General features: G+C 33.7%; 2 protein-coding genes across 3 annotated transcripts; one reads left to right on the top strand and one right to left on the bottom strand.

The window, feature by feature from the left end:
- The first annotated feature begins 31,847 nt into the window (after window positions 1-31,847).
- LOC117686606 (uncharacterized) lies at window positions 31,848-56,103 on the top strand. The gene is made up of 4 exons (XM_034461917.2): window positions 31,848-32,114; window positions 35,500-36,250; window positions 37,790-38,665; window positions 53,750-56,103. The coding sequence occupies exons 1-4, from the start codon at window positions 31,971-31,973 to the stop codon at window positions 54,133-54,135; spliced, it is 2,157 nt and encodes a 718-aa protein (XP_034317808.2). The 5' UTR covers window positions 31,848-31,970; the 3' UTR covers window positions 54,136-56,103.
- On the bottom strand, window positions 41,810-49,152 carry LOC105319485 (uncharacterized). 2 transcript variants are annotated; one of them, XR_010709970.1, is made up of 3 exons: window positions 49,015-49,152; window positions 42,264-48,660; window positions 41,810-41,910 (listed from the first exon to the last, which is right to left on the bottom strand). XR_010709970.1 is itself a non-coding variant. In XM_066072993.1 (2 exons), the coding sequence occupies exon 2, from the start codon at window positions 48,554-48,556 to the stop codon at window positions 42,464-42,466; it is 6,093 nt and encodes a 2,030-aa protein (XP_065929065.1). In that variant the 5' UTR covers window positions 48,557-48,660; window positions 49,015-49,152; the 3' UTR covers window positions 41,949-42,463. The 2 variants fall into 2 exon arrangements, 1 of the variants encoding a protein (XP_065929065.1); XM_066072993.1 differs by lacking the exon at window positions 41,810-41,910 and having other exon boundaries at window positions 41,949-48,660.
- Window positions 56,104-72,089: the final 15,986 nt, after the last annotated feature.

Below are 72,089 nucleotides of genomic sequence, written 5' to 3'. Positions count from 1 at the left end.
AGATGAAACGATTCTTCCGTTATAGTTAGATGTTTGATAATAAAATAATTGAAAAAAATCATACATAATACTCATGCTTGCTATCATAAACCGATTTTAGAAATACTGTGATTACGATAATCAAGAGGTTATTTGGTCCCGCTAATGCACACATGCATCTATAATATTGGTATAAACGAAGATGAATACATACCTCAATACTCACTATGGTTCTATGTTCATGAAAAATTGTTTGATTGTGAACTTATAGAAATTAAAAACACCGTGACATGTTTAAGTCTACAGTAAATAATGATGTCACTTTATTTACTTGCTTAGAATATGAGGAGCCCTCAGTATATATATCTATTGGACTTCGTTCACTGTCTGGTAAGTCTTAAAATTCATGGTATTATTCTAGGGAATGAAATATCTCCCAAAAACAATTTTTCATAAAGTGTTGCATGTACCAACCCTTAGGATATACCATAGCAACGATGAATTTTATACATATACCTCAAAGAATAGTATTAGAATTCTAAATTGCATTTTCTATACAGTTTATTAGCCACGGCAATGTCAAATAAGCGTTCTTCATGTAAAGAAACTAAATAAATGTTCTTAAAAAAGCAAACTTACTTAATAATATGATATTGAAATACAGTAGGTATATATTTCAGTGATTTTGGACTTTTTGCATTTTCATAAAAGGATATGGTTGCCATGTTATTTTTGATTGTCCTTTACAGCTACTGGGGCATACGTGTATACTGGTCGAGAAGGTTACGATCAGTTGCTTTCCGATCAACTCCTAGTTTTATGAACTATACTTTGTAGTATATTGTATATTATATTTTAAAACATTAAATAAAACAAGTACATGTATAAAGATGAATTTTAGTGTCAGGTAAGTTTTGAATGTGTTTGTTTCATAGAATTAAACACCTTAAAACGTTTTTAATCATATTCATGAATAATTTTAGGTTTATACATGTAATTGTTGATTATTAATTGATTTGGTTGTAATTAATGACGGTTACACAATATGTCTTTAGATCATAATGTACAAAGTTGAATATACAACAGATTGAATAGTGACAGAATGTCATTTTGAACGTAATGAAGACATAACAAATGCCCATTACTGAAATATAACAACGTCACTTTATTGTCACTTTTATTAACCTGTTTAGAAAATGAGGAGTCGTCGTTCTCAAGTGGAAGTCGTCGGCGGTTAGGTAAGTTTGGAAAATCAAATTAAAAATAATCTTTCAAAATATATATTATTCTCTAAGTGCTACATGTAGCAATCATTAAGGTGCAGGTGGTCAATGATGAATTATAAACATATACCTCAGAGAGTACTTAGAACTAAGTACATGTAGTCTTTTATTATACCTTTTATGAACAACTGCAATGTGAAATACGCAATACGGTTATTCCTGTGAAAAAATAAGTGTAGTTTTTATATATAACATCCAATTTAAGATAATTGAAGAAAAAAATTAAAGAGTAACTATGTTTTCTTAATCACGATTGCTCCGCCACATCATTCATTAAGCACACAAAAGGAAGAAGTTAATTTGCTTTTAGTTTTTTGTAACCTTATTTGAATCTGATCCAATCTGAGTGAATGTACTTATTATAATTATTGTATCTTATGAAACTCATTTCCTAAAGTAAAAAAGAGAATCTATAAATAATGGACAATCATCATTATGGTGAAGCTCCTTTACTGGTATTTTAATTGTTTTGCGAGCTCTACCCATGAATATTGAATGCAGCCATGCCTTTGGTAGCATTAAAGTGATGAATTTCTCTATAATGGATATATTTTCATTTTTTATGATAAAAAAGCACTGGGTTTTTCTTTTCAGTTGAAATCAGATGAAAAATAGTTGAGATATAAAGCAGAGAATGGGCCAGGGAAAAAATAAGAAATGAAATAATACTAAAAAGAATCGAATACAAATCGAATCCGTTTCCAACGAAAAACGAAATCTGAAAAAGTTTCAGAATAATAGTAAGGTCTTCCGCTTGGAAGCGGAAGACCTTAATTAGCAGACATGTTCACAAAAATTGCTTCAATAGGGCCCCACTCAGAGGGGTAAGATAAAAAGATGCAACGATTTTCCCGTTATAAATAGATGTTTGATAATAAATTTAATTGAAAAATTCATACATAATACTCATGCTTGCTATATATGATACACCGATGTTAGAAATACTGTGAATACGATAAGCAAGGTGGTTAATGCACACATGCATCTATAATTTCGGTATATACTAAGATAAATACACACATCAATATTTACTATCATAATGGATTTATGTTCATGAAAAATTGTTTCATTGTGAACTTATGGAAATTAAAAACAAAATCATTGTGACATGTTTAAGTCTACAGTAAATATAATGTTATTTTATTTATTCGCGCAGGAAATGAGAAGCTCTCAATATTTTGTAAACCTCGTCCACTGTTAGGTAAGTTTAAAATTCATGGTATTATTTCAGGAAATGAAATATCTCCCAAAAACAATTTTTCTTAAAGTGTTACATGTACCAACTCTGATGATATACCATAGCGACGATGAATTTTATACATATACCTCAAGGAATAGTATTAGAATTCTAAATTGCATTTTTCTATACAGTTTATGAGCCACAGCAATGTCAAATATGCGTTCTTCATTTAAAGAAACTAAATAAATGTGCTAAAAAAAAACTTAGTTATGATATTGAAATCCAGTAGGTGATTTTGGACTTTTTGCATCTTCATAAAAGGATATGGTTGCCATGTTATTTTTGATTGTCCTTTACAGCTACTGGGGCATATATGTATACTGGTCGAGAAGGTTACGATCAGTTGCTTTCCGATCAACTCCTAGTTTTATGAACAATACTTTGTAGTATATTGTATAATATATTTTATAACATTAACTAAAACAAATACATGTATAAAGATGAATTTTAGTGTCAGGTAAGTTTTGAATGTGTTTGTTTCATAAAATTTAACACCTTAAAACATATTTAATCATATTGACGAATAATTTTAGGTTTATACATGTAAATGTTGATTATTAATTGATTTGATTGTAATAAATGACGGTTATACAATATGTCTTTAGATCATAATGTACAAAGTTGAATATACAACAGATTGAATAGTGACAGAATGTCATTTTGAACGTAATGAAGACATAACAAATGCCCATTACTGAAATATAACAACGTCACTTTATTGTCACTTTTATTAACCTTTTAAGAAAATAAGGAGTCGTCCTTCTCAAGTGGAAGTCGTCAGCAGTTAGGTAAGTTTGGAAAATCTAATTAAAAATAATCTTTCAAAATATATATTATTCTCTAAGTGCTACATGTAGCAATCATTAAGGTGCAGGTGATCAACGATGAATTATAAACATATACCTCAGAGAGTACTTAGTACTAAGTACATGTAATCTTTTACTATACCTTTTATGAACAACTGCAATGTGAAATACGCAATACGGTTATTCCTGTGAAAATATAAGTATAGTTTTTATATAAAACATCTAATTTAGAGATTACGTTTACTCAGGGGCGAAAAAAAATCCACTATAGGAACGAAAAACTACTTATTGTTCATCGCAGCCCCACTATTGTGGTGCTATTTTTCACTTTCAAATAACTAGGTCAATGACCTACTTTTTTCTGCTAGTGACCTCTAAATGTTTTTTGAAAAAATTGTTAAATTTTGTTAAAATTGTCCACCATTTTCAAGGTTTTCTTATTTTTTTAATTATTAAAAATAATAAAACAATTTGTAGGTTGTTAAATGATAAAATACGAATACCTTTAATAATTTTATATTTGAATAAATCGTTTTAAGCTCATATTTTAAGTTTAATTTAGTCCGAATTTCCTTTATCAATTGATGATTTTTTGGGGTAATTTTGTTGAGATTATTGAGAAAACGATAACCATTTATTAACGTCAAAACAAAAAACAATAACAAAAATAATCTATAACAAATTGATTATAATAAAATATTGAATGATAATACCATCACAGTGTAACTAACAAATGTAACTTTTAGTTAACAAGAGGCCCATGGGGCCACATCGCTCACCTGAGCAACAATGGGCGTTCAAAAGATATTGTGCCATATGGTCCCTCGGTAGAAAAACAAAAAATAAATATTGTAGATATTCAAATTTTTTTCAATTATTCCTGCTTACACGTATCTTTGACATTGTACTTCAAGAAATACTATTTTTTACTAGAATAAGAAAATCCTACGCAAGATATAAAACCAAACATTTGTTAGGGGTACACTGTTAAGTTGTTAACTTCCAATTCATTATATTTTCGTTCTGCCGCCCCCCCCCCCCACCACTTTGTAAAGCGATCAAAATATATGAGAGCATATAGGTACATTTTTATCATCAACTACTTACTAGTTATTGTATTAAAAAAAATATAATAGTTATTGTTTTTTATTTAAAACATCCTACATGTATAGATGTGAAGAAGAAAATTGTAGCTCAATGTGCTCAATTCCTAAAATTAAAAACATTCAAAAATTTTATTCGTCTTCTCCATTATAATTAAATGACTGTTATTTACTTCCCGTACAAACCAGGATAATTTTTCGCTGTGATATTTTCTTAGGAATAGCGATAATTACTTTATCCCCACAACAGAAATGTGTCAGAACTATGGAAACTGTTTTAAAGATGTCGTTTTTATGTACTCGTGTCTGGAAAAACTATCAAAATTGATGTAGATTTCACATTATTTATTGTATAAAGAGGGGGCCCCAGAGAGTAGATATATACAGAATATCATTCTTTTATTTTGTTTGTACAAGTATTTAACATACTCTTATTCATATAGAATTTCTAATGTTCAACCAAAATTTCAGCGTCAATCGTAGAATTATAAGCAAGATACAGAGCTCACAGTCGCCTAGGTTTGAGTCATATTTTGTTCACATGAGTTTATTACATTCAGCTTAAGATTTTTACCTTGGTATTTCCTGTTCAGCATTTAAAATGGAAAAAAAGAATGGCCTAAGATTTTCAATTCTTTTATTCACTCAAGACCAGTTAACTGGTATTTGAGGTTCAAAATCAGTTAATACAAATGTACACAAACAGAGTCAAGGATCACATGTACAGTAGGAGTAATAATGACGAAAAAAGGTTAAGTTTACAATACAACAAATTGTTAAAGTTGGTTTCTGGAAGAACAGACTTTGAAAATTTTCTTAATAAATATTGACATTTTTTTTACTTTTTTAATCTTTAGTTTTTAAGATCTGTGTACAAAACATAGAATTGTGAGCAAATCTCTGTATCATGCTTATAATTCGAAGCATAACACTATGGTTAGTAAATAGAAGTTGTAAGCAATTAAACCCAAGAAAAATGCACTATAACAAATAAAGAACACGATTTATTTTTTCGAAATGAATCATAAATATACATATATATACCTACATATTTCCGTCAGCGATATCAAACTCTATTTAAACTGAGTAAACTCGAGAAAATGCCGAACATTTCAACAAAACCTTTTGCATTAATCTACCATTACGCAAAAGATAATGCCGAATTACCGATTGAATGAATTGTATTTCAGTACTTTTTTGATACATCAGATTTTGCTTAATTTGCGCAGGTAAACAATTAACTGTTTGATTTACCGAAGTCTCTGTTTGATTTGATACGTAAAAATCACGAAATACAGACGATAGTTCCCAGGTTACAAAGCATAAATAATGAAACCGAAACGAAAATCAGAACAAGCTAACACCAGCGTCATGTGTGAAAACTGTCATACATTGAAATATTTAGCCTCAATTTACTTCACAAAATCGGCACCAACATATTTTGCATGTTTCAAAAATTTCCCTACGCGAACTGTTGCACAACTAGCAAATTCATCATAGTCAGATCGACCCTTTTTCTATAATGTCATGGCTGCTTTAAAGTATGGAATACGAGTCTTGGTAAAATGGGTATGCAAACCCGGGCCGTGGCAAAATAAAAGCCGGAGCAGATCGGCAATCGTCAATTCCAAATACGAATTATTTTGCAGCAATATTTACAGCGAATACAAATATACTGGTCCATCAAATATCCTGAAATTTTATTGAGATTGGCAGATTAATAGCTGCCAATCTTTTGTTTTGCCCAGGCCAAGTTTTGCCTACCCATTTCACCGGATGCCGAACCCGAAGCTATTAAACTGATTGAAACACGCCTTTCCTTTATTATTATTTTCGTAATAACTCAGATTTGAAAAAGAATTAGCCCTTAATTTTTGCAATTTATATTTTCCTTCCCATAAGGATAATTTATGCTAAACTACGTAGAATTGGACTCAGTAGTTCTTGAGAAGAAGATTTTTAAAAATGCACCCCCCCCCCCTTTTTCTACAGTTTCTAGGTTTTCTCCGCTTTGAATACAGATCGGACTTTTATTTCTGCAATTATATTCGCCCTCCCATAAGGATGCTTTGTGTCAAATTTGGTTGAAATTGGATAAGCAGTTTTAGAGAAGAAGTTCAAAATGTAAAAAAGTTTGTAGACGGACAGACGGACGGACGGAGAGACGGACGACGGACAAAATGTGATCAGAATAGCTCACCTGAGCTTTCAGGTGAGGTAAAAATGGGGAAAAAACTGTCGATTAGTTAAATGTTAGGTAAGCCTAAAAATTTACTACTGATTAACCCCGGAATTAATTTCCTAATATTCCTAAATTCATTACAATTCCTCAATCATTCCACAGCCACGATAAGAACATACACAACGTGTAAATGTAATACTAGTATTTTCTATACATGGAGTTTATATAGATACAGAGAGAGAGAGAGAGAGAGAGAGAGAGAGAGAGAGAGAGAGAGAGAGAGAGAGAGAGAGTTTGCATTGATTTTGATTTAAAAGTTACTTATAGTTTACCCGGAAATTGATTTCTCAAATTTAATCTCTAGTCCATCATTTTTTTTAATTTCCACCAGATCAAATTGATCAATGAACTTAAAAACACATATTTAACAAATGGTTAAATGAGATTTCAGTTTTCAATGGAGGGAATGTTGACATTTTTTTCACTCGGTCAGTGGTAATATAATAGCCACTGTGCACAACCTTTCTTGACAATTTGCAGTGCACGGTAGCGAGGTATATATGGAATAAGAGATGATAGACACACGTGTACATGTACCTATATACACACCTAAGATCTGAATGGTCAGGAAGCAATTATATAATAATTACTATACACAGGCCTTCTTGACAATTTGCAGTACACGGTGGCGAGATTGGGAACAATGAGGTGTCAGACACGGGTATATACGGGTGTTTATACACACGTCCTAAGATCTGAATGATCTGTAATGCTAAATAAAAATTCAATAAGTTGTTTTTAAATCTATTGATACTTTTTTCTTAGTCTGTCGAGTAAAGAAAAACAGAATTTGAAAATTTAGATTTTTTAGTTCTAGGAATATCTAACATGAAAAGGAAGAGTTTTAAATTCGGACATCATTTGATATATTTTCCAAACGAATTTACATGACTGTATGATAGGTTTTTATCTTAAACTTTTCTTAATATCCTGTATGAATATATTTACGTTACCCTTCACCGGCATTATTTAATATGCATCAAATCATTTATGAAATGTATCATTGCATTATATGTATGAGGACAATTCTATACAATAATGCATCTGAATAACTTAACTGGACAATGCACACTGATAAAAGTTATAAGTGTCTAATGACCATACAAAAATGCCCCCTTCCAAAATCTCTCTCTCTCTCTCTCTCTCTCTCTCTCTCTCTCTCTCTCTCTCTCTCGTTATTTATAAGCAAAGTAAAAAAGAATGGCTATCATCGATTGCGATTAACATGATTTAGATATTAACTAATCTACTTCCTGCTAAATAGAATCCACAGACATTTGATTAAGACTATGTTATTCTATGCATCATTAGGCAAAACAGACAAAATATAGGTGATCATTTCAATCGGTGTGTGATTATCTGCACGTGCTAATAATGTTGTGTTCTTATGTGCTGTCAGGTTTCATGTCACAGAACTTGTAGATTTCCCGCGCTCGGCCATCCCTTATTTTTTATTTTACAAATTACAGAACACGGTCTTAATGTGACTTGGACACGATTTGACTTCAAATTTTCAAATTTTATTTTCCTATTTTCAGTGTTTATACTGATAAATATAGATGTCTTTGATGCTATGTCAAAATGTGAAGGTCAAACATCAAGTTATAAGCAAGAAACAGAGTTCATGATTCTTTGTTTTGTAAACAAAGCTCGAATATTGTCATTTTTTACATACGTTTTGTATTGGTGTAATTTTCAATCAAATGTGTCTTTCTTTGTTGATAATAGTATTAATGAAGATATTGAGTTAGTTTAAATTGTTTTTACATGACATTTTGTCTAAGAAATGGTAATGCTCTACATTACATTTTTAGCTCACCTGAGCTGAAAGCTCAAGTGAGCTATTCTGATTACATTTTGTCCGTCGTCCTTCTGTCCGTCCGTCTGTCTGTCCGTCCATCTGTCCGTCTGTCCGTCTGTAAACTTTTCACATTTTGAACGTCTTCTCTAAAACCACTTAACCAAATGCAACCAAATTTGGCTCCAAGCATTCTTATGGAAAAATGAATATAAATTACAGAAATGAAAGAACAATTTTCATTGAAAGCGGAGAAAAACCTCAAAACTGTAAAAAAAAAAAAAAAAAAAAAAAGGGGGGTGCATTTAAAAAATCTTCTTCTCAAGAACTACTGAGGCAATTTCAACGTAATTTAGCATGAATTATCCTTATGGGAAGGAAAATATAAATTGCAAAAATTATGGACTAATTCTGTTTCAAATCTGAGTTATTACGAAAATAATTAGAAAGAAAAGGCGTGTTTCAAGCAATTTTTAGCATCCATGAGTGTTGGTAAAATGGGTAGGCATGACCGGGCCAGGGCAAAACAAAAGATTGACAGTTATTAATCTGCCAATCTCATTAAAATTTCAAGATATTTACTGACCAGTATATTTGTATTTGCTGTAAATATTGCTGATAATGCGCAATTGGAACTGAAGATTGCCGATATGCCCCGGCCCGGGTTTGCTTACCCATTTTATCAAGATTTGTATTCCATAATTCTAAAACGAGTTCTTTGTTTAAAGCAGCGATGACACTTTATGATAAACGGGGCGATCTGACAATGATGAATTTGTTAGTTGTGCAATAGTTCGTGTACGAAGGGAATCTTTGAAACATGCAAAATACATTAGTGCCGATTTTGTGAAGTAAATTGAGGCTAGGCATTTCAATGCGTTGACAGTTTTCACATATGACGGTGGTGTTAGCTTGTTGTGATTTTCGTTTCGTTTTCATTTATGCTTTGCGTTAACCTGGGAACTGTCGCTTGTATTTCCTGACTTTTACGTATCAAATCAAACAGACTTCGGTAAATCAAACAGTTTATTGTTTACCTGTGCACATTAAGCAACATCTGATGTATTAAGAAAGAACTAAAATGCTATTCATTCAGGCTATCGGTAATTCGGTATCATCTTTTGGGTTATGGCAGAATAATGCAATAGGTTTTGTTTAGATGCTCGGCATTTTCTCGAGTGTATTCAGTTTAAATAGAGTTTAATATCGCTGACGGAAATATGTAGGTATATACATATATATGATTCATTTTGAAAAATGAATTGTGTTCTTCATTTGTTATAGTGCATGTTTCGTGTGTTTAATTGTTTACAATTTCTATTTACTAACCATATTTGAGTGTTATGCTTCGAATTATAAGCAAGATACAAAGATTTGCTCACAATTCTATATTTGTACACAGATCTGAGGCCATTCATTTTTTCCATTTTAAATGCCGAACAGGAAATACTAAGTTAAAAATCTTAAGCTGAATGTAATAAACTCATGTGAATAAAATATGACTCAAACCTAGCAAAATTTTGAGCTCACCTTGCTTATAATTCTACGATTGATGCTGAAATTTTGGTTGATCATTAGAAATTCTATATGAATTAGAGTATGTTAAATACTTGTACACAAAAAAATTAAAGAATGATATGCTGTATATAACTACTCTCTGGGGCCCCCTCTTTATACAATAAATAATGTGAAATGTGAGAAAATAAAAACGACATCGTTAAAACAGTTTCCATAGTTCTGACACACTTCTGTTGCGGGGATAAAAGAATTATCGCTATTCCTAAAAAATATTACAGCGGAAAATTATCCTGGTTTGTAGTCATTTGTTATTTTTTAATAAAAATGAAAATAATGGGTGCATAGGCCATAGTAAATTAGAGTAACGTGCCTGTACATACGGTAACATTGATTTTTATAGCTCTTAAACATGTCACGTGACAACATTTTTCATTCCAGTGTGTTCATCAATCAAGTGTGAGTAAAGTTTTAAAAGTCACGAGTTTACGAGAGGTAAACAACAGTCATTATATTATAATGGAGAAGACAAATTAAATTGTTAAATATGTTTAATTTGAGAAATTGAGCGCATTGAGGTGCAATTTTCTTCTTCACATATAAACTTGTAGGAGTTTTTTGATAATATACAATAACTATTATATTTAAAAAAAATAGTACAATAACTAGTAAGTAGTTGAGGAAGAAAATGTACCTATATGCTTTCATATATTTTGATCGCTTTATTAAGTGGGGGAGGGGGGAGAACGAAAATACAGGGAATTAGAAGTTATATAACAGCGTACCCCTACCAAAAATTTTGTTCTATTACTTACGTAGGATTTTCTTATTCTGTGTAAAACAAAAAGTATTTCATGAAGGTACAATGTCAAAGATACGTGTATGCAAAAATAAGTGTAAAATTCGAATACTTTACAGTATTTTTTTTGTTACTCTACCGAGGGCCATATGGCACAATATCTTTTGAACGCCAATTGTTGCTCAGGTGAGCGATGTGGCCCCATGGGCCTCTTGTTTGTTAACAACTATAAGACTCGAGCTTTGTGTACATATCAACCAATTCTAACCTATGTATCTCGCTTGTTACTTGACTTTATCATTCAACATGTTGGTCAATCATTGAAAATGCACCAGTGAACCATTTTATACATAGAAAATAAAAATAAAATTGTTGATCTCAAATCGTGTCAAAGTCCCTTAAAAGGAGCATAGTCACGATTTTGGTTAGAAATTAATTTTCCATCTGGAATAATTACAATGCTTTAGTGGGGCATTTTTAATAGGCAAACACAATTTTAGTGTCATTTGTTGAGTTATTAGCGAGTTGCAGAGTTTACAATTCTTTGACATGTAAACGAGGCTTTTGTTTACATTTACAATGTTGAAGTAAAAGTTTTAAATTTAGACCTAAAATGAATGTGTTAAACGTTAGAAATTGTTTATCTAAGGAGATAGAAAATCAGCTTGAAAAAGGTTTTTGATTGGTAGATTGGACCTATGTAAACAAAAAACGGGGCTCGAGCCTTGTTTACATGACCAAGATTTGTGAGCTCTGTATCTTGCTTAAAACTTAAAGACTAACTCTCACATTTCATTTGATCATTAGAAATGCATTTCTTAAACATTGTAAATAATATAAACAGAAAAATAGAATTTGACGAGAATCGTGACCATGCCCCTTTAAATATTTGAAATACTGGTATATCATAAGTATGCGGAAACACAGCGCATGAATTTACTATGTAAAATGCGCCGATTCATTGTCCTCAAGATCATTTATAAGAGGGGGGTCTGAGCCATATGTATGCAAGTTTAAGAAATAAGACCCCCCCCCCCCCCACCCATCCCCGCTAAATCTTCACATGGATAATAAGGGCAGATTAAATACTTAAAACAATTATTAGGAGTTGTTATGGGTGATCAAGTTCATTGATGTTTAACTCAAGGGTGTCATTTTCTTTACTGACTTTTCATTTTTAAATAATAAGCAAAACTCAGTGACATGCTAACAACTTAAATATTCTAAAATACGTCTATCTTTCTTTTCAAAAATAATGCACAATATTATTTCTCCTTCACTTATGAAATTATAGATAAAATTGACATTTTCATACAAGGAAAATTTTATCATTAAGCTTAAAAATTTATTTCTATATTATAATATAAAAAACATTAATTAATACAATTTCACACCTATTAAACTCTAGCGGAAGTAAGAACAATGCTGTCAGTACTTTTCAGTACTTGTCAGTACTTCTCTGAACCGTCAGTAAAATCGTCAGTTCTTTTTCTAAGTTTATCAGTAATGTCAGTACATTGTCAGTGAATGTCTAAAGTTTATCAGTAAAAAATGGGAATGTCAGTACTTTTTGACTACAATGTAAGTAGTGATATTAATTATATAGTGGTTTTACATTGTATATTTATTTCATTTTGTAATATTGGACTATTGACTATTCTCATAAAAGGATAAGGTAGCCGTTATATTTTTGTTCTCAACTGTCACTGGGGCATGCATGTTTACAAATATATTGGTGGAGAAAGTTAAGATCGGTTGCTTTCCGATCGACTCCTATCTCCATAAACTATATCTTGTAACAGGTATAATTTTTGTTTAAAAATCAAATAAAAGTGTATATATATATATATATATATATATATATATATATATATATATATATATATATATATATATATATATATATATATATAAATAAAGCCTTGGTACAGCAAAAAATACTTAAATAAATAAAACAGAATGCGACAGTCCAAATTAAATAAATTGTTTACTGTTAGCGCTTTCAGCCATGTCGGCTCTTCAGACAGTTATACTGTCTGAAGAGCCGACATGGCTGAAAGCGCTAACAGTAAACAATTTATTTAATTTGGACTGTCGCATTCTGTTTTATTTATTTAAGTATATATATATATATATATATATATATATATATATATATATATATATATATATATATATATATATATATATATATATATATATATACTAAGCAAGATTGCTAACGCACCATTTACTATTTCTTTGATTGTTTAAAATCTGAACGGAACAAGGATTAATTAGATTTTTAATTAAATAGTTTTTATTTATTAAGAAAATGAAACATCATTTGTTGCAAACTTATTGACCAGTTGTTTTGGCTACTGTTTATGAAACATTGGTACCCCCAATTATGTGATTCAAATATCAATATCGGGTGTGACCTCCATTTGCTCGGATAAATAGGATGTGTCTGTCTTGGTGCCTAGTAGTTACGCGGCGCTTTGAAATCTTTCACGGTCCCTCACACTTCCGATTTGTACAAATTTCCAGTACAATTTTGCAATTGTCGTGTGGTGCCTATTACACACTGTGGCTACCTAAAAGACATTGTTTTTATCAGATAATCATGCTGCATCATGTATTAGCCAATATCACAGGTAATCGTTAAATTATTAAAAAACAGTTTTGACCTTTTAAAGGAGCACCCCGCAGAGACCATACCAACTGCCTTGCCATACTTTTCTGTGGTCAAAAGCGGCATACCCCGTCGTGGTTTTTTTTGTGAGTTTCTAGTAAACATGCATCAATGATAAGATCACAAAAAGGAAAGTAAAGATTTATTTTTCCAAAAAAGTGAGCACGATTTGAGCATTTCTAAAGAACAGTTAGGCTTCAGTTAACATTGTATCCATTTATCCGTTTGGGTATTTTAATGTCTTACTTATTTTGAGGGTCGACAATTTGAACATGAAATTCATTTTTAAAATGATTTTGGATGTAAATATTATTTCATTTTAAATGGTGCATTAGCAATTTTGTCCATGTATATATGTATAAGACTATTTACTATTGGGTAAGTTTTGAATTTATATATTTTATGGAATTCAACACCTCAGAATACTGTAAGTAAAATCACATTGTAAGTATAAATATATGAATCATTTTAGGCTAATGGATGTTATATAATAGTTGATAGGGTTGTAAATAGGGACAGTTATATAATCTGGCTTAAACTTTTTATTTATTCAGCAAAGGCTAATATGCAACAGACTGAATTGTAAAACAATGCCATTTTAAAATAGATGAAGAAATAGCAACTGCCTGTTACCGAAAACAGTTTTAATTATAACAATGATACACGAATGTCCCCTTTTTTACCCGTTTAGGAGATGTGTTACCTCGCAGACCTTATCAACAAGGTAAGTTTTGAATTTATATAAATTTTTCAGTGAATAAAACATCTCTAAATAACAACTCGAATTATTTTTTAAAGTGCTACATCTACCAACCCTTTAGATACAGCAAAAAGGCAATAACTTATGAAATATACCTTAAAGAATATGTAGTACACACATAATTCTATGTCTAAATTACCTATAGAGTTTATGAGCCACCGCATTGTCAAAAAGGCCTTATTCATGTGAAAAAAATTAATTATTAAAGAAAATATTTAAGGAGTGTGTTTTCCTTATCATAATACTTTCAACAATTCATACATTGAGCACACAAGAGAAAGGGGTTTATTGCTTGAAGTCTTGTGTCATTCTGATCGAACATCTTGAAACTAATCTTACTTATTGTATTTATGATAAGAGTATTTACGAACTGAAACTTATATCGTAGCGTTGAAACAGAAGCTAATGGGAAGGGACAATCATCATTGTGGTGATATGTACTGGTGAATTAAATTCTAAGTTTACTGTATTTTCTATAATTGTTAAATGCACTCATATATTTACCTACTGGAGCAACAAAGGAAAACTTAATTATGACATAAACAGATGGAAAGCTTTAAAGTGATATACTTTAATTTACTAGCAATATACAAGTTATATAACTTTTATGAAGAAAACTGCTGCCGCCATTTTCATTTAAAGTGATGAAGATGTTGATATTGCTTCATTTTTTTTCAATTTTGAAAGATAGTACTGGTATCTTTTTTTGTTTTGTTTTTGATTTTGTTTTTGATTGTTTAAAAATATAACAACGTCACGCTTATGTCACTTTTATTTACCCGTTTAGGATATAGAGAGACCTCGGAATCTCCTAGTACTCGTCCACCCTTAGGTAAGTTGTGAATTTATGTAAATTTTTCAGTGAATAAAACATCTCTAAATAAAAACCCGATTTTTTAAAGATGCTACATGTACTAATCCTTAAGATACAAACAAGGCCATGTATTATGAAATATACTTAGCATAGAATATTTAGTATTCTTATAATTATAAGTAGTATTTACCTATAAGGTTTATTAGCCACCGCAATATCTAAAAGGCTTTATTAATGTAAAGAAATTAATGTAATTTCATAATACAAAGCCCCTTAGAGATAATTAAAGAAATTATTTAAGGAGTTTGTTTTCCTTATCATAATACTTCCAACAATTCAAACATTGAGCACACCAGAGAAAGAGGTTTTCGATTAAAGTCTTGTGACAATCTGATCGAACATCTTAAAACTAATCATACTTTAGTTATTGTATCTATGATAAGAGTATTTACAACTGAAACTTTAAGTTTAAACAGAAGCTATGGGTAACGGACAATCATCATTGTGGTGATCTGTACTTGTGATTTAATTGCTTAGATACTGTGTATTCCATAAATGTTAATTGCACTCATACATGTACCTATGGGAGCAACAATGAAAACTGTATTATGACATAAATAGATGGAAAGCTTTAAAGTGATATACTTTTATTTGCTGGCAACAGGCTAGTTATAATCTTTATGAGGACACTGTTGTATACAAATTGTATACATTTATTTTCTCAATTATGAAAGATAGTACTGGTGTTTTGATTTGTTTTTTTTGTTTTTTGGGGGTTTATTGGTTTGTTTTGGGGGGGGGGGGGTTTGTTTTTTTTTCTTTTTTTTTAATATAACAACGTCACACTAATGTCACTTTTACTTATCCGTTTAGGACATTTAAAGACCTCGTTATCTCTTGGACCTCGTAAACAAAGTAAGTATTGAATTTATGTAAATTTTTCAGTGAATAAAACCTCTCTATATAACAACCCGAATTATTTTTAAAGTGCTACATATACCATATATAAATAGATGGAAAGCTTTAAAATGATATACTTTTATTTACTGGCAACATACTAGTTATAATTTTTATGAGGACACTGTTGCCGACATTTCCGTTCAAAGTGATGAAGATGTTGCATACATTCATTTATTTTTCAATTATGAAAGATAGTACTGGTGTTTTGTTTAGTTTTGTTTTGTTTTTTTTATTGGTTGTTGTTTTCTTTTTTTAATGTAACAACGTCACACTAATGTCACTTTCATTTACCCGTTTAGGACATTTAAAGACGTCGTTATCTCTTAGACCTCGTAAACAAAGTAAGTATTGAATTTATGTAAATTTTTCAGTGAATAAAACCTCTCTAAATAGCAACCTGAATTATTCATAAAGTGCTACATATACCAACCCTTAAGATACAGCAAAGAGGCAATAACTTATAAATTAAATTAAAGAATACGTAGTACACACATAATTTTAAGTATAAATTACCTATAGGGTTTATGAGCCACCGCAATGTCAAAAAAGCCCAACCCATGTGAAGAAATTAATCATTAAAGAAATTATTTAAGGAGTGTGTTTTCCTTATCATAATAGCTCCAACAATTCAAACATTGAGCACAACAGAGAAAGAGGTTTTTTGATTAAAGTCTTGTGACAATCTGATCGAACATCTTGAAACTAATCATACTTATTGTATTTATAATATATATGAGAGTATTTACGACCTGAAACTTATATCTTAAGGTATGTGATGTACAATTGATCACCCTGAGAGCTCGGGATTTTCCGGAATGAGTTCGGTAAATTACGGAGCTTGAAATAAATTTTCAAAAAAGCCGCACCATTTTTGATCTAACATGATAAGCAGTAAAGAATAATGATGCATAAAGTCAAGCAATATTTTTTTTTCTTATTTTAACTTTTCCCCCTCACGCTGATTGTGACGTTGTAGCAGCTTTACGTCATTGGCCGTTGTATGACGTGATTTTTTCCCCGCAGAGCTCTTGCAATAACGTGAAAAAAAAAACCTTATTTATAGAGTAGAGTTTGCAGTGCACAAGTCACGTCGTCGGAAAATACTGAGTAGGTCGTTTTAATTATTGGTTTCGTAGATATTGTGACTGTGCATAATTTTAATTGTGTTAATCTGGTAATTGTATGGCCCTATTCAATTGGTTCAATTTTTTGTACACCTAATTTCATTAAAAATACACAGTTTCAGACCTAACATTTGTATAACGGCGTATTTGCAACTAACTAATTTAAATAAGTATCATGAATACGGAATCGTGGTTAAAATGCTCGTGCACGTTTATTGTAATTATTGTCTTTAAACACCTCCTTGTTATTTTCCGTAAATCAAGTTAACAAAAGTCAAATAATGAAATTTCAAATCATTGATTATATTTTTTTCACTGGGATTCCAAACAATTTTCTTCTCTCGCATTTCATATTATGTGCATGAACGGTAAATTTTTCATTCTTTTTCAAATCACTGGATTTTATATCATTCAAATAATACTATAAGATACTAATTCCGACTTTTTTAAAGTCAATTCGTTTCATTTTGCTGTTTACATAAAAGAGGCGCGTCACCACCTAATGAAATCAAATACTCAAAATTTTAATGACAGGTTTAGCCAGATAGCCGATGTTTGATAGTATGTGTGGTATTTGTACACAATCTTATCGTGTAAAAATGCATGCTTATAACAACATCACAGCGTCATTTATGGTTGATTCATATTTTGTTATAACTGTGAAAAGCACGTTAATGAATTGTGCATTCCACGATTGTGCCGATACGGAAACATCGTAGTAAGACTTTTTACCATACGTGATTTACAGCGCTAGAGTTTCTTCCCAATAGTGATTTGGCGGGGAAAAATTTATTTTTTAGAAACTACAAACCGTTCCAATCAAACGAGTACATAGAATATACTCCTTACCGGGCATCCTTTTTTTAGGTCAATTGTACAATTGAATTTGGTCTGCTACCTTTAAGTTGAAACAGTAGCTAAGGGTAACGGACTATCATCATTGTGGTGATCTGTACTGGTGAATAAATTGCTACTGTGTTTTCCATCAATGTTAATTGCACTTATACAAAACTGTATTATGATATAAATAGATGGAAAGCTTTAAAGTTATATACTTTAATTTACTAGCAATATACTAGTTATAATTTTTATGAGGAAACTTTTGCCGACATTTCCGTTTAAAGTGATGAAGATGTTGCATACTGATTCATTTTTATTTTATTTTTTCAATAATAAAAGATAGTACTTGTGTTTTTGTTGTTGTTTTTTTAATAACAACGTCACACAAATGTCACTTTTATTTACCCGTTTAGGATATTTCGAGACCTCGTTATCTCTTAGACCTCGTCAACAAGGTTAGTTTTGAACTTATGTATTTTTAAGTGTTACATGTACTAACCCTTAAGATACAGTTAAACTGCGATGAATTATGAAAAATAATTCAAAGAATACGTAGTACGCTCATAATCCTATATACATATAGTATTAAGCTATAAGGTTTATGAGCAACCGCAATGTCAAAAAGGCCTTATTTATATGACGAAAATTATATTGTTTTTATAATACAGATCCCCTAAAAGATAATTGAAAAAAAATATTTAAGGAGTTTGTTTTCCTTATTGTAATACTTCCAACAATTCAAACATTGAGCACACTAGAAAAAGGGGTTTATTCTTGTGTCAAACTGATCGAACATCTTGAAACTAATCATACCTATTTGTTTATATGATAAGAGTATTGACAGACTGAAACTTATACCTTAACGTTGAAACAGAAGCTAAGGGTAACGGACAATCATCATTGTGGTGATTTGTACTGGTAAATAAAATGCTAAGTTTACTGTGTTTTCTATAAACGTTTAATGCTCTCATACATGTACCTATGGGAGCAACAAAGGATATAAAAAGATGGAAAGCTTTTTAAAAAGTGATATACTTTAATTCATCAGCAACGTATTAGTTATAACTTTAATGGGGAAGCTGTTGTCGACATTTCCGTTTAAAGTGATAAAGATGTTGAATATTGATTCATTTTTTTTCAATTATGAAAAATAGCACTGGTGTTTTGGGGGGCTCTTTTAGTCACCTGAGTCACTGAGGTGACCTATGGCAATTGGTCTTTGTCCGTCGTCGTGCCTTGTGAGTCGTTCGTTGTGCGTTAAAAACTTACGATTTTTAACTTCTCCTTGAAAACTACAAGGCCAACTGTCACCATTTTTGGTGTGAAGCATCTCAATGGTACATGTAAGAAATATCTAAATTGTGAAATTCATGGCTCTACCACCCTTAAGGCGCTTAGAGCGGGGCCAAGTATGCAAAAAGGTCACATTTTTTCATAAATCTTCTCCAATTCCACACTTGTGGAGAAAAAACTGAATGCATGGTTATAATATCGATGAAGCCCTCTACCAAAATTGTGAAATTCATGGCCCCTGGGTCAGGGGATCAGGCTCTAGGATGGGGCCAATATGGCCATATAGTATAAATGTATTAAATCTTAGAAAATCTTCTTTTCTACTCCTATATATAAATTTGTTTAAAACTAACTGCATAGTTATGATGTCCTTGAAGTCTTCTACTTAAATTATGAAATTCATAACCCCTGTGACAATAAATTAAGCCCTAGGGGTAGGCTTATAAAGCCATTTGGAGAAAATGTATGAAATATTAGAAAATCTTTTTCTTTTTTTCTACGCATGTGGGGAAAAAACTGAATGCATTAGTGTAATGTCCACGAACTCATCGACCTAAATTGTAAACTTAATGGCCCCTGGGTCAGAGGTTCAGGCTGTAAGGGGGGGCAATATGGCCATACTGTGTTAATCTTTAGAATTCGTATTCTCTTCTCTCATACACCTGTATGAAAAACTGACTTGAAGTTCATAATTATGTTAACCAGGATGTTCTCTATTTAAGTTGTAAATTTAAAGTCCCCTAAAGTATTAGTTTTGACTCTAGGGCGGAGCCAAAATGGATGTATAGTGATAATGCATATAACGTTTAAAAATTATCTTAAGTTAACTCACATATCAAAATAGAGAGAAAATGAAGCTGTTTATCAAAGTTAACATATTGTGAAAGTTAATGGATTTATCTTCCATTGCTTCTTCATAATGGAGTATACTTCCCTTACTTTGAGTTATTAGTCATTTAATATATTGTAATTAAAAGTTGTGTGATCAAAAGTGTAACGCAAATTTTTATCATTTAAGATCAGTTTTATGTAAGAATCAAAATTAGGTGGCCGCCCATAGTCACGGATTTTCTTCATACTTGACAATTTGATACACTTTGGTGAGTAAAAAAGCCTCACATCATTTGTTTGAAGCTATGTGGTCCCGTTGCCATGGTAACCGGAGTAAAGATGTAAAAATGGCATTTTAATGCTTATTTGAGAACATATTGTGAGTAGTGTGTAGAGCTTGGGGTTTCCAGGGTATAATATTTTATTAAAAATAATTGTCATTTTTCAAAAGAAAGAAAAAAATTCATGGATAAACGCATATTTTAAAACTGAAATATTAGAATCTGTTTTCTTCATTTGATTTGAATAAAAAGTGCAAATCTTGGATTTTTTGGTAAACACTATTATGATTGTACAATTAAGAATTTAAATATGAAAATTGATAACGGTTGCTATGGTAACAAGTTTAAAAATAAGGAAAATTATTATATTTTTAGGAATCTTTAAATGGATATTATTCACTTATAATAAATATATATATAAAATCAAGTGGTGAGAAAAAATAAAGTATATCCTTAACAATAATGACACTAGAAAAAAATCTGAACTTTTCTAAAAATAACTGCCGTTGCTATGGACTTTTCAAAAGAGTGTGGTTTTTAATGCAACTTAATTTTCCATAGCAACAGCACTTCTCTGTTGCATAACAAAGCTCTTTGTGGTGAATAATGAAAATTTAGATATATTTTAACAAGTCCAACTGAAACAATTGCAAATAAATTCTAAAATCAGGAATGAAACCATATCAAAATCATCTTCAATTTCTCAGTTTTTTTTTGGTGGGGGGAGGGGGGTTTGTTATTGTTGTTGTTGGTATTTGGGGAAATTTTTCAGTCTTATTTGTTTTTGTTTAGATCGATTTTCCAATCTTTGAAACTTCACTCAGACTGTTAAAGTATCTCTTTCAAAAATGTATACTTCCTTACTGTTTTTTGCTTGAGGAAATTAAAATTTATACTTTTTATAGAGAAGATAAAATGATAATAATGCACAGTAATAATTAACCGTCCTACGAGGTTTTGTTACTTTTTCTACATGGGCGTTAAACAATGCATATTTCGTCAGGTAAAGATAACCTAAGACCTTGAATTTTCTGGAATGGTTCTACATATGCAAACCTTATGATTATGAGCAACGTAAAAACTGTAAACTTTTTCAGTGAATGTAGGCGAGCAAAGAAGTAGTCAAATGTATTGTATTAAGATTTGTCAGTTGTAATATCTGATAGGTCAATGTTAATACAGAGTTTATAGAACTGGATCAACTTTCATACAGAGTTGATCAAAGTTACTAAGAAAAAATACGCCTGGATGTTAAGCAAATTTTGTATTGTCATGCTATATAATTATGATATATACAAAAATGAATAGACATTTGTGAAATATGAGACCATCCCGTTCCAGATGTTTGTACGGAAATGTGGCAGTCAGTGTTATACATAAATAAAATGCAGTTTGTAGACTTCAAATAAATATAAAAATGTAATTTAACTTTCTTTGGGGGGTTTCTTACCGGTACTTTTTATTTAAATGCTCTAGAAATCTTACTTTTTGATTTGTTTTTATCTTAGATGTGTTGTCTATAGTTTAATTTTAAAATTCTTCAGAAATATTTTTTGTACAAGCAAACCACTCTGATTTTAGTATAAACATCTTTGGTAAAAGTGAACCATTTATTTCTGGTCAAACACTCACTTCCTGACAGCCTTACAGACCAGTCTGGTCTCACTTTGTCAATCTTCTTCAATCTTGTTAGATGCGTGCCTCGAACCACTAAGTAAATCTTTTTTTATAGAAGTAATTGCTTAAATTTGTCAGTATTAAATTGTATTTTTGAAGTATAATTACAGATGGAAGTTTATTATACAGATAAAACATTCTCAAAAGTATGACACGCCAATATGATCTTTAACGTAATTTACAGTTTAAAGGTATAAAGTAAGATTTCTATATTTTCCTATTTAGTAAATTGTTATTCTATTGTAGTTTTTTACCAATCTTTTACACGACGGCAACGTTTCCACACTAAAATAAACATGAAACCCGTGTGCCTTTTTATTGTGTTGTGCATGGTTAGCTATCTGCCTGCACCAGGCAGAATATTAGATTAGATTTTGAAGATACCTATACCGGTTTGGTTTATGCTGTCAGAACAATAACAGAACTAAAATACATTTTAAAAACCAGGATGCTAAGCAATGCGCCTTGTACTTGTTCATTTATGTAGCACATATAATGTTCAAACTCATAACAACAAATAAAGAACTTCCTGAGTGCAAGAAGAAATAGGTCACAAAACCACTGATCCAGGGGCATTCCATTTTAGCTAGATGTAACGTTATCTGATGAGGGAATGCATCATTCTGACATCCAAAATCTTCCTCCATAAACCATGTCTCAAAATGACATCTCTTTCATCCATTTTCAATTCACATTTTGATGATTGCATTTTATCTCTGTTACTAAGCGTGTGTAAAAATGCAATGTGTCCCACTGACGCCAGCATCGGTGCTGCCCTATTTTAGATGCTTAGAAATACCCCAGCTGGGAGGTAATAATTTTAACAATATGTCAGCGCTCATGGATGCAAGAATTAGTTATGTTGGAATATCTGCTTTCTGAAGAAAGATGTGTCTACAAGAGTATGTTTTGGCTTCCCACAGCAATGTGTAGATTGCAACGCGTCTGTACTTCATAAAATATGACGTCATAATAAACTTTGACTTTCTTTCGATAGGTCTTTAGGAATGCGTCGTAATGTTAAAAGTAAATTATATTGAATCAGTATTAGAACGCTGGTTTCCTTTACATAGACACTGCCATTTTGTGCTAGAAGTACATTATTCATTCATATTAATAATCAGTATTTAATTATATATAGATTTAAAGCTTCATTCTAAGTAATAAACCATTTATGAATTATATGTAAAAGACTTGTAAAGGAATTGTAATGTATGTTAAAACAGCGCAGGTGAAAGATCAATACAATTTTCGAATATTTTATGTAAAATTGGTAGAGAATGGGGGTACCAAAGTGAGTAATACTTGAGAAACCTACAGATTTATTTTTTATCAACTTACGGATGATATTTTGTAAATCGCTTTCCAAATGCTTAAACTATTTAATAAGACGGAAAAAACGGACAACCTCCTTAGAATACCAAATAAGATGTGAATTCTAGTACAATATGCAGCCTCTTGAACTGTTAGGACTTACTGTTTCAAAATAGAAACACCTATCTTGTAAAGACGACTATTTATGATGGGTTCATTTGGAGCGTTGTTCAGGTTAGACAGAGTGTAAGACAATGTATGTATTTTAAAAACCTTTTGATTCAGATTTGCAAACAAAATATATAGATAGCTACTATTTTATGCAGTAGACCATCAACCAATTAAATATCCATGTTGGCCTGCCAGTGTGTAAAAATACATGGATTGTCCTCGTAAGTAATTGAATGCCCCAACATAATACTATTGCCAAATTGAAATGTTAGAGTAAAATTTCAGTTCATGGAAAAGTTTAATAGAATGAATGACAGATGCTAATTGAAGACGGAACAATCATGGCCAACTAAGATGATGTGCAAATCATTGCTGGTACGTATAGATACAAATGAACAACAAGACCTTTCATTTGACATTGTTGAACAGTAAAAACAGGAGCAATGAGTAGTGTAATAAAGCTTTTTTGTCCCCCGCCACAACGCGGAGCGGAGACATAGAAATGCCGGGCGTCCGTCCGTGTGTCCGTGCGTCCGTGTTTCCGTCCGTCACACTTTTTTGTAAGCGCTCTCATGCCTACAAATTTTGACGGATTTTCATTAAATTTATACCAAATGTTTATATCACTATTACCTTGGTCAAGGTCGAAAATCAGCATTGGTTGGTACTTTTAGTTGGAGTTATCGGACTTTGTGACCTTGTAAGCGCTCTCATGCCTACAAATTTTGACGGATTTTCATTAAATGCATACTAAATGTTTATACCACCAATACTTTGGTCAAGTTTGAAAATTAGCATTTGTCGATATTTTTTGTTGGCATTATGGGACTTTGACCACAATAATGACTCTGTTTTATCCAAAAATTGACCTTGTAAGCGCTCTCATGCCTACAAATTTTGACGGATTTATCACACGTTTTTGTAAGTGCTCTCATGCCTACAAATTTTGACTGATTTTCATTAAATTTATACCAAATCTTTATACCACTATTACCTTGTTCAAGTTCGAAAATCAGCATTGGTCGATACTTTTTGTTGGAGTTATGGGACTTTGACCACAAAAATGACTATGTTTTATCCAAAAATTGACCTTGTAAGCGCTCTCATGCCTACAAATTTTGACGGATTTATCACGCTTTTTTGTAAGCGCTCTCATGCCTACAAATTTTGACGGATTTATCACGCTTTTTTGTAAGCGCTCTCATGCCTACAAATTTTGACGGATTTTCATTAAATTTATACCAAATATTTATACCACTATTACCTTGGTCAAGGTCGAAAATCAGCATTGGTTGGTACTTTTAGTTGGAGTTATCGGACTTTGTGACCTTGGAAGCGCTCTCATGCCTACAAATTTTGACGGATTTTCATTAAATTCATACTAAATGTTTATACCACTAATACTTTGGTCAAGTTTGAAAATTAGCATTTGTCGATATTTTTTGTTGGCGTTATGGGACTTTGACCACAATAATGACTCTGTTTTATCCAAAAATTGACCTTGTAAGCGCTCTCATGCCTACAAATTTTGACGGATTTATCACACGTTTTTGTAAGTGCTCTCATGCCTACAAATTTTGACTGATTTTCATTAAATTTATACCAAAAGTTTATACCACTATCACCTTGTTCAAGTTCGAAAATCAGCATTGGTCGACACTTTTTGTTGGAGTTATGGGACTTTGACCACAATAATGACTCTGTTTTATCCAAAAATTGACCTTGTAAGCGCTCTCATGCCTACAAATTTTGACGGATTTATCACACGTTTTTGTAAACGCTCCCATGCCTTCAAATTTTGACGGATTTATCACAATTTTTTGTAAGCGCTCTCATGCCTACAAATTTTGACGGATTTTCATTAAATTTATACCAAATGTTTATACTTCTATTACCTTGGTCAAGTTCGCAAATTAGCATTGGTCGATACTTTTTGTTGGCGTTATGGGACTCTATGACCTTGTAAGCGCTCTCATGCCTGCAGATGCCTACGGTGTTTCATTAAATTTATACCAAATGTTCATACCAATAATACATTGGTCAAGGTCCTTTAGATTGTAGTATTTTGGATATATTTGCGACAGGAAAAATTTTTAAAAAAATGGGTGGTTGGGGTAAAAAAAAAATGTTTCTCCCCCCCCCCCCCACACACACACACACATTTAATTCTGGAACAGCTCTGAATGTTTGAAAATATTTCAATTTCATATACAGTATACTAGTATACTGCTTGACCGGCAGGGGACCCAGGAATTCTATTCTTGTTTTTTTTTTTTGGAAATGTTTCTTTTTATGGAAGAGTATCGGGGGTCTACACCTGTTGTGTTTCAACTTATAAACGATCCTTCTGTGTATTGTATTGTCAACATATAAAGTATTGTGACCGCTTAGACGACATTAGCACTAGACGACATATGATATTGATAGATTAATATATATATATATATATTAATAAAATAGCAATAATTACTGAATATTAATCAATTCATATATTTGATATCATAATTAGAGGGCTATCGCTCGATCTTTATCTAAGCAGTCCATTATGATCTTTTATTTTGGAGTTACTCTCGATTAAACATGTAAAATGGGTTTTGAGACCGATGGCAGAACATTTAAACTATGCCTTTTCGCCGCCGTTATAAACAAAAAGACTCACATCAAATCCTGATAATGAGAAAGAAACGCACATGCAATTAGTTTACGCAGAATAGTCTTTGATGTTGTAGTTCGATTATATTTTAGTTAAGATGGTGTGTCATTAGGAAATAGAATTGCTTTAAGATCATGTATTACCAATTTGAAGACAGGAGAATAAAAAAAGCCTCATCGATGGGAGACAATTGTAACAACATGATTATTGAATCATGGTTATAATTGTGGGACAGGACTGCTCATGCCCACCCACCTAACTACGATTACAAATGCAGATATTTGGATGCTTGACAATAAGAAGAAATATCTGAATAATTAGAGTTTAAATCCCTTTATTGTGGACTGCATTTCTTGGAGCCAATATTCCAACATTTAAACAACAAACAATTAAACGAACTATGCATTTTTCTTTAGAAAGCCACAGAGTATAGAAATAATTTGCTTTAATTAATATGTATATTATTGTCCTAATGTGATAATTTAAATATTATAAAATACACATATGCACATTTTTTCTCTATTTTTTTATGTAACCATTAATTACATTGTACATTTGTGGTACTATCTCATAATGGCAGATGTGTCTGTGTACTGCCAAAAACTTTGTTCACATTGATTATGTATTTACATGTATTTATACAATGCCTGTAAACCATATGGTTTTGAGCAAATAAACTATACTATTTATAGACTGCTATTTTCTTTTCATAAGTTCATGAGCACAACATTTCGCGGAATTACTTGTTTAATAAACAGATTATCTATAACAAATAATTCGTTGTGGATTTAAATTCACGGATGATAGAATCTACGAAATCTTATGTTTAGCTATTTTATAGCAAATTCAAGTTAATTCATGTAACTCGTCTTCTAAAATCGGACAGAAGACCTCCACGTTGCTCACAATTTAATCGTGTCTAGTTATTTTTCTTAATTTGTTTTTTTTTCTTATACATTTTGTGCACGCGATTTTTAAAAAAAAATGGCTCGGCTGATTTTCATGCAACCTTCAGATCTAATAAATAGTGATCTGAACCTTATAGATTTTTTAATATAGATGACGTCATTTACGTTTTGGAGAGATTGACGTCTTAGCGATTTTAGAGGGTTTGCTTTACTATCCATGGAAATGTCTCTAATTTTAAAAGATAGTGAGTTTAACTTTCAAAGATAGTACATGTAGATAAAGGATCATAGATTTATAGTTTTAGTTTCATTTTGAACTGGCTTTAAAAGCGCAGAAGCTCGCCTTGACCCGGGAATTGAGATTTTAAAAGTTGTAATTTTTCCAGGTTTTCTTTGTTTATCTGCTTTTCTGAAAAATATATGTTTTGAGCATGTTAGTTAAATTTAAGAGAGAACCGTTCGTTTAATGTCAAGATAAAGGGACTGGTTCTTCAAATTAGGGACAATGGGCCCTAAAGTCTTTTATCTACATCCTTTATCTAGAGATATTTTGTGAAAGGTTGAAAAAGCAAAAATGTGAATCCGACAGTTACGTACCTTGATAATTTAATGATTATTTCGTGTGTTGCGGAATAAAGTGTTTCTAGGGGTTAACGGTCTATATCTTTGATCACCTATATCTCAGAGGAAAAAAATTTGAAATGCAAAATAAAAGAAAAGATGCTCAAAACGATGTGCTAAACAATATGCAACCTTCAAAATTTCGTTAAACAGGTCCAAAAAGGAGATAAGGGATCGGCCTTAAAAGCGTTCTTTCCCATATATTTTAAGAACGGTGACGAAATTCTGACCACTTGGTTTACCAAAATGTGTTTAAAAGAAATAACTTTTCATTTGATATCAACAAAGACGGGCTTGCCCCTCAAATAAGTGACGTAGGGGGCTCTAAATTTTTCTATTTATAACCCTAAACTGAGAGCTATTTTACAATAGATTATTGAAGCAAAATGGGTTATAATACAATTATGTGTCCTAAGTATAATTAGTTTCTCATGTGTTAAGTAGTAAAAGGATTTAAGGAGCCAGAGGCAAAAATCTTTAATCTTTTCTTTTTTAATTGGGAAGAAATGCAAGTTTTTGAAAAAGCAATGTAAGAAAGATGCACTTCAGTGTATATAACCACCAACATTTCGTTAAATGGCTCTAATAAGGAGATAAGGGGCCAGTCCCTAAAATGTTCTTTCCTGGAAACTCAATAACAGAAATACATTTATAAACACATAAACAAAATATGTTGAAAATAATAAACTTTTTTATTTAATGAATAAAATGACACCCGCCCTTCAATTACAGACTAGGGGGAGGGGGTCTTAACTTTTTATTCCACAGCTCTTTTCTCTAGTAATGTACATGTTTTTCATAATGAGAGATTTTAAGGGACTAGAAATCCAAAAGTTTAATCCTTTCCCCTAATGGAGAACTTACATATAGAAAGGCATTAGTATTACCCTCCTTTTTCCAGATCATGTTTGATGTCGAAAATCAAACTCGATGATGTCATATCAACTTCTAAAAATCGAACGGAAGACCTCCTCGTTGCTCACATTTAGATCATGTGTGGCAACGCACTTTGAAAAAATTGCGCACTTTGAAAACATTTTTCAAAGTTCGTCAAATTTGGGACCAAATCAACGCACTTTGAAAAAAATTTTCAAAGTGCGTTAAATTTTGGACCAAGTTAACCCACTTTGAAAATTTTTTTCAAAGTGCGTTAAGATGGTACATCAAATTTTTTTAGTATCGACACTCTTAACGCACTATGAAAAAAAAAATGTATAAATTACAAATTCTGGAGTCGAATTTCTAATTTGTTGATGGTATGATGATTTGTTAACACTAGTGAATGTTTAATTTACCGTATTTGAGAACGGGGATGGGGTTGGGGTGGGGTGGGGGTTATCCAAAGATACCGGTCAACCACCAGTGCATCATGCATTTACTTGATTACAGGAAGAAAGACCCCTACCCCTCATTTTTCCTTCCAAAACATATGATATTCAGCAACTAAAATGCTTTAAAAGAAATATGCTCTGTTGTAAATTGAGTACATGGAGTGATATTGAAAAAACGAGCTGGCAAAATAATAATTTCTCCATTGGTATGTTAAAGAATCTATACGAGTTTTAACATTCTGATTTTGTTTTCTTAACAAATAAATCACTTCCAAAAAACGAAATTACGTTAACAAACATTAAATTATTAAAAACTTAAAATAAGCATTAGGATGTGGGGGTTTTTTTCTCGCACTGATCTTCTAAAAGATCATATTGTTTTTGATAAACATAACTAATGTATCATTTTATCTTATTATGTTTGTTTACAAGTACATGCAATAAGCCAGTTGAAATACGTTATATATTGATCTCCATTATCAATATATCAATATAAACAAATCAAATTCGTTCTTGCATAGCTCAATATACCAAATAAGAAGTAGATTTGCTACATACTCAAAATAGAAAAGCAGTTGCTAAGCGATGACGTTTATGTCATATTTAGATAATTCAAATCTCCCAAATTGTTCTTTGTGTGTAAATTGTCGATATTGTTTTATGAAAAAAAAATTCTCATCTACAAACTGTTTATCAAGTTAGCTGAGAATGCAACGGGTTCTTTTTCAAATTAAGCTACACAATGTATTTATTGTATATAAAAGTATTTATTATTTTGACTAAACACTGAACAATTACTTTTTCAAAGTGCGTTAATATCGACGATATCAACGCACTTTGAAAAAAAATATTTTTTTTTCAAAGTGCGTTGACTTGGTCCCAAAATTAACGCACTTTGAAAAAAAATTTCAAAGTGCGTAATTTTTCAAAGTGCGTTGTAACAATCGTGTTTTCTTGGTTTTATAATTGGTGTAAGATTTTTCCTTACTGGGATTGGATAGAGTTTTCTTCGTGTAATATTCATGCAATCACAAGAAATCATACCTTGTTATCCCACATGCAGATACTAATTATATATTAATATTAAATTGACAGGAAGTTTCGTTAATCGGGTACGGGTGCGTTGATAATATTCATTAATATTATAGATTCTGACACTAGTTTAGAATTTTTGTATTTGAGAAGAATGTAATTTATTTTATAGCAATATTGATTTTTTTAAAGTTTTCGAATATTCATTGTTCATTTACACGTTGATTTGCACATAGCAAAGTATTGTGATAACAAATATGTTAACGAACAATCAAGCGTCTGAGTACATGTAGTTATGATTATATTAGGTGTTTCTTAGCAGCTAGTTTTACATGTACCGGGCTGTAGTATTTTACTTAGGTAGACAGTTATAAATGTCGTACGGAAATCAACATTTTGTTTAAACAAAAAACATGGTTACTAGTCCTTCAGATTACGACTTTTCTAGCATTATTTCAAACCATGTGCGCAGTACAAGCTGAAAATAAAACATAATCTCAAAAATATGAACGGTGATTACAATCAAATAATTGTAATTTTAGTTTAATAGGAAATTTTGTGTTTAAGTCAAATACAAATAGATCTATAAATAATAAAAAGTAAAATTTTGTTCCCGTTACCAATATTCAAGTGTCATATAATCGTGTATTTGCCTTGTAATATATTTATATGAGGAAAAGAATTTGCATACATAGAAAAGCAGTTCAGACTCAGAACCCTCATTATTGGGAAAAGTATCGTGATCTTAGAAACAAAGTTATTGCTGAAATAATGGCTTCTCGCACTAAGCTGAAACAATCTCTTACACGAAAAGTTTTTTTTTATCCTCAACAATATGACTTTAGAATGAACTCCCATATGATATCCGGAGTCTTTCAACGCTCTCATCATTCACACATGACATAAAAAATTTGTATTGTTCCAAAACCAAGAAATACTTTAACTATGATTCGAATTTCAAAGGAAAATATAATTCATTGTTAACTTAGTGACTCAGCCTCAGCTAGTTATTTATATAATAATTTTCTGAGTGACATCCCAAGTTGAGAAATGTGTGGAAACAATTATGAAACATGTTTTCACTGTTTTATTGAATGTCCAAAATATTGTGTTCAAAGACATTTACTAATCCAAAAAATAGATTCCTTAAGACTGCAAATTCCTTTCCCAGTTCATCTCATTCTTAATGGTGATATTCGTCTAACTTATGAACAAACTATTGCAATATTTAGATATGTACATAAATTTATCAAATCAAGAAATTAAACAGATTTAAATAATCCATCTAGTTGTTTTTATTGTACTATACCACAGAGCCTGAACCTGTGTAAACATATAACCTTTTGTTTGTGGTTTTTTTTCTAAATATCATCATTACTACATGTAGCTACTACCAATAATGATATAATAATAAGTACAATTATACCTATCGCAATTTCGGGTCGTATATTTTAAATATACAATGTCATATATGCATATATTTGTCAATATAATACACATTATAATATCATTGTCAATATTGTATGGCACTAAATCTTGTATATATGACCTTGACATTGTATATCGGAGAGGATATACCTAGATATACCTAATATATATTGCATAATAAAATATTGTTTAAATTAAATTAATTCAAATGTCATATGATATGTTCTTGTTGCCATTACAGTCCTCGGTTTTTTATTTTCGTGGTTGGGTTTTTTTGGGGTTTTTTTTTTTTTTGGGGGGGGGGGGGTGTTTTGTTTTTGTTTGAATGTTTAATTTTTGGGTTTTTTTCTTTATAGGTAATAAAGTTGATTTTTCGCAACCTATAGAAGTAATAGAGAAGTTGCCTGGTTTATTGATCAAGTTTTTACACCTGCCAACTTCAAATTTTTCATTTGCCAAAGAACTCCTCCGCTGTGTTAATTTTCTTGATATCATGTTTGAAGTAAAATCACTTTCAAGAAAAGTTATTCTAAATAACACGTTTGAGACAACAACAGATAGTCATGAACCAGGGAAAGTGTATGTTGCTGAAGTCACGGTTACCTGTGAAAGAAAACAACTTATCGTCAAGCCAAAGGTATTATCTTTTTGTTGTAGAAAACTGTTTCAAAACAAATTTCGCAACAAAGAAAAAATATTGAAGTATGCAATGTTTTGAAAAGATGTCAAAGACAGAATGAAGCGTGGTACTAAATGTTTATAAAAATATATGCGACTTCCGTGCGAGAAAAGGTTTCGTGTAAACCGTTTAGTTTTCCATGTACACCTTTAAGCTTTCCGTGTAAAGCTTTTAGCATTCATGCTTTACATCCATATTTCCACAGTTTACAGATTTTAAATATTGTCATTGAGTCACATATAATATAAAGCGTTTATTTGAGGATTTCTAAATGAACATGACGAAAATTTATTAACACTGAAATATTGTTAAGTGAGAAAAGTCAAAGATTTTGAAAAATGTAAAAATCCCAGACGATATTTAAAGCCCAAGACCCATGTACAGTGATACCATCAAGAAAGTTGACCAAGCTATGATAGAATAGGATAAACAATACACGATACATGATAGAAATACTTAACTAAAGTCAAATTCTATCCTATCCTTTCCTATTCAGCCTAATCTGCAATCAGATTTGAGTATAAATTTTAGCGTGGTTTTGTAAAACAAAAATTCATTTAAAATTGCATTTACAACATCATTATTATCTGTATTACAAAGTATAACATTTAAGAATTAATATCTATGTTATATATATCAAAGCAGAGTTACAACGCACTTCGAAAAATAACGAACTTTGAAAAAAAAAATTCAAAGTGCGTTGATTTGGACCCAAAATTAAAGCACTCTGAAATTTTTTTCGAAATTGCGTAATTTTATCAATTGCGTTGCCACATGGCACAGATGACAACGACATGAACACACCGAGCAGATTCTAACTGGAAAAACTCACATGAACCTTTAGCTCAGAGGCTCGTTTCATAAAGAGGCCTAAGTTTTGGACTTAACTTAAGTCTAGTCCAAGGACTTACACCGAAATTAGTCGGGCTTAATTTGCATTTCCTAAGGCGGCATAACTTGAGGCGTAAACGTAAGGCTATTATAGCTATGGCATTAGTTCTCGACAACGCAGCACTGCAAATGCATAAAATTGTTTTTATTACGCCTCTATGTACATGTGTATATAGCATTGAAAATATGACCAGTTTTAAGGAACAAGCAATTGCAATAAATTTACTTTAAATATTTAAGATTTGATAAATTCTTGTATCATTATGTACAAAGACGCATATACTAACTCTATACATGTATCAACCTGAAGGCTATTTATTGTAATATTATTCCTTTTCCTTCAACAATTTATAGAACAAAAAGTACAAAATATCAAAACTAACATTTACAAATAAATAAACACTAAACGGAATGAATAAAAGATATTCTGAAAAATATTTTTTTGGAATATCCATGCAAGAAGTATAATTATTTAGTGTCGAACACACATGTAAATCTTGAATGCATTATCCGTAAAATACATGTATAATGTTACCGTAGTTATTGGCCTGAATTGTGTTTCTTTATAAATAACTAGCTAAAATATGCAACATGGCAAAAACAGCAGTAAATTTACCCATTTGTTACGCTGAAAAAATCTCTGTTTTATATGAAATTTAATATCCATATATCTGTATTATATGCTTCTTAATCTGTGTTTTTTTTAATTTTCATTTGATTACGCGTACAATTAAAAAACAATATAGCAACGCTACCCATAAAGTAAACAAATGTTAGTCCAATGTAAAAAAAAAATTCGTAAAAAAATGGCATGCTAAGCGATCCAAGCTATCGGCCTAATACCATAAGGAACCATGTTTTTAAATCATAAGTACCTCTTTTTGTAAAACAAGCTCAGAAAAGCGTCTGAAAACTCTGTTTGGTATAAAGATTGGAACATTTCAAATTATAACTACGTCTTCTTGTAAAACAAACTCAGGAAAGCGTCTGAAAAATCTGTTTGGTGTAAAGTTTGGAAGTTTTAAACCAATAATTAATATTCCTAATAAAATTGTTACATTTTTTAATCCGAAAACTCAAAAATAGTTTATCTTTAAAAAGTACACACCTAACGATAAAGTTATGTCTCTTCTTAGACTAACAACGATTAAATTTACTTTCCACAACAACAGTACTGTACGTGGAACAACTTGTTCGCTCGCTTCGACGAACAGCGTTACCCGAAACTGCCCACTTCCATTTCTTGCACTGTGTACATGTATATGCTCTACATTATTCAAAACAAAGTTGAAAATATATTTTGGTTACAGGTAAAACACTGTAGAGTTTAAAACTTGAAGCTAATAAATGCATGGTATTAATATCTAATAAGTCATGTTATTTCAATGTGACTTATTATTATTTTAATGGAAAACTATTTATGAAAAAAAAACTTCTTTTGTTCATATTTTTTAAACGTATAAATATTTTTTTTAATGAAAAATGTCTTGTAGAGATGAAATGTAAGACAATTGATTTTTTTTCCGGTTTTTTTTTTATCAGAAAAAAATATTGAATCAAATCAGGAAATTTTAAAAAAAAAAATTCAAATTTTTCGAATTGAACCACACCCGAATGAAGTTAAAATGATCTCACACATACATCATACATTTCTTAAACCCCAAAATACCTGGTAGCATCACTCTATCCCCAACAACATACCCACAATAGCTGAATCCTTGATACTCTGTGGGAACCTCACAGTAGCCTTAGATGCCAGATGAGAGCGCTTGGTCAAAATATTATATACACATGTACATATTTTGTTTGTATCGTAGCTTTTATTATACAGAACTCTAAACTAATCATTGTAGTCGTATTAATTACTATGACTGACCCTTCTTATATAAATAAGTCGCCATTTATGATATGTCGCAAAAATGTCTGCGATGTTTAATTTAAGCGTCAAAATCAATATAAATTTTTAGTGCAATATTGTTGAATTCGATTTTGATAGGCTATTGTGCTTCTAAGTTATTCAAAACATGACAAAATAGCGCCACTTAGCAAAATATTGTTTTTGAAATTGTATTGCCCAACTTAAACACAATAACTGTGGAATCATTAGAATTCGTAATAGATAAATTCTTATTGTATTCGTGGGTAGCCTTACCCCACGAATTTCCATCCTCGACAAAAAAAATTCAAAAAATAAGTTTTTTGATGGAACTGAAAACTGGCGCTTCCACGATATAACATCCCCACAAATAAACAAAATCCCACAATTCATGAGAAAACTGGCCCCCACGAATTTTAATGATTTCACAGTATATTTGACTATACACTTATGAGAATAAATCGTGTTTGAATAACACAACAAAATGCGGTTGTACGTTTCCGTGTTGTATTTATCACAAATACAAAAGTTCTTTTAGATTTGAAAAAAAAATTAAAATATTCATTTATCTTTAAGGATTCTGATGACTGGGAAAGATTTCTACAAGACAACCACGAGAACCAAGTTAGAGTTATCTTGATTCACAGCAAATCTCTGCGCGTAATAGAAGCGAAGTTAAGGGTTTATAGAGAATACAAATCTGTCATTGATTCAGGTAAAATATTCCTGCATCATGTATATGACGATTTTGAAGAAATTTCAAAACTGAGTGCACACAGTAAGATGACTTGGCTTTGTACTGTTGTCCAAACTTTAAGGAATAATCTGGATTGTCTGAATGCAATTCTAGAAAAAGACATGGACAGAGTTTTGACAGAAGAAAATATATTAACACCTAGTCAAAAGGTATTTGTTTTAAGTGATTTTTTTGTCTTCCCCGAAGTTTCAACATTAGGAGAAAATAAAGAAATAATATTGAGTACTTTAGAAAGAACATTAGAAGTACTAGGATCAACAATTTATTCTGAAGTATCCAAGCATTTTGAATCGCAGATCAAAATGATAAATCTTCTAGAGTTGGAACTAAGGATACACAGAGTATTGATTCATAAATTCATATCCAATTTGTCATGGTCAGAAAGTAGGAATATGAATGTTAATTCTGAGGAAATACGGGAAAATGTCGCAAGGGACATTTCTAGAAAGAAAAATGAGATTTTGGAGGACGTTTTATCTGCGATTGCAGCCACTGATGATGATTTGAAGAATGTATCATTGAAACTTAATACAGCTATAAGTGAATTAAAACTTAACGATCAGATTAAGGGTAAGTATAATGAAAAAACAAAACTAGGCGTACCTTTTTTTTTCTTTTTTTCCAAAAACAAAAAGGAAAATGAATTTAGAATGTGTTGTTGAAATATTAGTATGGCTAGCATTTCAGGCTTTTAGTATTTATAGTGTGTTTTAAATATAGTAATCAAGTGTACTATTTTAAAAGAGGTGAAAACAATTAAGTTTTAATTCCAGATGTAATTCGCGAAAAAATGCTGAAAAGTAATAACTGTCTCTATGTGATAAAAAACAGACGAATATTAATCTTGTGTATTTTTTCTAATGTTAATTCATCAAAGCTGTAATGTTCTCATAATGAAAAGAAATTCAACCTTTTAAAATTCAATTTAAAAACAAATTTTTTAAACTGAATCTCAAAAACATGCACATCTCTGAAAGTATATTGATAGATAGCCTTCTCAAAGGAACCTTACAAATAAAACCTATGCTAAATAATTACAGCTTAATTATCAGGCCACAGATTTTTTAACCCCAACCCCTACTTTCTGAGAATCAACCAAAGGTCCATTCCACATTTAGAATATGTAATTTAAAATTTAATATCCAAACCAAGAAGCCGTATTACAAAACTATTTTATGATTATAAATGTCTGAAGACCGAACTTTGTCATAAAGTCGTACAACTGTTTTACAAAACTGTCAAATCTTATGATTATCATTAGATATGGCTTAATTTTAAAACAGCTAAGTACATTTCTCGCATTATCACCGGTGTAAGATCGGTTTGTCCGCTGTGAGACAGCAGTGTGAGATTTGTCTGTCTTACACTGTGTATTACAACGCCGTTTTAAAACGTAAACAAACGTTGTCTGCTGTAGGGAAATGCAAAATACGGGATTGCAATTATCAATTAAATAATTGTTTTGCTTATCTAATTACCATTTATCATATTTTTAATTAAAAAACTGTCGTATGCTGTCATTTTAACTTTTATAAGTATTTGAAGCACGGGGAGGGATCAACCGAAAGTAATTTTTTTAAAATCATAACATAAAGTTGTCAAACATCATTTTTAAAGGTACATTGTAATATAATGCGAGAAAAATAATCATTCATTATACACTCGTGTGGAATAGTGAAATTCCACCTCGGGGCCAAGATTCACGGTCTAGGACTTAAGTATGCCTCGTCCTTGACTGTGAATTTCTCTATCCCACACTCGTAACAATGAATAATTCTATTAGTCTCAGTTCCAAACTTAACATGAGAACAGCCTATTTTAGGTTAAACACCAACGGAAAGCATTGTACTGTGGTATTGTAATTGCATTTTTGATCAACTATCATACAATCTGAAAATTTTAAAACGTTCACTGTGTTCGAAAATGATGTTTTTCATTCATATTGGTATCTCAAATTGTCTTATACATACAAATGAATGAAAAGTTTTTTTTGAAGTAATATCGTTTTTGGTGGAGAAGTTGCAGACAATAACTATTTATGCATGTATTACGTTACAAATTAAAACCTGTAATTGCTATATGTTATGCTTATCATTCTCGTCTTAATAGCTGTGAAAACATGGGAAAAAAGAGAAGATCTGCAGTGTTTACGAGGACTTGAGAGCTACCCTTCAGTTTTGAAATACATCGCTGGTCAGAAGGATAATAACCCAGTTATGAAAGTATATCTTGGTCATGACGACACAGTCGCAATGAATTTTTTCAAGCAGAATAGCCAAATTCCGAAAAGAACATGTTTTGAGTTTGTTAATGTAGCCGAAAAATCTAAAGAAATATTCGAAGCTGAAAAAGATCATGTGGACTACAGCTCATTTTTTGATAAAAGACGAGTTAGAACAAAACTAGGTGAAATAATAAACAAACATTCAGAGAAACTGTATGCAAAATATTCAAGTATTGTAGGACTTGATGCAGGTAGCGTGTATTTCAAAGGTAAGATGCAACCATGTATAGTTATATATAGCTTAGACAAAGATTTGATACCATACGGCGAGGACCCGCTACCAAAGACTATTGATGGTTGGCATTGTCATGTTAGGGAAGACATCGTCATGTTTGGAACATGCTTTGACTGCCGACAAATTTTTTATCCTAATCCTGGTTGTTGCATTGGGTTACCTTCATTTGGAATTGGTTCAGCTGGATTTTTGGCAAAGTTAAAGGGCTCTGTATCGCCAGTCACTGGTTTTCTCACAGCTGCTCATGTTGCAGCTAGAAATTGGACTGATTTATACAACTTTAATGAGTTATTGTCAAATTTAGTCACAGGTGAATGTGGAGATGAGATAGTCCATCCGTTACTTCCCGGGTGCACGGACTACAAAATCATCGGAAAAGTCAAGGAATCGTTTTGCGGAAATTGGGGAGAGGAAGGCATTGGGATGGATGCTGCGTTTGTTCAAAATTTCCAACCACAAGATGGAGGTAATTCACAATTGTACAGTTTTAAAGATCTTCTAGGTTTTAGTAACTTTAATAGCTCGCATAATAGTACTCAGATTTCATTCAAACAGACTTTCAGAATATGTTGTTAAAATATGAGGGTTACTATTACAAAATATGTTTTTTTTTAAATCGGAGCCGAATAATTCATTTTTCTCATTTCGTATGAGAGCGTGTTCAGACAAATGCATACATCATATCTGGGTATCGTGTTATTTATAGTCCTCATCTTTGTTTATAAAAATATCAAAATGTAAATTTTTCTTATATTATTATTTGGCATGTTTAATGGTGCGACCGTTGGGGCGAACGCGGCGTAAGTTATTATGATAAGATATCAAAAATTACCAAAGATTACATTAACACTAGAGACGAGCTCGTTGCAAAGCAACGAATAGGTCTTCCGTTGCAGCTTCCTGTCGGAAAAGGATTGTCAATAAGTCTGATTAAAAGCACCCTCTTCTCCTTACAGGGTCTGACAGGTATTGATAGGGGGTCATCTTCACCCGACCTAAAATTCTGACCAATCAGGGCTTTAGAAAATGTATTGGAATTTTTTAAATGGAGACAGGCAAATTATTTTAATCCTGCTTTCTCTGTAACCCCCAGACTGAGTATTGAAGAGTTGCACCTCTCATTAACAGATAAAGTCAAGTATTTGGTAATTGAGGTATATATTTATATAGGTTGTGTGCAAATATAGAGGTCATGTGAAGATGAATTGTTATAGATACCTATCAGACACTGATGAGTGTAAGCAGAAGGGTGGTAGTTTAATCAGACAGAATTGTCAATATGATAAAGTAAGTTCAGAAAATCAAAAATAAACGATGACGGCTTCTCCAACCTGAGGGTGCGCTGTACGAGAGGTGCTCAGTGGGAGGGACAACTCTCCATATAACGTTTGGCCAAGCAAGCACTCAGCATCGTTTTTGCTTCGGGGAACAAATTTATCGTTCAAGTCGGGACATATTTAAGTACATGTCAGAAGCAATCTTTGTGTCAAATTTTAGCTTCTAATCATTTCCATGTATATTACATGTAGATATGACAGACAAGAAAGAAGCATTTATTTTTCAAACGACCTTGAAATTGCACAACTGACCCTGGGTCAAGTTCATGACACATCCTCAAGTCATCAGCAATCTTTAAATGAAAAAGCAATATCCAATGTTTCTCCTTAAAAACAGTATAAAGCTGACACAACTTAAGAAATTTCTGCCAATGTCCTTGAACTTCATAAAATAGCCTTGAAACAGAATCATAACAAACACTTCACAGGTCATAGGCAATCTTTGTGTAAAGTAAGATCTTTCAATGTTTGGAGGACGCCTTCTTTAGAACGCTACATTACAGAAATAATTTGTTCACTTAAGGTCTACTCCGCGCCCTGCCGCCGGAAATCGGTGTCACTAGAAATAGGTGTAACTATGGCTAATTTGGCGCCGGAATCCTCAAGGGATTACCCGTCCCCCAAGGAATCCGGGTTCATCTAATGAGCACGTCCTAGTTTGGGCGCAGGGCACCTTGTTTAGAACGCTACATTATAGAAATAATTTGTTCACTTAAGGTATACTCCGCGCCCTGCCGCCGGAAATCGGTGTCACTAGTGCCTAATTTGGCGCAGGAATCCTCAAGGGATTACCCGTTCCCCGAGGAATCCAGGCTCACCTAATGAGTACAAGTCCTAGTTTGGGCGCAGGGCGCCTTGTTTAGAACGCTACATTACAGAAATAATTTGTTCACTTAAGGTCTGCTCCGCGCCCTGGCGCCGGAAATCGTTGTTACTAATGCCTAATTTGGCGCCGGAATCCTCGAGGATACATCCGTCCCCGAGGAATCCGGGCTCACCTTATGAGCACAAGTCCTAGTTTGGGTGCAAGGTGGCCTAGTAATTTTAGTTGTTTAACATCGGGATCGGAAAACGCTTGAAAAATAGTCGATAATTTTAACTAATTTTTTGTTAGTGCGTTGGATTTAGTAATGGCTAGCCAATCGCAACTTCTCGGGCCTTTCCGGCAAGCTCGGAAAAACACCTCGAATGTATTACCTAGGGGTCCATGACAACCCCCCTTCTTATAAAACTTAATATAAATACAACACAATTTACGATCTGTTGAGATGTAAGCTAGACTTCATTAAAGTAAATGATATACCCTAAAATATAACATAGAAGCGACTTATAAGGCTGTCTAGCCGATACTTATTTCAATGGGAAGCGACTCCATTTTGTATAAAATTCTAACATCCGGTAATGTTAATACATTCGAGGTGTTTTTCCGAGCTTGCCGGAAAGGCCCGAGAAGTTGCGATTGCTGGCTAGCTGGACTCTGGTAGTGAACTATCATGGTACATGTATTTCAAAGAAACAAGAAATCTGCTGACACTTGCAGTACTTTGATGATTTCTATGGCGACCGACTGCGTTTCATAATGTAGTCGTATTTCATAACTTCTTAATTCGAGAACAATTTTCCTTTGACTTAAAACTTTTCAGTATAATATATTATTCCGTTCATATCTGTAGAAGTTTAGCGTGTTCATCAGGTTGATTTATTGCAACATTATCCGATTACGATTTCGCACCTACATGTATAATGTGAAGATGATTGACTTCGAATAATAGCCTTATTGTTTAACAATTGACCACTGTAGTGAAAGCACAATTGGATACTCAATAATATTCGATAACCTTCGATACATTGTTACTCAATTACATAACAATTGATGATCTGCAGCCATAAACATAACCCGGCTGGGGCTATAGATGTTCTCAGCTGTGTGCGCTGAAACGACACAAGATTTTCGGTCGCACGCTGCGATTAAATTAACACAGACTGACAAAATAAACAAACGGGTGGGAAAGTGAAAATGTTACACATAAGAAGAAGTCGCCATAAAATGATTTTCGTCAAATCTGATTACCATTTTGCCAATTAAAAAAAATCCGAATGCCTCAATTCAGGACGTCCTTTTATCGTGCCAGCACCTACCGCCACTTGGAACTTTGATTATAATAAACTACCCACTGCGCAATCGTATTAATCATTGCTAAAGCAACTGTACATGTAAAATACATTTATCTTTTCATCTTAAACCAATATCATAGTTTAAATCATAATAAAAGAAAATAGTTGTTGTTCTGCCCCAATAAAAGTCGGACTCACAAGTGTCGGTGAAATCAGTTTATTTGGGAGACAGATAACCGTCTCAGACGACGGTAAAAAGCTGTAACAAAAAAAAATGTAACAATCAATGACTGGTACAGGTTTCCATACAAAAAATATTAGGACAGAGTTTGCAATTAGATTATGAAACCTTACACATATGATTTAAACAGTTGAATTCAGTCTATTCATATGATAAACAGCAAGTTAAAGTAAATTAATCAACTGCAACTCGAAATTAAATGACCAGAAATATGATGGACAAAATGGCGCCCCATACACCGAGCACATGGTAAACATAAAATACAAGATTTCAAGAATATGCATCGCTTAGCATTACTGACATGAAACATACAGATAATTCACATAAAAATATGTTGAAATAACCTAGTTTACAAATGTCAAAAGACTTACACTGTGGATTACAAGCCTCGATACAGAGAATCAGAGTTGTGCATACATCGAGTATGGCGCGGTTTTCCAACATAAAAAATTAAGTCGTACGACAAATCTTTCGTAACAAAAAATAAAATGTACACGAAACATGACACTCCCCGTCTGATATATAAAATTATATCACACAAGATTTGAATACAATTTAGTACAGAAAACATTCAGTTCTCCAATAATAAAATGAGTTCCGTCACTGGTCTGACGTAAGAGGTGGTCTTGCCGTCCTTGCTGACACGTACTTCAACCTTGCGAACCAAGTTGTCCTTGCCAGGAAACGTTGCAGTAATGCGTCCAAGCGGCCAGTTGTTGCGATGGGTTTCGACATCCTTTAACAACACTATGTCACCAACACTAATGTTACGTTGACCATGATGCCACTTCTTACGCGCTTGCAAGGTATGCAGGTATTCCTTCTTCCATTTGTCCCAGAACATCTTGGCGAGGTGCTGTACTCTCTTCCACTGTACCTTGAAGAGGTCCTTAGCAGTTGTGTCGCATACAGCTTCGGTCGGTACATCCGTCTTCTGAGTAAGCAAAATGCTTGGGGTAAGGACAAAAGGCGAGTCTGGATCTGACGAAACGGCGGTAAGTGGGCGAGAATTTATGATCTCACTTGCCTCGGCCAGAAAGGTGGTAAGTACCTCGTGCGTAAGACCCTGTGCTGAATGATCCTTCAACATGTTGTCCAATATGCGCCGTGTCAACCCTATCATGCGCTCCCAAGCTCCACCCATATGGGATGCATGGGGCGGGTTGAAAATCCAGGTTGTCCCCCGAGAGTGCAGGAAATCCTTGACCTGACGATCTTCCACGTTGATTGCGTCGATCTGTAGAGGGTCGGTAGCGCCAACAAAGTTGGTTCCTCTGTCGGAACGGTACTCCTTTGCCTGTCCTCGTATGGCTGTAAAGCGCTTCAGGGCGTTGATGAAGGATGATGCGGACATCTCCTCTACTACCTCGACATGGACTGCGCGTGTCACCAGACATGTGAACAGTGCTGCCCATCGTTTGCCGTTGGCTGGAACTCCCCGAGTGCGACGAGTCACGACGTCCCAGGGCCCAAAGATATCTACTCCCACCGAAGTGAACGGTGGCTCTCCTGGCAGTATGCGGTCTGTAGGCAAGTCAGACATCTTCTGGGTTGCGAAGCTCCCACGTTGTCGCCGACAAGTAACACACTTGTGAATGAGGGACGAAACAAGGCGCTTGCAGCCGGTGACCCAGAACCCACAGGACCTGACCTTTCCCTCCGTAAAGTGGCGCCCTTGGTGTTGCACCAGTTGATGGTACTTGCGTACAAGTAAGGTCGCAATGTGATGCTTCCCCGGTATCAGTATAGGGTTCTTGCAGACAGTCGCATCGTTGAGATGTCTTAAGCGTCCACCAACTCTAACAATACCATCGTCGTCGAGGAACGGACTCAATGCAAGAATGCTGCTATTCTTCGGCAATGGTTGTTTGGACCTCAGACAGTAAATCTCCTCACAATAGACTTCTCTTTGCACTGTCTTGATAATGTAGTTTTCTGCTCTTTGAGAGTAGTCTATGGACTTCGGTAAAATCTGTGATTTACCTCCCTTTCTGCTTATGATGAATCGCTGGAGCAGGGCGATACCCTCGACCAATCTGTCCCAGCTGGAAAATCTCTCATATCTCTGAGTTCCAAGCATAGGTTCACACTCAGTCTTCAAACATACAGGTCTGACTTCTCTGTCTGACAGAGGTTCCTGTAGGGGAAACCCTTCTGCCTTGGTTTCGTCGTCAATGCGCTGCAGGTGAGTAGTTCCTCTAAGCCAAGCACACTCTCCAATGTCCTTAGGAACTACGCCTCTAGTGCCCTCGTCAGCAGGGTTGAGGTGTGTCGGCACAAAGTTCCACTGCGACGGCTCACTAAGGCTTCTGATTTTCTCGACCCTGTTGGAGACGTAAATAAAAAATCGTCTCTTATCATTGTGGATATACCCCAATACCACACGACTGTCGGAAAAATACTTCACCGAGTCGAACATTATGTCCATGTGATCCATGACTATCTGCGATATCTCAATGGCTAGAACAGCTGCACAAAGCTCTAAACGGGGTATGGTATGGCCTGATACTGGTGCCACTTTAGACTTCCCTAGTAGAAATCCAGTCATCGCAGAGCCATCTTCGTAGTACACCTTCATGTAAGAAACGGCAGCTATGGCTTTCTCTGACGCGTCCGCATATGTCCACAGTTCCTTTCTTACTGCCTTGCTAAGATGTACCACGGTTGTTCTGGGTATGTGGATCTTCTCCAACTCCTTCAGAGATGAACTCCACTCTTCCCAGCTTGCCAGAATATGGTCCGGCAGCGGCTCATCCCAGTCTGAGGTACAGGTCACTACGTCTCTAAGAATGAGTTTCCCGCTGATGATAACAGGTGAGAGAAAGCCTAATGGATCGAAGAGGCTGTTCACTGTCGACAGTACACCTCTGCGTGTTGTGGGCTTGTCATCAGTAGAGATGCGGAACTCGAACATATCACTCGACAAGTTCCATCGCATACCAAGACTCCGTTGCACGAGCTGGTCCTCATCAAGGTTCAGGTCGTAGATGTCCTGTGCTAAGTCTCGTGGCTCAAACGCCTTCATGACATCCGCGCTGTTTGATGCGAACTTGTGGAGCCTTAGGTTCCCGTATTGCTTCAATGCGTCCTGGGTTCTGCACATCAGGTCTACTGCTTCTTGGCTTGTTGAGCATGATGTCAGACCATCATCAACGTAGAAGTTCCTCTTGATGAACTCCTTGACATCAGGTCCATGGCTTTCCTCAGACAGTTCTGAGATCTTCCTGAGGCCCAGTGTCGCTATGGCCGGAGAAGGACTATTACCAAAAACGTGGACCTTCATTCGGAATTCTGTTAGTTCCGTTCCGATCTCGTTGTCCTTGTACCAAAGGAAGCTGAGAAAGTCTCTGTGCTCTTCTCTGACGGTGAAGCAGTGAAACATGTGCTGCACGTCTGCTACGACAGCAATCATCTCCTTCCTGAAACGAAGCAACACTCCAAGCAAGCTGTTGGTGAGGTTCGGGCCAGACAGCAGTTGGTCGTTCAAAGAGGTTCCCTTGAACTTCGCAGAGGAATCAAATACGCCCCGGATCTGGTGAGGTTTCTGAGGGTGGTAGACCCCGAAGAGAGGAAGAAACCACTGCTCCTGCGTTGACTTGGAAGTGGGTGCTTTCTCAGCATGATCGTTGTCGAACAGCTTTGTCATAAAGGTCGCAAAGTGTTCCTTCTTTACTGGATCCCTCTTGAGACTTGCGTCCAAGGCTCGTGCACGTCTCAATGCAACCTCATAGTTGTTTGGTAGTCGTAATCTTGGTTGGCGGAAGGGTAGGGGAGCTACCCACTTTCCATCCTCACCTATCAATAGTTCTTTGTTCATGATGTCCATAAACATCCTATCTTCCACTGATGATCCCACTTTGTTATCATCTGGTGTGCGTCTGAATAAGTGTTCATCAGATGAAGTGTCAGATACCCGTAATCTGTTTGTCACATCTCTGGTTGGAAGCTTCTCTCTCACGGATAAGTACTGGGCACATGGTTCAAGAATAGTTCCACGTCCGCTGTCCGTGATGAAGGTCTTGTACACATTCGCAGCTCTTGGTCTGTGTTGTCCAGACAAGCATGTGTCGCCGATGATCGTCCAACCAAGGGGTGACCTCTGTGCAAATGGTTCGTGGTCACGTCCTATGCGCTGCTCAAGAACATGGTGGACTTGAGGAAGGTCTCTTCCTATCAGCAACAGAATTTTTCTTGAAGCGTCAATGGGTAGGATGTCGCCGGCTATATCCCGCATGTGCTTGTGCTGAAGAGCAACGTCAGGTGTAGGGATCTCTTGGTAGTTGTTCGGTATTTCATCACACTCTAACGTGCACGGCAAGGGTAGTCTGGTCTCACCCCTGGCTGATTCAATATAGAGTCCTGAGGCAGTTCTCCCGAAGGTTGTCACTTGTCCAGAACATGACGTCATCAGGTAAGGTATTGTCTCTGTATTGATGTTCAGCAAGTCAAACAATTCCTTCTTAGCCAAGGTCTTGTTACTCTGGTCGTCAAGCATAGCATACAGAGAGACAGCTCTTCCATCATAGGTGACAGTCGCGGGAACAATTCTTGCACAAGATTTTCCCTTAAATTCCTTCCCTACTTCTGTGCAGTTGCTGTTTATGGTTGTGACGTGCTGTTCTTTTGTTACTTGCTGACGCCTAGGAGCCTCCTCCCCGCCATGAACTGATGAGGCCCTTCCAGTGGTAGGAGCTGGTGACGAATCAACATGGAGAGACGTAGTGTGGAACTCACTTCCGCATTCCTTGCACATGATGGCCTCTTTACAGTCTTGTTTCCTATGACTTGCGGAACAACACCGAAAACAGAGTCTGTGTTCACGGAGCAACTTCATACGTTCTTCAATAGGCTTGGCCTTAAACACTCGACAGTTATTGACACTGTGTTTAACACCCGGACCGGTGTGAATTATACACACATCAAGCTTCGGCTCGTTCAGATTTCCGGATCCTGTTGGTTGATACACTGTGGTTTTCTTCGTGTTCACTCTTCCCCTTGGAACGTTCATAGGCTGCTTTTCGTTGTGGTTAGCGTCAGTGTGATACGCAAAACTTGGGTCGTTTTTCACTCTGCTCATCTCCTTCATGAAGTCAACAAACACACCAAAGGGTGGAAACACAGTCTGATGTTCAAGCTTGTACTTCATGGCTCTGTTGGTCCATTTCTCCTGCAGGCCATACGGAAGTTTTGAAATGATGGGTCTAATCCCTGAGGATGAGTCTAGATAGGCCAACATTGCACTGTACTTCGGATCCTCCTTCAAAAACTTCATCTCCATAAGAATGTCTGACAGATCGTAAAGTTTTTGATGATCTCTGTTGCCAAGCTTTGGGAAACTCAACAGTTTGGCTCTTACGGATGCTTCCACATGTTCTGGTGCACCATAGCGCTCATCCAACCTTTCCCAAAGTCTTCTTAGTCCTCTTGAGATGTCGAAGATGTTGGATGTCCTCATGCTTGTTGCGTGCTTCTTAGATTCCGGACCTAAGTACTTGATAAGAAGGTCCATCTGCTCGGAGTCCAAGACTTGAAGCTCATTCACTACACACATAAAGCTGTGTTTCCAGGCACTGTATGATTCTGGTCTATCGTCAAAGTGAGTAAGTCTGGAGAATAGCAAGTCCTTCCTCAGGAGGAATCGGGTAACATCAGTTACTTGTGGTCCCTGATCAGTCACAAGTGGTGATAAGGGGTGTGAGGCAGCCACATACGGTTGTGCGACAGGCACGTGAGGGTGTGCGGTAGGCACGTGAGGGTGTGCGGCAGGCACATGAGGCTGTGCGTCAGGCACATGAGGCTGTGCGGCAGGAACGGATGGCTGCGCGGCAGGCATGGATGGCTGTGCGGCAGGCACGTGAGGTTGTGCGGCAGGCACGTGAGGTTGTGCGGCAGGCACGTGAGGCTGTGCGGCAGGCACGTGAGGCTGTGCGGCAGGCACGTGAGGTTGTGCGGCAGGCACGTAAGGTTGTGCGGCAGGCACGTGAGGTTGTGCGGCAGGCATGTGAGGTTGTGCAGCAGGCACGTAAGGCTGTGCGGCAGGCACATGAGGCTGTGCGGCAGGCACGTGAGGTTGTGCGGCAGGCACGTAAGGTTGTGCGACAGGCATGGACGGCTGTGTGTCAGGAACCAAAGGCTGTGCTGCAGGTACATAGGGTTGTGCATCCGGGTCAAGTTGAGTCGGATCGGAAGTACCGGTCAGTAGTCCTGGCGATGCAGAAGGTTGACGTGGAGTGGATTGATCCTGTCCTGGTTTAAAGTTGCTGACTTCGCCTAAGGAACTCGTTCGTCTCTTCATAGGTGACATCTGTATCATGGTCGATTCAAAGGCTTGACAATCAGCTTCAGCTTCTGCAGCCTCTCTCTCGAGATGTAGCATTTCCATTGCAGCATCGAGTTCCACTCGTTGTTTCCTGAGCTCCAATTCTCTGGCGGTGTATGCCATCCTAGCCTTTGCTCGGCTTACATCAGCCCTCTTCTTCGCTAAGATGTCGGCAAAGGAGTCCTCATCCTGATAGTACTCTTCCTGATACTCCTCTTCATCTTGTGTGACGTACTGCCTCTTGCCATCAGTCGTCTGTGATTCCCGGGCATCCTCTGTAGGGTCAGGAGTGACCTGGGTGCCCTCTGTTGAGTCGGGAGTGATCTGCTCTGCTGAGGTAGACATCCTAGTCTTTTTACTGTTCTGCCCCAATAAAAGTCGGACTCACAAGTGTCGGTGAAATCAGTTTATTTGGGAGACAGATAACCGTCTCAGACGACGGTAAAAAGCTGTAACAAAAAAAAAATGTAACAATCAATGACTGGTACAGGTTTCCATACAAAAAATATTAGGACAGAGTTTGCAATTAGATTATGAAACCTTACACATATGATTTAAACAGTTGAATTCAGTCTATTCATATGATAAACAGCAAGTTAAAGTAAATTAATCAACTGCAACTCGAAATTAAATGACCAGAAATATGATGGACAAAATGGCGCCCCATACACCGAGCACATGGTAAACATAAAATACAAGATTTCAAGAATATGCATCGCTTAGCATTACTGACATGAAACATACAGATAATTCACATAAAAATATGTTGAAATAACCTAGTTTACAAATGTCAAAAGACTTACACTGTGGATTACAAGCCTCGATACAGAGAATCAGAGTTGTGCATACATCGAGTATGGCGCGGTTTTCCAACATAAAAAATTAAGTCGTACGACAAATCTTTCGTAACAAAAAATAAAATGTACACGAAACATGACAGTTGTGTTCGTACAAAAGTCTGAAACATGCACGCGTGATTAGGTACATGTAGAAGAACACAAACCTATCCACTCGCGCGGGATATTCTCGGCCATGTGCGAAGGATGATCATCATTTAAAAGTTTTAATATTTGTTGGTTGTTTGTTGATTTAAAACAATATTTGTACAGATTTCAAAAACATTTTAGACCTACGAACCAACCATTAATTTAAATCTGACGATTTTCCGATTTGTAGTAATATCGCCTTTATAAATTTTCAGAACGTCTTCTTAATTTACACTCTAATGTTTAATTAAATAAAAACAAGATAGAAAAACTCTTATAACATGAAGAAATTAAACCAGATCTTGTATTTTATTTACGGGTATATAAACTAAAACAATTCTAGAGTTCGCGGCTAAATAAACTCATAATTATATGAGAGACGCGACTCTCGTGTATTAGATAACCGCTGACCGCTAGTTAGCCCCGTCGCGACCGTGGTGACCGATTTTCTAGGCCGCGGGTAAGGGATAGCTTAAGTAACGGTACACACACGGCTCAGATTCAAGGTAGATTTTATGAAAACTCAAATGTAATACATAGATTTATTTTAAATCCGTACTTTGTGTTTTACTACAAAGGAAGAAGAATTTTTTTCCGATTCTCGTTTTAGGGATTGTGCACTACAAGAACTTAACAAAACTGAGATAAACTCCTTAAATAAAAAATCTGTTCTAAAAAAAAAAAAAAATTCCTGTATAAACCAGCATACTTTTTGTGGTAACTTTATGTCAGTTGCTTGCACATAGACTTTCGTTAACTTGCCAAATTAAACGAGGTACAAGTTAATATATAAAGCTTTTTACACTCAGACAACACAATTCACCAACAAAATAACATTGTAACAACCTTTATGAGATCCCAACAAACAACTTTTCCAGCGACAGCCATATCGAAATCCTTACCGTTTTTTGAGTTATTAAGCAAAAACTTTCAAGCGCTATTGGCCCTTAATTTTAGGGGCCAGCCCTTTTTTATTGGTGTCAAATGAAAGCCCTTAACATTCTGCACAACTTTTGTTCTACATGTCTTAACAAAATATTTTTTTTAAAAGATACAAAGAAAAATATGTCTAAATTTTTGCACTTTTTGGAATCCTATTTTTTGACCCGCTAATTTTTTCTAAATAAAAAACGTAATCCAAAAACAAAAATCGATGTGCACAACTTCAATGTCTCTGTTATTCAAATTCGCTAAATTCCCATTCCCTGCTATCATAGTCTCGGAGCCTTTGTCTGGAAACCAAAGGCCCTAATAAATTTTAAAAGGGGAATAACTCGTTAACGGAAGAGGAATTTTGAAGTTTATGAAATGTTATAGATAGTGTTTTGTAATGTCTATAAGCCCTGAAAATTTGAGCAAAAACCGTTTAGAAATGAGCAAGATATGAAGCCTCAAAGTTCGCGTCTAGGAAGAAAAAAAAACTAGACACGATCTCGTTGCGAGCAACGAGGAGGTCTTCCGTGCGACTTTTTGAAGGTTATATGACTTTGACTTTGATATTTGACCCTTTATCTCCTTATCAGGGCAACAACAAAAAAATGTATGGTTGAATTTTGTTAGGAACATCATTCTCAGCATTTTATTCTATATTGATTTTCAAAATGATGCTTTTTAAAATATTTGTTCTTTTTGAGGTATGTAATCAACGTTTTGTACTTCTGGCCCCTTAAAACCCATTAAAAACCCTTAATACGGAACACATGATAAAATAATTATAATATATTGTTAAATAAATGTGAGATGAACATTATTGCTTCCTAAACATATAACAAAATAATTTTCAGTAAAGTGCTATGGAAGAAAGACTTTAGAGCCCTTTTGGTCCCTAAATTGAAGGGTCAGCCCCTTTTTCTTGGCATCATACGAAAGTTCTTTTGATATTAAACATATTTTGTTCAACAAGTGTTTTGAAATTCTTTGCCGTTTTAGAGCTATCTGGGATAGGACATTTTAGAAGCCGACCACTAATCTCCTTATTGGGGCCAGATAACGAATATTTTATGAATGATTATTGTTTAAAACATCATTCCAAGCATCTTTCATTCTATATTGCTTTTCAAAATATTTGTCCTTTTTTAGATATATTCGAGCGAAGTTTTGGACTTCTGGCCCCTTAAAACCCCTAATTACGTAACGCATAATAAAAATTTTATAATGTATAGTTTTATTAGTGAAAGATAAACATTTTTGCTTCTTAAACATATTACAAAATATTTCTCAGGAAAGTGCTATGAAAGAAAGACTTTAGAGCCCTTTTGGTCCCTAAATTGAAGGGTCAGCCCCTTTTTCTTGGCATCATACGAAAGTTCTTTTGATATTAAACATTTTGTTCAACAAGTGTTTAGAAATTCTTTGCCGTTTTAGAGCTATCTGGGATAAGACATTTTAGGGGCCGACCCCTAATCTCCTTATTGGGGCCAGATAACGAAAATTTTATGATTGATTATTGTTTAAAAGATCATTCTAAGCATCTTTTATTCTATATTGCTTTTCAAAATATTTGTCCTTTTTTAGATATATTCGATCGAAGTTTTGGACTTCTGGCCCCTTAAAACCCCTAATTACGTAACGCATAATAAAAATTTTATAATGTATAGTTTTATTTGTGAAAGATGAACATTTTTGCTTCTTAAACATATTACAAAATATTTCTCAGTAAAGTGCTATGGAAGAAAGACTTTAGAGCCCTTTTGGCCCCTAATTTGAGGGACCAGTCCCTTTTTCTTGTTATCAAACGAAAGCTCTGGTAAATATAAATTTTATTTGCTCTATATATTATGGTAAAAAATTTTCAGGAAAGGAGATAAAGAACGAAAACCAGTAAAAAAAAACGACGTTTCTAAACTCTCAATTTTCGGTACCTGGCGAGCTTCAGCGCCTTTTGAATCAGATAAAAATGAATGCCTAAAGACACATCTACAATCTTTCGACTACAATCCCTGAAAGTTTGAACTCAATAACTTCAATCGTTAAGGAGAAGATCCCAGGACAAGCCGACCCTCTGAAAATCGCTAAAACATCACTATATCAAAAACGGAAATGACGTCATCAAAATAAAAAATTACGTATAAAGTTTAGATCAGTATCCATCATATCTGAAAGTTTAATGAAAATCGGTTGAGTCGTTTCTGAGAAATCGCGTGCACAAAATTTGTTGGAAAAAAAAGAAAAATAGCGAAGAAAAAGAAACAGAACGAAAACAATAAGGTCTTCCGTTGAAAACGGAAGACCTTAATAAGAATTATCTTACAAGCACAATAATAGTAAGGTCTTCCGTTGGAAACGGAAGACCTTAATGATAAAAATTGGAATGAAATAAAAAAAAAACAAGAAGAACATTTTTGTCTTGTTTCTTTTTATAACTTACTCATAATTTATCTGTCCCAGCATACAAGTGCATTACCACAATTTGTTAATGGTTGATGAAGAAAACTTGGTTAATCATTAGTTGTATCAGGTGCAATTTATTTCGAATTTCTTTATTTCAGTGCATATAGAGTTCTTTCTCCCTTTTAGAAAGTGATTGTGATGTCAGAATTTACGTTTCATTTCCGGTTATTTGTCGTTAAGTTTTCTTGTTAGCTCACCTGAACCAAAGGTTCAAACGAGCTTTTCTGATCACTCGTTGTCCGTTGTTCGTCCGTCTGTCAGTAAACTTCACATTTTTGACTTCTCAAAACCGATTTTCAAAATTTAAACTAAACATTGTACAAATCATCCTTTTGGAAAGAGAATTCTAAATTATTAAAATAAAGGGCTAAACCCTTTTTTAAAAGGGACTTAATTGCGAAGCAGTGACTATAGAGCGTGAGTTTTTAAAAATATTCTTCTCAAGAGCTACTGCGCCAGAAATGCTAATATTCATACAAAAGCTCGTACAAAAAATTTTGTATATATATAGTGAAGTTTCTTAATTGTAAAAATCGTGACCCCCGGATCAAAACGAGAGCCTAAACGGGGTTCAAAGTTTAACACAGAATTCCGTTGGAAAAAATGTTTAAACAATATCTTTTCAAGAACCACTGCACCAAAAATGACAATGTTTACAAAGCTTGTATATATAGTGAAGATTCTAAATTGGAAAAATCGTGACCCCTGAACCAAAACAGGGACCCCAGACGGGGATTAAAGTTTAACATATATAGAAAAATGTTTTAAAAATCTTCCTCTCAAGTATATTGGGAAAATGTTTTAAAAATATCTTAAGTACTACTTTACTACTACATTTAGTGAGATTACTAAGCAATCCTCCTCAAATAGTGTAAATTCTAAATTGTTTAAGCCAACCCCCGGACCAATAATGGGGCCCCAGAACGAGGTTCAAAGTTTAAAATAGAAATAGCATATGCTATGTAATAGAATTTACAAGGTACTGTTGTTCAGGTGAGCGATGTGGCCCATGGACCTCTTGTTTGGCCTGAGAATAAACCACGAGCAAAAAAATGGTTTATTTCACTGTTTTATTCTAAAAATATTTACAGCAACAACATGTGTCTTTCATCATTGTACACATAATAAATATCAAATGTAATTAACTTTACTTGTGTTGTAGAATATAGTGAATTGCAGATTGCGGACGAAAACATTCTTCGTTTCAATGTGAGCAAAGTAATGAAAAGAGGAGGATCAACAGGAGAAACGGAGGGCCTTTTGACAGGAAATACATTATCCGTTTGCGTAGATAAAGACTTTAGTTCTGGTGGATTTTATTATTTTGCCAGATGCTTTTCCATTGAAAGTATCGATCGTCCTTTTTTCGAGAAAGGTGATTCAGGGTCTGGGGTCTTCTTGATGGAAAACGGAAAACCAACAAAACCTCTCGGTATAGCGTTTGCTAAACTTTTGATTAATCACAATACGGCTGTTTGTAGAATCGACAAAATTACTGAAGCTTTTGGCCTGAGTGTATGTCAAAATGAAGAACCGATGGAAATATGAAATAGAAAATAAAACAAGACTAGTATTAATAACTTATGACTGAATTTGCTTTGTCCATTAAACAATTCCGTAAAGTTTAGTTGTCAGAATCTGCGCTTCTTTTTTATTTATTCGCATCCACATCGCAACAGAAATAAAGATAAAAAGAAAGCAAAGTTGAACTTATTTTCATAGAAAATGCCTATATTCAAGCAATTAGAAAGAAAGAAAGAAAGAAAGCACAATTTTATTCCACCATTGTAGTAAGTGGATCTTATCGAGAAGCCTCATGTGTTGTTACAACTTTAATAAACAATGATATTGTATATTCTGTATGCCAATGTATAACATGTATTTAGATTAATACGCTCAATTGTAGCATGTATTTCTGGATGGAAATCAAATCATTTAAAGAGGCTGGATGGCATCAGATCTACCTTGAATTGGGTACTATTTTTATCTAAATTATTAGTTATTATTTAGTAAAGAAAAATGCAATGTATTTTAGTTTTGACGTTTCAGTTTTTCCTAAAATTTTAACTGTAGCTCTTCTTCTCAAGGAAATTGATATAGTCTAAATCGGTCACGACCATCCAGACCTCTTAAGTCACATTTAGTCAAGTATATGTGTGTTCATTGTTCGATAAATTCGTTGATTTGTTAAAATCAACCAACATTATATTTTCGTCCCCAAACAGTTGTATTAACCGTGTAGATTTTATAGACATAAAATTAATGTTAGTAATTTGTATAGAAAAACCAGCAACCATGTTTAATCATATTTTTAATTTTGTTTAAAATTATTCATTGTTGTTATCTTAATTGTGTATGCTATACTCTAGCTCCAAGATCATGAATCTGTCTTGGACTTAAGTCAAAACTTGTACACTCTCATATTTCCTTGTGGTTGAATACATCGAAAAAATAAAAAAAAGTTTTTAAAAATTGCCTCTATATTATGTTGAAAATTATAAATTCCAAACATAATCTTATAAGAAGTATTCATTTTATCAATGATTGAAATTTGGACTTAAGTCTGAAAATGCTTCATGATCCTGCGGCCTGTTTAATGTGTATATACATGTGATGTGTTTATGCTAAATATACTCTGTTTTTTGCATTGCTTATAGATTGTAGCTATAAGCTCTCGGTATATAATTATGTAGAATGTTAAGATTATAACCTTGTTTAGAATTGTTATTTCCATCTCTATTATAAGCTTTTTGCATGAGTGTACATTATGAAAAATTCACACAAAAAATCAAATAAAATTGCATTTCGAACTCTTTCTTGTCATTAAAAAGGTATTACTGTACATTTCTGCAACGGTTTATGAATTAGGTTTCAGCACTACAAAAACCCTTTAAAAACAACCTGGAAACTTAAATGCACTGTAAAAAAAATCCTCTCAAAGATTAAAATATGGCGACTAGCGCAGGTAAGGTCTAAACATAAGTTTTTAGAGGAAACCAAGACAGAAAAAAAGTTGGTATGCCTTAAAAGTCGACGCATCTTAGTCAATTTAATGGCCTATCAATCACTCTTAATACTTGAAAATCACTTAAAATATTTTAAACATAGGGTTTCACATATGCCATAATGAAATTTCTGCATATGGATTACAGTATCTATGTACATTATCATTCACTTTGCCAATTTGGTTTTAGTCTTTGACCTGCTTGGCAACCTATATTTTTTTCAAAAACTGTTATACATAAATTTTAGCTGTTCAAAGATTTATAAGAGATTGTGGCAGATTCTCGTAATTTCAATGTTACTGCCTAGACCAAATTCAAACAGAACTGTTTTTACATGAACGTTTGTTCAATAACTAAACTATATTAGTAATATCCATTTCTATGTACGTTCCATTTTAAACTACTATACAGTTGTAAATTGTTATACTTGGTAAGAACCTCGTAAGTTGTAAGAACTTGTGTTCGAACCATTTGTATATGTTTATGCAATAAAATATGTTCAAACCATCAAACAATGAATTGAAAACATAGTATTAGATGAATATTAAACATATATCTAATTGGATCTATTTTCTGTGCGGCTGTTATTTGTGGCGACAATTACAAAACCATCCTACTGTTCTCGAGAGAGAACACATCGCTTAAAATAGGACACAGTAGTTCTAGAAGTTTTGTCCCCTAGTAATAATTCCGGATCCGCAGATACTAGTGCTTTCAACGGCAAAGTCGCCGAGAACTATCACTTCTTACGTCGTCGTTTCATTGATTTACGATGCTTTTTCCAAAAGCAATTGGTTTTACATGAACCAATTAAAAACAGGTAGTTGAATTGACTTTTAATGTCGCCTCAGTTTGAAGTGTCCAAGATAAAAGCATATCTGAGCATTTGACGTACTCGTTAATACCGAGCTTAAGTAGTCCTGAACTTGCAAAAGTGTGTAAAATGTTTGATGTGGGATTTTCAAAGTTTTATATTAAATAAAGCAAATGATCGAACGTTGTATAAATCTGAATGTTCAAAGTGACTCCAATGTATACATCCTCTGCATTTTTTCTTTAGAAATACTGCATATACAGTATCAGTACATCATTATCGTATTGATATATATTTTTAAGGGCATGCATGTATATATAATTAAACTTTACTGCTGTAATTAAGCGTTACGTTACGTTTTCTACATGTGAATATACCTTCTCTATAGAAGAGAGCATTTAAACAAAGTCCTATGGAATAATTAGTATTTCATACATTCAATGATTTGGATATGATGTTTAGCGCAGGTGACTAAGGTCTAGATATAAGAAGAAACTCAAGACACTAAAAAAACGTAAACCTGTAAAGAAATAATGCCATAAAAGTCAAATCTCTTCGCTGATATGATGGTCTACCAAACATTCTTCATACTTGAAAATCATTTATAATATTTTAAACAAACGGTTTAACTCGTATCTTAATTTGATCAATTCAGGAAGAATGTGCTCTGAAACCTTTTGAAATATCATAAAGGCTGTCACTATTTTGAATAAAAAACGATTGTTTTTTTAATAGTCTAAGTATTATTATGATTCAGCTATCATAAATCAAAAAAATGTTTGACTTAAAATAAACACTGTCTCCCAAATAGGATACCTATTTTTACTTAGGATTTTCATTGGTTATAATTCCTTTCCCTATTCACATCTTCATAGCATTACAAAATTACGAGTTATCACAGATCGTGGCCTTTGAATTTTGGACCAGGTGTATTCATTACATGTAGTATACAAAGGCTGGTCCGTTAAAAAAAGCCAATACTTACAGTCTGTAAAACATATAACAAACTGGCGTGAAGTTCCCCATACAAGTGGCATCATATATCCCAAAACAAACCTTGGTGGACGTCTATCCCCGGTAGTGTTATATAGACCTAGTTTTTTGGTGTTGGGGGTTTTATCTGATTGGCAGGGAGGTTTTTTGGGGAATCTTATTGGGTACACCTTATCTGTGTCTAAGATGTCTGTCTGTGTAAATGTTCAAACAATTCTATCAGATAAAAGGCAAGAGTAAAACCTTCCTGCACTCGATAAGGGATATAAAGGGCCCCTTTGGGATTACTTTTTTATTTATTCCCGTGCTCTGACATTGAAAACTCTTTGTAGTTGGTGCTTCCTCTTGAATTTAACGCACGCCAAGATGGTTTTTAATGTGACATATCGGAAAATTCAGGATTATAATTTCCAACATGAACACGAATCTCGGCTGTTGCCTTACAGAACTCGAAGATCCTTACATAAAATCCGAGGACCCACCGTTCTCTCGGACTTGAGTGTTTCTACAGGAATCGGTCAGCGCCCAATTCACACCCAAACAAAAATTCACCCAGAGCCAGCTTTCAGGGCTTTCTCATCCAGTGACGTATGATCTATGATCTAACCTTCCTTTGCAGTTAATAGGTAGCGACCGACATTGTAGAAAAAATTCTGCAATGGTCGCTACCTTCATAACACGCATTAATCACCAAAGAATGCATTTTATTCTTTACATTCACATCTCTCTTTTACCAAATTAATAAACTGATCGTAAAAAGATAATTGGAATAAAATGAATGTAGCTTGACGCTTTTTAATAATTAAAATTGTCATAATAATTCATGTTGGTATTTGTGTTTTTACCCAGATTACTTGACAAATGTTGCTCTTCTTTTTTATTACGATAGAAAAAGTACAATAATTATTGTTTTTGTTTTACAGACACCAAATCCGATTGAGCATGGCAATAATTCGTATTATACCTTATAGATTTAGGCTGGTCAGCAAAATTGAAAAAAAGCATGACATGCGGGGATTCACTGAAAAGACAGCCCGTGCTGTATCAAATTTTATTGAAGTTAAACACAATGACACATTGTTCAAAACTGAAGATAATCACCTTATTCCAGCCGTTTCTCACATGAAGAAGAACATCATAATTTATCAGAAAAAGACGTTCGTTTTAAGGTCAACCATTTGCAGTTAATAGGAAGCATGTACGAAGAAACGAAGATTTTGGCACCGAATGAGTACGATTTTTTCGCAGTCTTCGATTATGACATCAATAGCGATAGAAGAATTAATTTGGAATCTGGATGTCGGCCAGGTTTCACCAAAATCCGAGTAAACGAAATTTCCAAACAGTGGTCTGACTGTTGCCAAGGATTTTGTTTGTCTCCCCATAAGTGCATGAGAATATTTGAAAACATTCTACCGTCACAACTTGAATATATTTCACCAATTATCATTCCATCCGGAACAGAAATAATTAATATCAAGCCTTCCTTTGTTGCTAATTAATACAGGGAAAACACCAATTTCATTTGTTATTGTTACTTTTCTATTAGCGTGTTACACAAATTATATTAGCGCGACATCTTTTCTTAAACTGGTGTTGTTTACTCAGGGTTTGATCTCTCTAATTCGGATTGGTATAAAGTTTAATGTCATAAGTAAAATTTATTCTAAAAAACACAAAAAGTATTTATGAAATGAATTATCGTTGACATAACATTCAAAATTATTACTATATAATGGAACAATGCTCAAACAAATATCAAACATAGGTGATCACAGATTACAAAGCTCACCTAGACGGGGCATCATCTCTTTTAAAACCACCTTTATCATATTATATGAAAATCATAGTTAATGATCTCGGATATTCATGGATACTATTTTGACAAAATATCGTACATGTATATCATATGTTAAAAATAGATTGTTTGATAATTATATTTTCATTTAATATGGTATTGTAAGATACAATGTTTATCAATACAATAATGAAAAATACGATGTTGCATCTTATGATATCATACAATATATATCATATGATACAATAATATACTGTAATATATATTGATACAATACGATATTGTAAGATGATATTACATGGTATCTTATAATATGATATGATACTTTGTTTTCCCTCGGACTGAAATGTCACATTTTCATTGGATTAAACATGGCACGTGATTGCCTCATATATCTCTATGTAGGTTCTGTGAGGATTAATATTAGGCAATATGGCCGTCATTGGCCGCCGCCTCGCCTATTCATCTCGATATTTCATATTATTTAACACAGAAATCGTGTTTAGTAAGTCATTAAAATATTTAGAGTAGTGGCCCTTTCGAATTATTTTTTAAATTAGAGTAGTTGCCCTTTAAATAATGACGTCACATTGTTGTGTCTGGAGCAGAACAAAATGGCAGCGTCTAAATTTGCTCAAATCTCTGCAGAAGTTTAAAATTGAATAGCAACAAAACATTGTAAGTAATATGGCTGAAGCAAAGATTTTTTAAGCGTATTTAAAAGGTGGTATTGATAATTTTGAAGAGTTTAAATGAGTTTAATTGGACGAGATGTAAGGCATCTTGTACATGGCTTTGCGTAGATCACCGCTATTTGTGAATGAATATGTCGCTTGATAGTCCTCGGGAAAACAAAACACTTATTAGGTTAGTTACTGACTCACTACGGAAATATATTGGGTTGATCAATTTCATAGACGGCTCGGCTTCGCTTCGCCATCTATGAGATTGATCAACCCAATATATTTCCGTAGTGAGTCAGTAACTAACCTAATAAGTAATAGTATCGAGTAAAACATAACTGTATTTCATTTCTTACGTCACCTCGATATATCCCAGTGAATTTGAAATAAAAGATATCACAGAGTCTGCGTCATCTGTTTCATATTTGGATATTTTACCGGAAATGGGCATTGATGGTAACTTAACAACCAAACTTTATAATAAACGCAATACTTCATTTTTTCTATAGTCAAAGTCCCTTACTTATGTAGCAATATACCTTCATCATCTACATATAGTGTTTTTGTCTCTCAGTTAATTCAATACGCAAGGGCACGCTCTTCGTATAAACAGTTTCGAGGCAAGCTACTGACAAGCAAGTTAATAAAATAGGACTATCAAAAGTCTCATTTGAAGTCATCTTTTCGTAAGTTCTATGGTCGATACAACGACCTAGTCAGCAAATACAATCTTCCACTTTGTCGCATGCTGACTGACGTTTTTTCTTACTTATTGTTAGACCATAATTAATCACCTAATGGTCTACGGACTTTTCCGTTGTTTTTGTTTGGTTTTTTTTTTTTAGGTTTTTTGGGTTTTTTCCCCGATTACGACAAAGAGCACACGGCGGTTGAGACCGGTCAGCAGAGGATGCTCACTCCTCCTAGGCACCTGATTCTACCTCTATCTTTTTGGAGGTCTGTGTTGCTCTGCTTTGAATTTGTATTTCGTTTAATGGATTTTTGAGATGGTTAACTGTTTGTTATTGTCATTTTTTCATAATACAATGCCATAATTTAAAATATATTACAATATCATATTTTACAATATCATATCATATGATACAGGCAATATTTATATATATGATACGATATTGGACACTTTTGTATCATATAATACAATATTGTACAATATACAAAATCATATCGTATGATTCAATACGATATATCACAATATCATTTGAAACAATATTATGTGATACAATAGTATAAAACTAAATATCATATTATACAATATTTTATCATAGTATTAATACTATCATGATACATAACAATATCATGATACAATATCATATAAGAATATACAAAACAATTTGATACAATATCATATTGTATCATATAATATTTTACAATATTACATATAATGTAATCTTGTATTACATAAAACAAAGGTCTTGCATAACATACTATATTACACAGTTTGTGCTATCTGCTGTTATTCCTGCATAACATCATTATGGGTCAAGAAGTCAAAGTAGCGCATGAATAATCTAGGTTACTACTTTTTACTATGTGCTCAAACTAACCGACTTGCGCTGAAACACACCTATTGCATATCGTATTGAAAACATTATTTAGACATAAAAAAAAAACGTATCTGAATTTTGTTATTCGAAGCTTTATCTTGTTATACCAAGTTTTATTCAATCATTTTCTTAAAAATATAATATCATTAGTGCGGGGGGTAAATGATTCATGTATGATAGGCATGTAAACAGAATAATATTTATGGATCGACATCGTAATGAGGCGTTCTTGAAAATTTAATTATAATCGAAATTTGTCAAAGGAGTTAATCCAGTTAAAATTCATTTCTGACTTTATAACAAAACACGATCAAAATTGCATTCGCAATATCACAGACCTTTTGTGTTTATAGTCCATTGACGGATCACTATCAAATTTAACTCCTTGTGCTTCTCTGTTCGTTTTGTTCCGTAAAAAGAACTTAGAAGTTAAATTTGTTTTCCTCTATAATATCGGGGAAAAATCATTATGCTCTTGAATCTGATTCTGCGGTAGACTTTCCCCTTGAAAATGCCTAAGTAGACCCTAACTCAACTTTTAATCGCTTTGTTTTCAAATTTCCAACCGCTCTGCGACTTCAGCAGAAATATATATTTTTTTCATTTGTGCAAGTGAGTTTTTTGTTCTGTTTCCCTTTATCAAAATAAAAAAAAAATTGTCTTGTAAAAGTAGTGTCATATTTATTGATAATGATAATCAAATACTTACAACATTGTTGTACTATTTTTTGTTACGTCATCTTTATCGAAGCGGCTTTCTAGGTCATCATAAAAATGAAAGTATGAAGCATTTTTATTGTCATAATTTGCAACAAATGTAAATATAAGAGATAAGGTATCATTAAACTTTGTTGGATGTATATCGGGATATAAATACAGGTTGGTACGTGATCAAATGTTCCATAAAGCCCTCTGTATGGGATTTGATTACGTGACCAACCCGTATTTATATCCCGAAATACATAAAAAATGATACATTATTTCTTAAATACTACACATGTACATCAAAGGAATTATGTTATATCAATTTACAACAAACACATCCATCAAACAAGTTTGCGTAAGGTAGGACTTTTTTTAGCATCCTTGATAATGGAGATGAGGCTCTGCATCTGAAGATAGCTCTGCGATTCATTCATAATATAGTTTAATCAACAATGCAAGTTTGAAATAGTACAATTATCTATTAAACATGTGACATGTTCCAAAATAATAAACCTCATCCAGCATCCAACACCTATGGCTCAGATTTGGCATTCAAGTCTTTCAGGTGCATCAGTATCATGAGTCGCACCATCCATGCAAGTTTAGTGAAGTTAGGACCAGTAATAACTAAGATATAATCATCAGAGGGCACCTGCTTTATAAAATTTAACCAGCTATTAGAACCTTAACCTCCTGCAGGATCCGAAACCTATGGCTCAGATTCAGCATTCAAACCTGTCAGGTGCATTAGTATCATAAAACGCACCTTCCATGCAAGTTTAGTGAAGTCAAAACCAGTAAAAACTAATATTGGCTCAAATTCAGCATTCAAGCCTGTCAGGTACACTTGTACCATAAGACGCACCATCCATGCAAGTTTGGTGAAGTTAGAAGCTCGAGCAGTAGTAACTTAGAAATGGCCATCAAAAAGCACCTGCACCAAAAACTTAAACCTGCTCCAAAAAACTAACCTCCTTCGGCATCTGCCATTCATGGCCCATATTCCGCATCAAAGTCTTTTAAGTCCATAAGTAGGTCCAGATGCATCATCCATGCACGTTTGGTGAAGTAATAACTTAGACACAGGACCTGCAACAAAACCTTTACCAGGTCCGGACGCCGTCGCCAGGGGGTATAGCATAAGCTCCCCCAACTTCGTCTTGATGAGCTTAAAGTGGATTCATAGCAAACAGAGGAATTAGGGACTAATTTTGTCAGACTTTGTTTTCAGCAAAACATTTTTGGCAGCAGTTTATCAAAAGTTAAGATTTTATTTGTTAGTCAATGTAATTTTGCATATTTTCTGTTATCTCACTTATTCATGAAGATAATCGTATGGCACGCAGTACAAAATGTTAAAAAATGCCTATAAACGATAAAAACAAAATTTTAACATTGATTTAATAATATAAAAAGCATTACACTGAGTTCAAATTATAATTTATAATGAAAAGATCCAGTGTATTATCAAGTTAAGTCTCTCCTGGATATTTTTGTCCTTTTCATTTTCATTGACAATTTGATTTTCACAATTACCTCGGTGTCCAAACTAGTGAACTTCTCAAAACCTGCACCCCTGAAAACCAGCACCCCCTCAATATCGGCCGATTTCAAAAGTCCCGGCCAGCTCTTTTTTTATTTCTTATATATAAACCCTTAGAACACCGTTGTAATGAAAATTTTGACCCGGGCTGAAAATTGACCCGGAGGTCACTTTTCAACGTTGAATATTGGGACCTAAAGTGTTGAATAAAGACTCTGGTCCGTTGAATATTGACTCGCATCGTGGAATTTTGACCACAAAACCGGTTCAAAATTCAACAGCAAATATTCATACTTTAAGTTATTGATATTCATATCTTCGATTTATTTCACCAACAATTTAGTTTTTACATATTCATTCTTTCGATTTACATGTACATTTTACATGTTTTAACAGTCGGACGAAAAAATATAACATTTCAATGACCATTGTTCGAATTAACATAGTAACCTTCAAATATGTTTTAACTTTTCTTTTCATAGTGATCTTTTTCTGTATAATTGCTGTTTAGTGTGATATTTATATTTTAGATAAAAATGTTTTAATAAGAATAATGGTATACCTGGTTACACAATAAACTATTCAATTCAGTGAAACATATCTCTACTGGTATTTGCTTGATAGGTGTACAAATATTAATAAAAGATACAATACAACACGTTGTTTAATTTCGGATTTATACTCAACCTGTAAATTGAAAATGTGATATTGTAAATTGTAAATTTTCTGGATGGGCGTTAATGCAAAATTTTAAATAATACATATTATGATTTTTGTTCTTGCAACCACTCGATATATCAAAACGGTGATTATTCCTTCCAGTCAATGACTTTACAATATGACAATACGCACTGTTGTATTAAAATAATGTAATGCGACTGAAAAACATTAAATGCCATCTTAACTTGCTATTGAGGTCGCATTATAACGTAACCTTGTTTATAAATCAAGCCGTCTTCCTAGCTACTATTATGCAACATCAATAGATCGAAGTCAGTTCATGGAGCATCTTCTTTGATTAAGGTCAGTTCATCGAGGTCAACTGCATTACTGAATGAATTTTTCGATCGAAATTCTTACGCGTGAGACAAAATGTGCATTCTTGAATTAACAGGTCGAACTGTATTTTATGTATGTTTGCATCTCTTAAGGTAAATGAATTAAAATAAAACTGAGTAAAATGTCATACAAATATTAAACCAAACTTCAAGTTTTTATAAGAACTACTTATGCAAGCGGAATGTGTGCGCTCGTGGAAGCATTTGCAGGATGCCTCATATAGACACAACAGTGATCGGCCGAAGCCGATCACAAAAACAGCAGGTACACCAACACGAGAGAGTGTCAGTGTGATCGGTGTTAATTACGTATGTTATGGCTTTATAAAGGATTGTTTAATAAATGTAGTTATAATTAATGATTGATAAATCATGTTTTTTGTGTTTATTCATGTTTTATTTCTTAATTCATTGATTTGATTCTTATTTAGTTATTGTATTCTATTTTATACAATGATGTACTACACTAGATAAAGATTAGAACTCGGCGATAAACCGAACGTCAATGTTACAAGCGGCATAACTGTTTAGATAACAAATTCTTAATTATATTTTTAAATGTTTTATCTACCGTGATTTTATATGCTACATTCACACACAAAATAATTTCATTTCATTTCAGATAAATGTTTCCAAAACTAAAATGTTTATGAGAGTTTCAATGTAAACACAACTTGATATAAGCGTCCTTTCAAAGGAAATTTGACATATAACTGTACACAAGTACATGTACAACGTTGGTGTTCTATATTTGTGATCATGTTTGTGCAATGCTTTTACAAATTAACTGTAAAATATTATACAATTATTATTATATAATATGCATAGTTCATTTTGAAAATAATATATAAAATGTAAACGGTGTGACCGTTTGACCCAGCGCAGATTTAACACAGTACAGTTTGATTTTTGTAGAACAAATTTTTTTTGAAACGCACACAGTAGGATCCGCTTGGTTGCCTACTCAAATCGTTAGCGAAAGTTTAATTAAACGTCACGTGCTCAGTCTACATTATGACGTCATGTTTCAGACGTAAAACGTACACGTTTTGTCTTCGGAAATAGTCGAAGAGAGTTACGTTATTCTGAACTTTTTTTATTTCTTCTTTCATTGTTTATCAATTTAATTCATATAAATGCCGCAGTAATAAAATTGAATGCTTTATGATGTTAATGTTTTTATTTTTCATCTGATAATTTGATAAGGCATACATATGACTAGTCGTGTTTCTTGATTGAAGCACTATTAAAACTTATATGGTGTCCTTTTTCATTTCTTTTAATTCAAATTACCTTCTATTGAAACATGGAACATTTTAATCTAGTTTAGGGGTAATGAACATCGATAAGTATCAGTCAATCAATGATAGAACTAACTTTTTAAAAACAAAATGGCTGCCAATATGGCGGCGCCCAGGGCTGGAAGAATTTATTTTGGCCTGAGTACCCCTGATTCAACTCTCATTTTTCAATGATTTTTTTAATATATAAATACGTGTTATTGATATGTAAACGGTGTGACCGTTGGACTGAGCGCAGATTTAACACAGTGCAGTTTGATTTTTGTATGATAAAATCTATTTAAAACGCACACAGTAGGATCCGCCTGCATGGTTGCCTACTCATACCATTCGTCAAAGTTAAACTAAACGTCTCGTGCTCAGTCTACATTATGACGTCATATTTCAGACGTAAAACGTTCAAGTTTTGTCTTCGGAAATAGCCGAAGAGAGTTCCGAATTTTTTTATATCTTCTTTTATTGTTCATCAATTTAATTTATATGAATACCGCTGTAATAAAATTGCATACTTTGTTCAGTATCTAAAAGATCAGTTCCTTGACGTTAATGTTTTTATTATCCATCTGATAATTTGATAAGACATACATACATGTAGAACAAGACGTGTTTCTTGATTGAAGCACTATGGAAACTTATCTGGTTTCCTTTTTAATTTCTTTTAATTCAAATTAGCTTCTATTGAAACACTGGAACTTATTTAATCGAGTTTTGGGGCAATAAACATCGATAAGTACCAGTCAATCAATGATCGAACTAACTTTTAAAAAACAAAATTACTGCCAATATAGCGGCGCCCAGGGCTGGAAGAACTTTTTTTTTGGCCTTAGTACCCCTGATTCAACATTCAGTTTAGTAATAGCAAGAATAACAATGATCATTTTGTTTTTATTCATCAAACACATCTTATATGGGATGAGCTCGCATGCGCAAATGCAACATACTTTTAAGCTCACCTGAGCTGAAATCCCCGGGGGTAGGGTGGGGCCACAATGGGGGGTCAAAGTTTAAAACATAGGAATATATAGAGTAAATTTTTAAAATCTTCTTCTCAGAAACTAATCAGCCAGGAAAGTTGAAACTGGTGTGGAAGCATCCTCAGGTAGTGTAGATTCAAAGTTGTGAAAAATCATGATCCTCGAGTGTAGGGTAAGGCCATAATGGGGGAGGGGGGGTCAAAGTTTAACAAAGGAATATATAGAGTAAATTTTTAAAAGTCTTCCTCTCAAAAACTACTCAGCCGGGAAAGCTGAAACTTTTTTGAAAGCATCCTCAGGTAGTGTAGATTCAAAGTTGTGAAAAGCGTGATCCCCCGGGAGTAGGTTGGGGCAACAGTGAATTGGGGGGGGGGGTCAAAGTTTTAATAAAAGATACAAAGCTGATTTTATCATACCTATTGTTCCTCAGGTGAGCGATGTGGCTCATGGGCCTCTTGTTAAAATAAGAATCATATATATATAGTACAATATACCATCATGTACATGGCTCTTAGTCTCTTTACTTCCAAATACATGCATACTCATTCTACAAAAGAAGAAAAAAAATATGTAAAAACAAAACTTACAGAAGTTCAATGAATGTTATAATGTGGGACGGGTGGGTGGGAATAGTCTGTTGCAAAGTGGCATCGAACTCTAATAACTTTATAAACCAAGAATTCTACTTTCTACGTGTCCAAGTCATGCGTAGCACGGATTAATCACCCTCTTTACCCGCAAAGACCCTTAAACGGCCAACCGATATGCAATATCCACTTAATTCATAACAACGTACGTGTTTTCTATAACTTTTATGAATATATTTGCATTTATATCAGACTGGTAATGTTTACTGTGATAGATAATGTTTGGGATTGTTACATATTCGGTGCATGCGCAACATTACTACCAGTTTTGATCACAACCGTCCTCTGACCAGACAATTGCAACTTCTCAAGTGTATCGGCTAGAAAGCCTTATATATCTTTTCTGTGGAATATTTTAGAGTATATCACTACTTTAATGAAGTCTTACTAACATCTCAACATATTGTAAAATGTGTTGTATTTAAATCAGGTTTTATAAACAATTATTGCCTTGTATAAATTTTAATGATTAAGAATCTAATTTTTCTTAAAGGACAATAACCTTTTAAGGTATCCCACTCCTCAATGTTCTTATATCAAAAAAATATCATTGAAATCAGTAGACAAAACATACTTTAAAAATACAAAGAGAATGGGAGGCCAGTGTTCATCCCTCCGAGTTATGGCCAATTTAATTTGATCTTTTTGCACCTAAAATGCGATTTCAGCCTGATTAGGATTTGTTGTCAGTATTTTTGATTAAACAAACTTTTTTCTTCAAACATTGTTTTTAATTACTTACAAAGGTCAATAAAGGGATAATGAAAAAAAAATTGTATGAAGCTGCATAAATATTTTAATTGTGACCTTTTTACACTTAAAATAGACAATTTTTATAATAGTTACAATTTGATTTGAAATAAAAACATTTTGAATATCAAGAATTTTATGAGATTAATCCAGTTTGATTAGATATGTTTTCAGTATCATTTTGACATAATAAAACATGGGGGTCAGTGATGTCAAATTTTAGATATATGACTTCAAATGTAAAAATCTTGCAAAATTTGACTTAAAAAGATTCAAACATTTTTTATATATTTGCATGATTTTATGCTAAACGTTTATCTTTTTTTCAAAGTTTTCTTTTGTACAAGTCACACAGGACCTATAGAATATGTCACAAACCTATCAAATGAAAAAAATGTGAATAATGAATAATGTATGATAAAAAGAAGAGTATATTAAAAATTCATAAAAGTGCTTATTTCTGTCATTTTTATCTAAAAAAAACTTTCTGCACGAAAAAAAATAGTCCCCCCCCCCCAAAAAAAAAAAACAAAAACAAAAAAAAATTGTTTGTTTCTTGAATTTACATGAATTTTCTTTATGAATGTTGTGTAATAAAAATTATTATGAAAGACTGACCTTTCTGTGATGATAACAGAAATAAAATCATATTCATTAAAAATATAATGATCATCTGCGCAATGAAATAAAAACGTGAGGAGTGAGATACGTTAAGCAACCCGCTTGTATATTATATTAATATTACATGGAAAATGTTACTGCTCATTACGACCACTGTTAATATAGAAGCAATTAAAACATACTTTGATATCAATAAATATTAAAACATTAATTTCGTGTAAAAATGTGATAAATACTGTATCCAAATGCTTAATTGCAATAATTAACAATAAAGTTTTTAAAAGTGTGTAAAAAAAATCTCAAGACAAAATAAATCACCTCTACCGTCTACTTAAATTGTCATGGCTAGGCACTCTTCTGCATGTAGTTAAGCTCTGTCTTAGACTTTTAAAACTTAAGTACATGTACCCTTTATGTTACGAGCCATCTCTATATGAAAATATTTATGTCCGAGGATCAAAAGTTACATCATTTCATACTCAGACTTAGCTGCAGGACTGTAGCTCCCGGTCTGAAAAAATTCGACCTGGGAGCTATAGGGCCTCCCATAGTAAAAATCTGCAATTTACGGTGCACAAAACATTGCGCTAGTTTTGGACTTAATAACCTTATTCACACAGATTCTGTAAAAAGAATTAGTACCATTAAATTCTTCAGCCAATTTACTACCGATATCGTCTCTTTACTTGCCTCAGACTTTCTCTTAAAAATGATAACCGACCTCGGAAAATAAAGTATGTTAATTTACGTCGAGCTCAAGAGTCGCCATTTTTTAATGTAAACAAACTTGCACCACTTTAATTTACAGGGCTGATGATGGTGTTTAAAAGAATATCAGAGGCAAGTGAAGTGACGATATCTGTATTTTTTGGGATCACATATTTGTACAGAATGAGATCGTAAATGAGATTAATCGGTCCAAAATTGCAGGTTTTTACTGGGGGGGGGGGGGGGGGGGGGGGCACTGTAGCTCCCAGGTCGTCCATCCGAATTTGTTCAGACCAGGAGCAACAGTCCTGCAGCTAACTCAGACTCACAAACCAACACGATTGCATTTTCAGACTGAAAGTTTACATTTCTAAATATTTAAACACAATAACCCTCCATAACATCAGCTATTTTACGTGGATTTCCAATAACCCAAAGTAAACAATCGAGATTGATCGAAAATTGCCGATGTCGTAGTACGCTCAATATCAGGGACGCGTGAATAAAGCACGCGCTACTCATAGCTTGTCATGACTTGCGTTTTAACAAATCGAAAGTTATCTAAAAGAAATATTCGTCTTTAGAATGTTTAGCGAAGAGATTATGTGTGGTTCACGAGCTGTGTTAGATTTTAGCAAACCATGTTTTAATCAAGATCGTAGATGTAAATAATCAAATATCTAATTTCGCGTGTACATGATTATGATTCTTTAAAAATATTTTCTCTTTTGGGATTTGATATAAGCAGGTAGGTACATTAATTAACAGTTTGATATTCCCTTTATTAATAATATGAATTACTACCGCTGCATGAGCTTCGTTGTAGAAAATAACTTCAATATCACCAGCATGTACATGTATCATACTTTTATGTTGCTATGAAACGAAATGGATATTTTGATGCATCAACAAATATAATTATGTATGCTTTGTACAATAACTGATACCTAATTCTTTTTGACTGCAAGAATTTTTATATTGTACAGGTAAATTCACTTGCAGGTATATTAAAAAACACAAAATGTATACGTAACAATCAATCGAGAGTAAATAATCAATAGTTTAAAGAGAAAGTACGGCGAATCTTATCAAAAAACCGACTTAAAAAAAATTTCCGATCGGGTTCGGTATTTTTGTAGTACTCATCAACTTTCAGAAAATTACAAAGTTTTCCATCAAATAAATCTAATTATTTCATTCAAATTAATATTTACGTATAACCTATCACATAAATACAACGCAACGTGTTACGGGGTCAGCCTTCTATACTATTACGCATGCGTATTTACTGTAAACAAACAACATGCAGGGCTAGCGAAGATTCTCCTGTACACGTTTGCTGATAAAATATGTCTTTCCTACTTCTCCCGGGTAATAGTTGTTCAAAGGTTTTAAAATAACCTGTTTAATTATTATTTTGTAAGCATGCATTTTGATTGCTTATCATAGGAGTTGACTACAACCTAAATTTATTTTTGTAAGTGAGGCCCCTTGAGGGGTTATTTGACTCATTTATGTCTGTTTATTTTAAAAGGAACCGAAACTGGAAAACCATTAATAGATTATCGAGAAAGTGATCATGTGTTTCGTTTAGAGAGTGCATTTTACCTCGTATACCACGATGATCGTAGTCGGGCGAATATCTTGTAGTTTTCAGCACGTTTCAATTACTGTCAATCAAAATCCACGTGGTACAAATAAACGATATAAGATTATTCCGGTTTGTACGACTCTTAAATTTCCGGAAGCTCATAATTACATTAATTAGTTATGTGAAAGGGATTTTTATCTATTTCAACCGTTAAAATCAACGTTATTTCTTATTTCCTAACGAAACAATGGGTAAATCTGAAATTATTCACACATGTGTTTTCAGTTGTACTGTCTCTTTAAAACCATCCTTCTCCGAGCCATGGTGGTACATAAGGCCATGCTTATCACCGGTTTTCGTGATGCTAAGCGAATGAGACTCCCCCTGGATGGGACACCAGTTCATCGCAGGTTAACTCCCAGCTACTGCTGGTATCCAATTTCACCTGGATGAACTGAGACAATGTAGATAAAGAGCCTTGTCTAAGTGCACAACACACAACATCAAGTGACCACAGCGGGATTTAAACCAGCGACCTTTCGGTTACTGGCCTAACGACCATGACCACTGAATCATGTGCTCCACACTTTAAATCATGAAAACATTAATCACAAGTGGTATTTTCTGATCTTCTGATCTCCTGAAAATCTTCAGTTGCCGTCAAACTTAACAACTTTTCGGAGCTTTTTGCAAAAACTAACGGACATGTATATTTTTTGAAATTAAAAACAAAATTCACTTCATAA

Source organism: Magallana gigas, chromosome 10, assembly GCF_963853765.1.
Source record: "Magallana gigas chromosome 10, xbMagGiga1.1, whole genome shotgun sequence".
Taxonomy (NCBI): domain Eukaryota; kingdom Metazoa; phylum Mollusca; class Bivalvia; order Ostreida; family Ostreidae; genus Magallana; species Magallana gigas.
This window is presented reverse-complemented; position numbering and strand designations above follow the sequence as displayed.

Coding starts and splice junctions, on each gene's coding strand:
- LOC117686606 (XM_034461917.2), top strand. CDS start 31,971: ATGTTTGAAGTAAAATCACTTTCAAGAAAAGTTATTCTAAATAACACG. Junction 36,251..37,789: donor ACTTAACGATCAGATTAAGG/GTAAGTATAATG, acceptor TCGTCTTAATAG/CTGTGAAAACATGGGAAAAA. Junction 38,666..53,749: donor TTTCCAACCACAAGATGGAG/GTAATTCACAAT, acceptor CTTGTGTTGTAG/AATATAGTGAATTGCAGATT.
- LOC105319485 (XM_066072993.1), bottom strand. CDS start 48,556: ATGTCTACCTCAGCAGAGCAGATCACTCCCGACTCAACAGAGGGCACC.